The following is a 53408-nucleotide window of genomic DNA, read 5'->3' as shown; positions in this document are numbered from 1 at the left end:
CATGTGCCTGGCCACCAAGTGACAGCCATCAACAAGCTGCTTTGCACAACAAAGAAAATCCTTTGAAAACCACTCACAGAAGCCTGGAGCAGGACTGAGACTAGAGATATAATGATTTCAGTGTGTACAACAGATGGAGACTTTAGAGCAGGGAGCCACTAATCTATGGATTACAGACTTCCTAATTATAGCCTGACACTTACCATTTCTGAGATGCACTGCCAGCCAAGGGAGGCATCTTGCAGATCAGTGCTCAACAACCAAACGCCATGTTAGGGGTAACTAGGGAAGGAACAGAGATTGGAAAATGGAACTGTACCAACCTCTCACTCATCTGGGTCTCAGAAGGCTGCACAGAGTTCTGGTCTGCTGCAGGTCTTGAAGAGAGGCTGGCAGTGCTGGGAAAGGTCTGGCAGGTGTGCGCCGAGGCATGGCCCACAGCTGCACCCAGCGGGCTCCTCAGCGACAGGCGCTGCCTCGGGGATAAGCCATCAGTCAGTCAGTCACACACTTCTCAACATAAACTGTGGAGCCTGTAAAGTCAGATCTTCAGCACCTCCAAACGCAAACCTCGACATTAACCATAATACTAATCCCGGTATGGTCCTATCTCACTGAATCCTGGCCTTGGAGCAGGTGAAAACTCATTATTCCTGCTACTTTGTGCCTAATTCTGTCCCAGACAATTGTACAACAAATCATACACCGAGATCTACAGATCCCACAAAAATGGACCCTGATATTACTCTAGCACTGCACTTAACTGGTACCTTTGAACCCTGGGACACAAGAACTAAAGCAATTGGCAACCAAGCAGGTGACCCCATTGGCATGGACTAAACAAGAGTCATCTGTAAACTGAAGTCATCAACTCTTTTATTCCAGATCCCTAACCCTAAAAACAATCCTAATCTAAGCTGTCGGCCTGTCCCTGTGACATTTGTTATTTCCAGATTTAGCCACACAACAATGGCTAGGAGAGAAAACATCTTCAGCACAGATGAAGCTGGAGGCCCCACCTAGAACCAGCAGTACTTTAGTGGAAGGTCCTGAGATGCAGTCACCCACCCTGCTTCCCATCATACCCAAATTAACGAAAACTCATTTGTTTACTTCTGGCCTTATCCTACACCAGTCTATCCAGTAAAATGCAGAAATTACCTGATCTCCACAGACATCACTAAACTGAACACCAGTGGTAGCCTGGACCCTAATGCTGGACATTGCCTGAATTCCTCAACTGCCTCAGACGCAGGAAAAACACCCATATTTGAGCTATGAGTGCCTGGCAGGAGCAGGAAATTCAAGCTCTTCAACTTTATACTCTGGTGCCCTGTCTGTACTCATGCCTTGGGGACATCCCTTACCCACAGCAGTAAATGTAAGGCCTTGCAGAGATGAATAACAAAACCCTGGGATCTGGCAAGACAGTCACCAAATAGGTTTTCAGTGCCTCCAGTCAAAAATGCTGACTTTAACACTAAGCCTGACTTAATTGCCCATATGAGCTCTAGACTGCTGGGAATCTCGTGCCCCCACACCAGCAATCACCTGTAGCAAACCCACGTTGAGTCCCGCGGAGCCGAACCCCGTCCACAGGCACTGAGGTGGCTCCGTCCCAGCTCGCAAGCGCAAGCGCCGGCTGCCCCGTGGGACCCGGCCGGCACCTTTGGGGGCTCTGCCTGTGGCTGCGGGTGCCTCTGGCACGGCGCTGTGCCGTGCCCACGCGACTCATCGCTGCCATCGCAGCCCTGCGCTGGAACCGCCGGGCATGACCCGTGTGCGACAGCACGCGCAGAGCACATCTCCTCCCCAAATACCACAGGGGTGCGGGAGGAGAAGGGTCGTTCTCTCTCTGGACCCAAACCAGGTTTGGTGTCAGAAGGGCTCTAAGCTCTGCCCTGGCAGCATTTGGTTTAGATTTAAAACATTCTCTCATCTGGAGGAATCACAAAATTGTGATCTGACTGCTTACACTAATGCAGATCCCCTCCTCACTGATGATACATGGAGTCACCATCTGGCCTTCGGAAGGACGTACCATATTCTCCCCTCATACAGGTGACAGAATGATTCGTAAATACCAGCTCAACTGACAAATGCCACCACGTTTCCTACGGGTGGGCTTTCCACAGGCGGCTGCCTGTCTTTGTTATCCAATAGCTCCCTGAGCATCTTCACCAAATAATCCTGACTTGGAGCTTACCCATGAAATATTTATGGAAAATTGAAATTGGACCTGCACAGAATTATGAATTCTATTACATAGATCATATGTATGTTTTATCTAGATGGGAACATGTACAGCAAACCAAAAGAAAGCTACAATTTCAAACTGTGTATATGACTTATGTTATACTTTACAGTTCACAGATTAAAATTCACATAGGTATCAACTCCAAAAATGCTTTAGGTGAAAGCCTTAGGCCATTCAGGCTTATAATTCACTATATATTAATACACATTCTCCTTGATATTTGAGAAAAGCAAACAAAAAAGAACATGGTATATTAAAAGAAAGTCATCATGAACTAGGATAAGTATTTAAATATTAAAATAAATATATTACAGCATTTGCCTGGCTGTATGAAATGGGTTTTCAAGGTCCAGTAACTAATCTGTTGAAGGGAAAGCCAAAAATCATGAGATCAGAATCTCTAAGATTACGGTATTTGAGGTGTGTGTGCCACTGAATAAATGGGTGAAGATTATTGCATGCTGTAGCTACCAGGAGGAATTTTGGCAAGCTAGGTTAACAGCTGAGACTTAATAAGTGAATCTTACTCAGCTCACAAGACAGAGTTTGTTCTGCGAATAAAGTGTCCAAAGCTCTCATGCCAAGCCTGAACTAAAAATCACGCAAATATGTACATTTATTGGATTCTGACCCTCAGAGGACTCGGGGAGAATGAATACTTATAAAACAAGGTGACTTGCAGAAAGAATCTGGATAGTGTAAAAAATTGCATAGCTTCATCTGGTTTCCTTTAGACTCCTAAGGCAGAGTTGCTGAGTTATTACATTCTTGTTTGATGTCCTACATGAAATGGTGTTATTGAGCCCAGAGGCACAGCTGACCACTCCCCCTGGCCCTTCATCACTGCTGCAGCAACAGCCACAAACAGCCTCGCAGCCCCCGAGAACGGGCTTGTTCCTACCGGGCACTCCTCCCTCCCCGGGGTTCCCCAAAGCACTGGGGATCCTTCCAGTTGTGGCTGGGACAGTTGAAGCCGCCCTCGGGCACTGACTCCTCAGGTGCCAGAAAATGTGAGACTGAGGAGGGGAAGAGAAGACAGGAACAGTGAGCAAAGGAAAACCTTCAGCATAAACTCAAGCAGGGCATAACTGGGCTGGCACAAACCCCTACCAACAGCCTGTGCTGGAATGTTTCCCAGAACAAGAACCTGGTGATTAACCTCTCCCTGGGGCTGAACATCCAATGCCAGCTGAGTCCTTCGCCGCTGTCGGGTTTCAGCAAGCGGGCAGAGCAAGGCACCAGCAAGACTGTGCTTAAACCAGCAGCAACAGCTTAGATGAGTGGTGTTGTTCCTGATTTACAGAGGTGGCACAGAGATAACAGCCCAGCCTAAGAGTCCAGAGAAGGTGGGTAGAAAACTGGCAGGGAAGTAATTCCTGCTTGAACCCTGTGGTGCTGCGCTGCAGGGCCCTGAGGCCGGGAGGTGAAGGCCTGGATGGGAAGTGTCTGTGTCTACCATTTTAGTATTTGGGTGCGAAGAATGTGGCAGGAAAGCTGTGATTTTACAAATGTAGACCAATAATGGGACAGGAAAAATACACTCACCTTCTATACTCATTTTAAGATATGACCACTGACCTAAAGAAATCTTGAGCTACTCTCATAAAAATCAGACCAAAAATGTTTTGATGAAAATTATAGCAGAAATACAAAGATTGACTGCCAGAACTGTGAAAGGCAAAACTTGCCCATGCTTGGCTTTAGCAATTGTAAAAATGACTGAAATGCTGGAAATCTGACATTAGTTTAGGAACTGGAGTAAAGTCACTAAAAATTGTTCTGGAATTGGGTTCTTAACAACTGTCTAAATATATAGGTCAATTCACATCATAAAGAAATGTGACATGGTGAGCACTAAGAGCAGTTAAGAAAAGCCTTCTGCATTCAGAAGAAACAAACTCACCAGTTCAAGTCAGCAGTCTCCCCACCGAGCGGGACAGAGCGTGTCTTACGGCAGCGGTTCGTGGAGCTCCACCTGCTCCTGGCGCTGTCAGTGCGTTAGCTCTGCTCGGTGCTCGGGTCGGCCAGCAGCGGCGGGAGGGAGTTCATCACCACCGTAGACACCCGCTTCCTTCCTGCAGTCAGCCACACAGGGATGATCTAACGGCTCCAGAATGCCTTTAGGCTGCGAACGGGGCCTGGTACCCACCCACAGAAGCCATCTGCTGCAGGGAGAGCTGCCTTGCGCAGAGGACGTGCAATCCTTTGCATGAACTGTTGTTCTGAAATGCTTTGACTCGGTATCCAGCAACTACACCCAAAACTGGCCGGGGACGCCTATCAGTACTTCTAGGAGGGATGATGCTTCTCTCCATTGTTAAAGACGCAGCAGAAACTCTTGGCATGCTTTCCTGCTGTGCTCTTGGTTCAGGCTCTACTCACAGGTCAGCGTCTCCTTGGCTGAGCTACACATCTGCTCGTTGGTGGCTGCTGACTCCCAGATGCTTTAAAGGCTGAGGTCTTGAGCAGACTGTTTTCTTGATGAACAAACTGCGATATAAATGCAGTAAGGCTCATATAATAGTGGCTCATTAATTTTTATTTTTTTGTAATAGACCTAATTAAGTTATGTGCAGTCAGAGACTTGAATGGAAAAGCTTCTGGAACTGGAAGTCTTTTGTTTGTACATCGTTTGTATGTTTTCAGCCATCCCAGTAGTACAGTAACATTAACCTGACAGAAAACAATCTTTGCAAAACAAGATTATTACTCTGCTTTGCATGATCCAGGGAAACATAATGAGCTTTGCTTCCTGGAGACAGATAAAGGAGGTCTGAAAGCACTGCCTTTCCCCCTCAGTGGGGAATTCACTGCCCTTCCAGAAACTTCGCTGGCAAAATACAACATTTTTCAACAGCAGTTTCCAAGTTAGGGATCTGAACTCCTGTCCAAGCATGAAGAGAATACAACGAATGGTTTTTAGAATTAATGGAGAGAGTACACTGAAAAAGGAGGAGGGCAAATGGCAGATCTGGAAGTGCGCAGCACACAGGAAGATCAATCCGTCTTCTTTAGGTACCTAAAAAAGATTTTTGTGAATGAAACCCAAGAAAATTCTACATGATCATTCTGACAAGTAGCACTGACTGCGATTACCTCTTAGGTCCCGAGTTTGTAAGCTCTGATATTACCTTTAACTTAAAAACATGGAAACACTCTAAACTATGTAAATAGCATTAAACATCGATGTAGGATGTGTGAAACTTTTTCAGGATGAGAACCACAGTATCTTGTAATTCTCTCAGTCAGCATATTTTAGGGCTTTCCGTGCCACGCTCCCAGCAGCAGGTTTCCTCAGTTGCAGTATACCTTGCTGACACCTACTCTGTCCCCAGCGCTCCACTTCTCCTGGTTCTGCTGTAGCTGCCCTTGTTGTTAAAGCTCTGCAGAGAAAAATTCCTTTCCTCACTGTTGTGGAAAGTGCTTTGCAATACTCAAAGGAAAACCACTAATGAGTTAGAAACTATTACTGTGCAAGTCTAAGTAAATAAATTGCAGCTTCAAACAAAAGAAAGTACAGAAAAAGTACAAGCTCCTTAACAGGGGAAAGGCACACATATTACATGTTTATAAGACAAGCCAGAGAAAAGCAGTGGGCAGCTATGTGAGCTGGAGTTCAAGTACCCCATAGCTATTACAGGTTCCAGAAGGGATGCTCAGGAAGCACACTGTAAATCTCTTCATCCAGAACCACCACACACTCTCAAACAAGACTGTTGGTTTTAGACAGAGCTAGAAAGCATTGGTGTTATGCTTCCCCTTTAACTTCAGAGAACGAAGAGAATGAAGGAGATGAGGATGGCAATATCCACCAAGTATTGTAATAAAAAGACAACAACCTACAGCAGTTTAGATTCCTTTGTATATGAAACAGGGAACTCTTAAAGTGTCCAGCTCCCCAAAGAGCCTTCTTTAAGCCCCAGGTGAACCAGCCAGTACAGTTGCAGTTGCTTAACTGATAGGGGCTGTGAAAAGAATTCAAGCATTCCAGCTTGGCAGGAAAGACAAGGCTGTTTTTACATTCTTAGCACAGGAACTTCCAGAGGTCACTCTGGTATCCGTTACTTGGATTTTTATCAGCTAGCCTAGGCACTGAATGAAGGATTTGTATACTCTAATGATGGATGGTCACTTAGTCTAAACCTGTAAGAACATACCTTGGATATTGTACATAAAACTGTGTGACCACCTGCAGATATTTGTGTGTGACACACGCAGGTCCTCACTGCCGTATCACAGTTACACATCAGAAATAGTGGGGAGGTAAAAGGCAAACACAGTGAAGCAGAAGGGCCACATTGCGAAAGCAACCTGCCGTGCTCTTATCCATTTTTTACCAAGAGAAATATGTAGTAATGGGGCAAATATAGGGAAACGGGAAAGGATTTTAGCTTCACAGACTGAGCGGTTCATTTGGCAGTTACAGGTCTGAAATTCTTAAAATACTGTCTGTATGTTTTATGGGATGTGTGAAAGCTGTGTTGCAGTTAAGGCATTAGCACATCTGGGGTGCAGATTGATTTCATGAGTTTATCATGAACAGATACAACATTCATATGCTTTGCTAATGAAATTACTAATATGCTGCCTTTTACAATTTTCTAGTCCAAAACACCTCAGTGGTTTGAAAGTTCACAGCCACTGACATTCATAACTCTCCCGTGCTCTATAAAGGTCCCTCATCAAAATGCTGCAGTTTGGACCCTAGGTTACAGCCTCTCCAGCAAGAAAGCATCTGGCTCTTTATCCGTTCATTGGTGTGTCTCTCTTTGGTCTTTATTTTTTCATACTTAGTATAATTCACAGAGTGGTGACACTCAGCCCAATGGTATTTTGTGGCGCACAAGTCCCCAGTGAACAGGAACAAGCCTGCGGTGCGATGAGTCAGTTCAGCTCATTCCGCTGCAGCCTGCCCAGGGTATGGCACTCAAAGCCATCGCTTGAGAAGTAAAAGCAGCCGGGATGAAAGAATCAAGCCAGAAGTTAGGAAAAGCCCCTCCAGCCTGAGCAAATGTGGGTATGACCATGTATTATAAAGACAAAACATTGATGTTAATTTGGTGTCTGTGCAACATGGTAATCCCATAAAGCCAGATAATCCTTACCCCCTCTAAACTAGTCTTCCAAAATTGTTAGAGATTAGGTAGCGAGATTTTTATTGTCTCACCCTTTCAGCTGGCACTGATGCATGGGCTGAGGGTGGAAAGGAGCGTCCTCCTCCTCCTCCTCAACACTTTACACTCTCTTCTGCAGAGGAAAACGCAGACCCAGGCCCAGAGACGTAACAGCATCCTGAAGTGAGCAGGACATACCTGTGGCTTCCACTTCCAGCCTCCGACATGGGGTCACAAATTTCACCTTGGATGTGCAGCCACTCAGGGCAGTTTGATACCGAAGTGCCTGTTGCCATCACAGAGAAAGAAAAGAACAACGCATCAAGCAGAAAAAAGCAAAAATTAAAGCATTTGGGGGAATAATATATTGTCTCCTTTTTTGGTCCACTGAAGCAAAAGTTACTAAGAACTTTAACCTCTGCTGCTAGGAGCATAACCCTGCCTGCACACCCACCTTGTCTGGAGGTTCCCTTCGCTCCCAGCCCCGTGGCCTGGACCCTCAGCCGCTGTGCACGTCGGCACGGTCCGGCCGGGAAGTTTCCCTGTCCGGTCAGAGGACAATTTCCCTGGGAAACAGGGATCCACCAGGTGGTCTGGAACTGGCACAATCTGCTCTTCTCCCCCAGCCTCTGGGTACATCATGGGCCTGACACTGACCTTGCTGTGCCAGGACTTACTCCGGACTAAGTGCCCCTTTTTCAGGTGACCTCCAGGTGCATTCGATGCAGCTGAGCTTGCGTTCGGCCTTCTGACAGAGTCTTGGGTTTCACATCAGTGGCTGAAAATGAGTTTAGGGAACACCCATTCCAAGACCGCTTGCAAAGGAGTGAAGGGCAGGATGTGTTTGAGTGATGCATTTTGGTGATACAGAGCCTTTTTCTACTATTCCCTGAAAAGGGGAGCCCACAAGCTGTGCATGTTTTTCCCTAGGACATAGTTAGCAAGCAAACATAGACAGACATTATCTATTTTTATCTATTTTAACATCTGTGTTGAAGGGGTAGACCTTAATGGTGGGATAATTTGGCAGGGGTTTCAAAGGGAAGTTTGGTGGGACAGCGAATACAGACTGAACACAATTATTAATATAATTAGATAAGCTGGAGGTGTGGCTTGCTGGCACTGGATCTGCTGAAAAACTCTTGTCTTTACTGCCCTGCTTTCTCTGCTCTTTATACCCAGGGAAACTTGCCCATTTTTTTTTCCCGGCAATGCATGGTATAAACATCAAGGTGTTCCCTGAAGTGCCTTGAGCTCATTCATTTCTCTCCTGTCTGTTCCCACTGTGTCTCAGAGCCTTAGCTGCTACGCTGTGCTTGGCTGATGGAGTCACAGAATCATAGAACAAATCACAGAACCACAGACTGGTTTGGGTTGGGAGGGACATTAAAGCCCATCCTGTCCCAGCCCCCTGCCCTGGGCAGGGACACCTTCCACTAGCCCAGGTTGCCCAAAGCCCCATCTAACCTGGCCTTGAACCCTTCCAGGGAGGGGGCAGCCACAGCTTCTCTGGGCAACCAGGTGAGGTCTCACAGGAGCAGAGCAGAGGGGGAGAATCACCTCCCTGCTACAGAACACAGCTAATGATGACTAATGATGGCTAATGATGGCTGACCCGAGGATTGAGTACAGCACTGGCGGTTCACCAACTCCACCGCAGCGTCCTTGGGAGCCCTGTGCCGAGGCTGGGGAGCAGCAGGAGAGCGGGAGCTGTGCACACAGGGGAAGGCCACGCCGGAAAGGTTTTCATGCATTGCTGTTGCTGACTCCAGTCTGTACTGGTGGCACTTACTGGTCTCCTGAAACTTTGCAGCTGTCAGATGACCTATGCTAATTAAATGAATACAAATTATTTTCATAATGTGTTTTGGCCATTACTGACTTGGTTAGAATTACATAAGTATATTAAAGCTGAAAGCAAATGTAGCTTCTTTTCAATTCTCAGAACTGTCTGCTTACCTGAAAAAACACGCTTCAGCAAAACTCTAAAGGACCTCAGCTGATCAGAAGGTGACATGTCTGATGTTTGAGGAGCTAACAAGGATCTTCGCATTTGGGCCTTTTTTCTGTTCTCTTTGATGCCTAAAACGTCAACAGTTATAGTTTAAATAAAATCTACAAAACTTATCTTTCCATTGAGATACCTCTCTCCTGCCGTGTCTTCCTCCAACACATAGAGACTGTAGCCAGGATTTAGGTTCATCCTCTGGCCAACAAGGATAAATCTCTCTATCGTGATTCCTTCCCCCGCCCCTGCTTTCAAGCAGATGGAGGACAGAACTGTAGCAGTTAGCACATGGCTCCCTGGCCCAGCCTGGAAAGAAACAGAAATAGTGGGAGTGTCTCTCCCCACTCTGCTGCCCGGGGCACCCCCCGCGCACGGCCACACTGCCTGCGATCCCGTCCTTGCAGTTATCGGCACTTCCCCGGTGACACGAGCTCCTTCTGCAGCATGGGAGAGAGAAGTCGTGGCAGCGTCCAGGAGCCCGTCACTCGGCTCGTTGGTGGCCGGTGCTCACCCGCTGATCACACCGCAGTGAGCTGCCTCCTGCACATCGCTGGCCAGTCACTGATCTCTCCAATACAGTTTATCCTGGTAAATTCATGACTCCCCAGGGAAAAGCTGAGTCCTAAAGCAGTGCTAGAGCCAACTCTTCCTTCTCCTAGGTAGTAAGGCTTTGCTCGGCTCTTGCTAGTGCCTTGCCTGTGGCTGACGCTGAGCCAGGACTGCTGCTAGACAGCAAGCAGTGGACTCGACTCTCTCGGCACAATAAGGACCGTCTTACCGAGTTAGCACAGTCTAGCTTTACACATCATTAGATGACAACTGTTTCTCAGTTACTTTTCATCTGAATAAGCAAAAATTGAGAAGTAGTCCTGGCCACGGCGAGCACAGTTCTAGTGGCTGCCAGACATTAGTCACTCCAGTTTAGAGAACAGCGTTTTCCTCCAAAGTGATAGCAAATGGATGACAGGCAAGCAGACTGCAATCTTTCAGTCACAGCCTGGTTCCTGCGGTATTTACATAGCAAAGATGCTTATGTCATGGGTTAGACCAGAGGTGAGAGGGCCATGACAAAACGTGCACACTTGGCAGCCCTGCCTGCTTCACTAGCCTGTCCATTCACTGCTGGCTTCCTCACAGTCACAAGAAACCATACAAACAAACAAACAAGTAATCAAAAACATAGTACCTTTAAATCCACTATAATTCTACTCTGTTGACATCTAATTACTGATTAGAGGCATGTAATCACTGACATGTAATCACTAATTACCTCTAGATACACCACCTGGGTCTGCTATAGAGCTTCAGTGTACTCTCCTGAAGCTGAGGGCAGGGAGGTTGAAAGCAATACCGCTTCAGGTCTGCAGTGGTTGATTAGGTCAAGTGCAACACCATGGAAACAAGGAAATCTCAGCTTAGTCCTCAAAGTCCTGTCCGGGAATAAAAGCAGGCACAGAGAGGAGTAGCTGGTGACCCCTGGCACAGGGTGGAATGGGAGGGAATCACAACAATACAATCATCATGTCAAAGAGAAAGGTAAGCAGAACCTGATCACAGTCCGTAAGTGCCAATATGGGGGTGCAGATACTTGATGCAGGAGGCCCCTGAAGCTCACAGATGGATGTGTATGAGGGGTCTATTGCTGGAACCTGAAGTAGAGGAGACATGGGATGCCCATTTTTAATGGCAAGGGTAGGACTCTGATTTAGGCCCTTACTGTTCCTGTCACATACTCCCAGCACTAAAAGTGTAGATCAGATGGTTTTCTGAAAGATATACAGAGGTGAGATGGAGAAGCCCTTGATGTGCAGAGCAGCCTGGAGGATCACAGAGGTCTGTTCTGACCTTCTAACCCACTACGCGCAACAGTTCAGAAACTGGAGCATGGTGATGGAAGTACCAGCCACTGGCCTTCCCTGGTTGATGGAGACAGCAGTCACAGAATCATCTTGGTTGGAAAAGACCTTGAAGATCACCTAGTCCAACCATTAACCTCACGCTGACCATCCGTCTCTGACCTCTGCCTCTAAAGGCAAGTATGACAAGCAGGTTTGCTTGTCAAGTTTGGCTCTTTCACTCTTTCTTCTGTGTTTGTCCTTAGCCTGACTTTCCCTGAGGCACATGAAATGCAGTGCTGGAGGCTGTCCTGACATTGCTGCAAGAATGAATCAGCAAAACAATCCTGTTTATCTGGCAGTCTCCTAACACAGGACACCCTAGTAAATCAGGACTGCAGACTAGGAGAAGGTAGCTCTAACTTTGCATGAAACAAGATATTTCTGACTAATTTAATCATTGCTACTTATCATGCATGTAATAAAGGGATGCAGTTTTATCAAACCCTATAGGAAGCAGATGGGATGAAGTCACTATTGTATTGTAAGCAGAGGGGGGTGCTTCCTTCTGGCAGTTTACTAGCTCATGCTTTGAAATGCAGTATTTATTTCTGTTTACTGATAGATGCCCATGAAGATCACCTGACTAAAGAACTCCAGATATTTACCACTGATCCTGAAATTATCCACTGCTTGATAAAATCCAGCTGTAGTATTTAGCACTGTGATTCTGCTTCACTAACAGGCTAAAACAAAAGTGAGGGCCAGTGGATTTCACCTTATTAGTGAGACAAGGGAAACACAACAAGATCTTAACCTCCTGGTGTAGTGAACAACCTCCAGTGGCACAGGCAACATTATGTGAACAGGAAGCCACAATTTGGGACATGCTTCGCGCTTTTTTAATCCTTTTCTATTTTTATCATAGACAGAATGATGTTGCACAAAGCATCTGTGCCGGGACCCAGCCCAGAAGTTTGCCAACGGAGGTTTTCCAATTAAAAAACTGCCTGCCAGCCTGACAAATGGAAAATAAATTAGCAAAATCATCAGAAAATACCTGGCAAAGAACAACGGTGCCTTGGCAGTGGCAGGCAAGATGACCTAATACGACTTCTCTGGCAATACCTTTGCTGTTTGAATGATTCAGTTGGCAATTTCAATTCCCCTTCAAACATTTAGAAGATAACACTTAGTAAGCGGGCAGCCTCACGGAGAAAATGCTTCTGAAAATTATACCGCACGTTGTGCCTATCACTGCTTACTCAGCGGATTGGGCAGTCATGGCTTGTAGCCCACGATTCCCCGGGAAACCCAGCTGGTGCTCTGGCAGCAGATGATGAGAACAACAGAGGAAACCAACACAGGGGCTGAGTGTGCGCAGTAAGAAAATGCCCATCCCAGACGGGGTGATTATGTCCCATCTTATTAACTAATCCTTTTGCAGAAAGGGATTTGCCTAAAGACCGTTTCCAAGAAGGCTTCCCCAGTGCCCCCATTCATAACTAGTGCAGTGCACCCTGTAACGTGACCAATTTCCATTTCTGAGTGCTGCTTAATAAAAGCAGTTCTTACTCAACTAGAATGACACAGTCGAGCCAGACGTAAATTAGAAGCTTGCCACTACAAAATGTAATTTCCCATAAAATAAATGCTGCTCCCTAAATCAGAAGCCTGTTTCTTTCTTCTTCTGGCAGGCTGGGCTCAGGCTCCTGACCCACAAGGGACAGGCGCTCTCGTTCTGGGGTCAGGATGCAAATGCAGTCCTCGAGCCAAGGAAACACGCCGCAGGGCTGACGCCTTGGTTCTGGCGGGTCCTGCGGCAGCACCCACGTACACGAGTTCAGACGCCCGCCAGCTCCACCTCCTCGGGCACAGCCGTTCTGTGGGATCCCCTCCCTGATTCATCTCTCTCATCTACTTTGCACAGGCAAGCAAGAGGAGATCTGGTTTACCAGCAGGGTTTGAAGATGCACCACTCATGACTGTTTGCCTCAAAAGCATTTTTGTCAACTAGCATATAAACATGTGATTCAAAGAAAATGTGCTTAATTACAGGGGACAGACATTTTGTCATTGTATAATTAAAAGCTTCAAATCTGATCTGAGACATACGTATACAGAAATATAAATAATGCATTTTGCTGGGCTCAAAAGCAAGGCTATTGCAGTGAACACACAATGAACCCAAACGACAGTCTTCATGGTATTCTTGAACTAGAGGCCTTACAACACCCAGCAAAAAGAATCTTAAAACTGAACAGCAACTTGAGAAATAAAATAAAGAATCACCTTTTGTACAGTGAATAATTTCCATTAAAGGCCAGATTTTAAAGCCTTCACTGCTTAGAAGAGCCCCCGTACTCCTTTACTGGTGCAGATAACTTCAGTGCAACCATTTATGCAGCAAGGCACTAGGAAAGATAAACATCAGAATCAGGATTTGAATAAATATTGCTATTAAAGTACAATGCTGAAACTTTTGCACATTTGCAGAACCAGACAAAGGCCAGGCCCCGTTCCAAGGAATTTTAATTCCCCATAAAGCTACACAACCATATGGAGAGGTCCCAACCAAAACAAGGGGTCGCTTGAACGTCACCATGGTCAGTGCACAAAGCCACGGGGCAGTCTGTGGCCCAGGAGCAAGCTTTTTGGCCCGGGAAAGGCTCACTTCCTCACGTGCTATTACTTGGCAACTAGAAGGCAGGGGCTCTGCTCGCTGTCTGAACTATTCTGGCTACCAGTTCTGAGATCAGCAGATGTGTAAATTTTCCCCCTTGCTAGGGGCAGAGGCTGGCTGAGATGGTTTTCAGCTTCTGCTCAGTGGATCCAGCTTGCAGCAGAGGAGGATAAATTCATTCAGGCTCAGGCAGCTCCTCAGGAAGGGGAAGACCTGGTGGGCTGCCACTCTGTGTGCATCCGTCTGGACTGAGCCAGTGGTCTCGCTGCTAAGCACCCGGTTACCGAGGGAGAGCGTTTGCCAGGGGAGCAGTAGTAGAAGAAAACTACAAAACAAACTCATTCTGGCTATTTGAAGGGACACTTCCTTCCTTAGCTGCCAGGCACTGCTGCTGCCCCTGCACCTGAAACGCGGCAGCGAAGGCAGCAGTGCAGGGCTCTGCCCCCAGCGCCGCCCCGGTCGGGCGAGCAGCGGGGCTCTGGCGCAGGCACGAAGCCCGTGGTGGTAAATGCTGTGAAGCCACAAAGCCAGGGCAGCTGCTTATTAAAGTTATGCAAGATTGTGAGAATAACCAAATGTAACCCTCTCTGGTGTTGCCTTTGAGAAAGTAAGGGTAGACACCGACTGGTGTTTTACTCTGCTGTGTAACACGGTGTGGTTCAGGTAACTCACCCAAGTTTGCTGACACCCGGTGTTCATATTTAGTGGATCCTTTCTTCTCCTAACCCTTCAGACCTGAATAATTAGTCAAAAATTCAAGGTCCTGTAGATGGTTCCACTTAGGTAGAGAAAAAAGGAACAGAGTTAATGACACTGGTACAAGCCCAGCCACAAAAGCAGACTGTTTTGCAGAGTGCAAAAGGAAGGAAACAATCCCAAACCGTTTCCTCCCTCATAACTTCAGCCCTCTGTCAGCCGGTGGCCACAGACTCCCTCTCCGGGCACAATCACAGGGTCATTGTTCTCCGCGATGGGTCAGGCTCCATGTGAATTTTTCCTGAAGTGAGAACCACTAGTCCTTGGAGGACTGGCAGAGACAATGGCACCGCTTTGTTTTCACAAAAAAGGTTGAAAAAAGCGTAACTGGCAACATCTCGTAACATGAATACACGGTGTGAGAAATTACTTGACAGGATGTTGAGCCCAGGTCCTAGGTACACTTGATCTATATAAAGAAATGAGCACTTGGAAAAAGAACTTTAAGTCAGAACCCCAGTTACACGGCGCCTGCTCGTGCCATTGCGTCCGGCGGGGTCTGTGTGACAGGAACACGCCTGCACACACGTGTGAAGCCTTCGCACGCCTGACACTGCCCGTGTCTAGCTGGGACGTTTGTGGGACCCGGTGCCTGTCCGGGGCCTGCGGCCCGAGCGGGACGACAACACCCCTCGCGCTCGGGGACGGACGCCCCCTCGCTGGCAGCGCCCCGTTACCCGCCGGGGCAGGACCGGGCCCGCACAGGCCGAGAACAACGGCCGGCCAGGCCAGCACCGGGCTGCCCTCGGTGCCTCCCTGCCGAGCCCCGACTCTCGGTCCTCGAGAGGCTCCCGCGGCCAACGCCGGTGACCGGGACCTCCCCGCCGCGGAGCCCCCGCCAGCCCCTGCCCGCCCCGTCGGTGCGGCCCGTCCCGCCCCGCCCGGTCCCGCCCCGTCCCGTCGGTGCAGCCCGTCCCGCCCGGTCCCGCCCCGTCGGTGCGGCGCGGCGGGGCTCGCGGCGGGGATGGCGGCGGGCGGGCGGCGCGGCGGCGAGGAGCTGCCGGTGTACCTGGCGCGGCCGGGCGCGGCGGCCGTGCCCCGGCAGAAGCGCGGGGGGCTCTTCTGCAGCGTCGAGGGCGCCTTCGAGAGCAAGACCCTGGACTTCGGGGCGCTGCGGGTCGGGCAGCGCCGAGCCCCGCCGCCCCCCCGCCCCGGCCCCGAGCCCGGCCCCGGCCCCGAGCCCGGCCCCGAGCCCAGACCGACCGCCGGCGACCTCCGCGCCGCCTCCGACGAGGAGCGGCTGCAGGACCCGGCTCCCGCGGACGACAAGGTAGGGGCCGGGGGGGTGCGGGGGGGTCGCTGCCCCCGGGCGCCGTCCGGCCGCCGATCGCCCCCGGGGCTGGTCGCTGGGCGGGGGGGGGTGGGGGGGGGCGTCGGGCCCGCCCGGTTCTCCGGGGCGCGGGCAGCCGCGGCCGGGCACCCCCGGGGTAGCCAGACCCTGCCCGCCGGGCGGGGGGGTTCGCGCCGGGAGGATCGAGGGGTCGGCGCCGCGTTACCGGAGCGGTAAAGCCGAGCGTTCAGCGGCCCTTGCGGTTGCTTTTTATACTCGGACGAAAGAATGCTGCCCCCCCCTCCCTAAAAAGTGAGTTTTTGGAGTTGTTACTCCAAACCGGGCGGATTTTTACCTCAGGCTGGCCCAGGCCCGAGCGCGCGGCGGGGCAGCACCTGAAGGTGCCACAGGCGCGAGGTGTCCCGGCCCGCGCAGAGCGGCGGGAACGGTCGGGCTCATCCGGCGCCGCAGCGTGGATCCGCCCGCCAGGGGCTGGCTGAGGGCGCCGGGCTGGGGGGTTCTGGTCCCACCAGGTAGGTCTGGCAGAAAGGTGATTAATAAGTTAATTGTGTGGGGTGAATTCCTCAGCTGGGGCCTCGGCGAGCCCGCTGCTGCTCGTGTATGCGAGGGGAGAGGCCAGAGTTGGCCTGTCGGGCAAGGAGGGCGTTTGGCGCTGAATTCTGTAGAAATAGTCGTCTTAAGGGCACTGGTTTTCAAGGGTGAACAGGGCAAAGTAATAAACCCCCGTTTTTAAAAATGGAAGCAAAAATCACTGAAGTAAATAGCAAGGCTGCAGCTTTGCCTGAAGCAGTGGGGCGGTTGTCTCGGGGCCCTGCAGAAGCCTCGGCTGGTGTGAGCCTCGATAAAGCGCAGACGGTTGTGGCGGACAGACCTCAGCGGCTGGGGCCGGGTGGAGCAGCAGCCGCGAAGAGCCGTGGCTCGGCCTGGTTTGGTTTTGGGGAAGAGCATCAGGCCACCCTTAATGTCTGCTGTAGAACTTCTAGCTGGGCAGTGGGTTGCTCTGAGGTTTCTTCATCACACTTTACTTTCTTCAGCCTCTGCTTTTTGGTTTCTTATCGGCACACTATTGGGTTCCTCTTTTTGAGCTTTGCTCCTTTACAGCCTGTTTTACAGGGTCAGGAACAAAATTAACATTATTCCTGTCAGTACCCACGTTGTCCATATGTTTGGAACAGCAGCTGCTGAACTGACCACTGCATTAACAATTTTATGCTGCTGCATGTTGGAAAAGAAGCAGCAACTCACAACGGCCTGTCAGCAGGCTTTGCTGTGAGCTTTTCTTTTAGTCGTACCAAAAGTTTGAAATATTGTTCCCTTTTAAGGTCTTAGGTAGACCCTTATCACTGGAGTTTTGTAGCTGAGGTTTTCCTTCAACACCCCCTCTCTTCCTGGTGATTTCCACTCCTAGATTTCTGCCTCTGAGACCTTCCACCTGATAGGCATCAGCATCCAAACCCTTTCAATCCACACGTCTTGCCCAAGAAGGTGGGAAGCTTCATTGAATGTGTTCTTGTGCACACACGGCTAGAAGGAACCCTGTGACTGGGTGCTACGACTTCCAGTTCGGGAGCATCCCCGAGTCCTGCGACAGTCCGATGGGAAGTGCATCCTGAGGCACCCGGTGCCACCGAGGCAGCTTGTGTTGAACTCTGCAGATTCAGAGCACACAAAGGCTCTTTTGTCAGGGCAAATCGAACTTCTTTGAATAATTTCACAGATTAAGAAACAAAGAGAGAGGTTAAATCATCTGCCCTTGACCAGGCAACTTGTTTATTAGGAGAGCTGAAAGTAAGAGACTTGCCTGTGCACAGATCAGAGACAGAGATGTTTCTCCTGATTTTTGCAGTGAACAGTTTCTTGGAAGTACAACAGACCAACACACCTTTGTTGTTGTTGTTGTTGTAATGGCATTCACTGCCATTAACGCACCAGCATTTCTGCAGAAGGACAGCTGCAGTGTGTAACTGCGCAGTGATAAGACGTGATGTCATACAACCTGCCAGTGTGATACGGGCCCAGGTGGATGTTTCAACCTGACTTTGCTTTAGCACAGTCTGTTGGAAGGACAAAAACTGAGTGGTGGGTCAGGACACAGTGGAACCCTGGTTGCACTACAGCGAGGGATGCGACTAAGAGCTGTTAGGTGCCATGCCTTTGCTTCATCAGTGGGAACTGGAGCTTTGCCCGTTAATTGAGGGAGAGGGACAATGACGGGTGGCTGGGGCAGGGGCTGCTGGAGAAGGCCCTGGCTGCGCAGGCTCCTGCCTGCCTGTGCGGGCACATGGGCGTTCTGAACTCGGCCACGTCCGCTGCGGTGCCCCGTCCTGGTGCAGGACTCGCCCGAACAAGAGATGCTCTTGCTCTTTGCTAAAAGCAGGAGGCCCCTTTCGCTGGTACGAGGGTGTGCTGCAGCAAGGGTAGTTATTGCAGAACACTTGAGATTTGGAGGAACAATGTTGGGGGGCCAGATTCTGCTCTGCTCTAGACTATTCACAGAGACCTTATTTAACAAGAGCAATTTAACTTGGTGCAGGTTTCTGTCAGTAATAGGCTGTGTGGACTCTATCCTTGTGAAGTTTTCCGTGAGAGCTGCCATGCCTTTTGTCTAACTGGAGTGGATTATGCTTGCTTTACTATAATGAAGTCAAAGAGAGTTTCTCTGTAGGTTGCAGACAACACCCTCTGAATTCCTGTGGTGAGGATGTTCACTAAGGGCTAGGAATGTATGAATAGGTACTGGAGAGCTGCAGTGCTGTGCATCTGTGGAGGCAACGTGGCTTTGAGGAGCGGGGAAGGAGCTTTACACTCTGTGCCAGTGCCTGGGACAAAGGTAAACCAGGAGCCTGTGGCAGCCTCCTCCGTGCAGCTCCTTGCTGCTTGGCCGTGCAGACCCTGCTTTTGCCATCCTCGGGTGCGGTGGCACGGGCGGGAGCACTCGGCTTGTTACGCTCACCCCGAGACGTTTTGTCTCGTCCCACTGCGTGGTTCTGCAGTGAAGTCGTCATTTCCAAGGCAACTGGCTGTGCTCCCACAAACACGGGATTGCAGCCTCACCGCAGGCTGGGGCAGCTCTGTCAGCCTGCGAGGAGGAGGAGGAGGCTCCCGCCCTTTGCAGGAGCCAGGAGTGTGAGGGAACGTACTGGGCAGTGAAAGCAGGCGAGGGGTCTGTCCCCTCCAGGAGATGTGCTGGAGCCCGTCCTGGGCTCCACTGGAGTGGCCGGTGTCACACGTGCCTCCTCGTGCCCAGCTGTGTGACACCGCGCAGCCTCTGTGACGGATCCTGGAAGGACGCACAGGGCTGCCTCAGATGGAGAAGGAAGCTTGAGCTAACTCGATCCTCTCTTGGCTTTTCTTTTTCTGACACTTGTAAAATGTGCTATGACATCAGCATTCAGCTTTTTTGTTTCCATTGCCAGTAATTTATAGCAGAAGCACCAAGCCAGCTGCAGCCTTTCCCTTACCAGTGAATTTAGCGTGATCTAAAAGTTGCAGTTGTGTGCTGTCTTGTAGCACAGATTAAGATCTTGCATTTGTGGAAGAGATCATAAAGTACTTTGATAGCATTAATTCATAACCTCAGTATCACCCTGTTCAGCAGAGAGCTCAGGTTTTTGTTTTGGTTTTACTTTTTCTTTTTTTAAGAGAAGGATTTGGAGTTACATTATTTCTGGTGTTTCTACAAACAACAGGAACAAACCCAAGCCACTGAACTAGTTCCTAAAACGAAAATACAGCAGTGAAACCTGTATTATAATTCACGGAATCTGATGCTAGATACGCTGATCTTTATTGAAAAAAATCCTGCACATTTTTGTTTGTGTTTTTTAAGAAATCTGATGCCTGAAGCACCACAATAAGAGGTCAGTTCTTTGGCTGTTCGTTCTGGGATACAGATTATTGCCAGCAGTTATGCAAAACTGCAAAGTTTGATAAACTACCCCCCCTGCCACGTAAGAAGACTCGATTAGATTTCATGGGAGCTACACAGCAGGGGTAGTGCTGTATAGAAATTAGGGATTCAGTTGAAAAGTTCCCGCTTGCTGCATAGAGCTTTTGTTTTTCCAAAAAACTCACCCTAAGATGGAAATAGTTTGAGTTATCACACTACCTTGTGGCAACAGCTCTTGGTTTCCTTCTGTCCTCATTCTGAGCTCCGGGTGGCCAAGGCTCTGCTGGCCCCAGTGTCGTGGGTGGTGGGGTTGGAGTGGGGACACAGGGGGTACCAGCCCCCCACATCCGTGAGGCATTGTGATGGCACACCAAGCTCGCTACGCTGGGGCTGGGGAAGGACGCTGCAAGTTGTTATTCTGGGTGATACGTTCTTGAAAACCTCATGCTTTTCCTGGGAGAATGTATGTCTTTTTGGAACTTTTATGCAGAAAAGAAACTGGGTTTTGCAGCCAGGTGTAAGAAAAGGGGTTGGCTGATCACTCAGTCATGCGCTGGTCCGGCCTGTTCTCAGCCTTCTTGAAGCAGACCTCTGTCCTGACAAGGCAGGGGCCCTGGGCGGGCTGGCTGGCACCACCTCCAAGAAGAGAATTTTTGCCTTTCTTTTGTGTTATGACCCCGGAATGTGCAGCGTTTAGATGGATTCTGACCTGGTGGTTTAGAAGGGGCTCGTGCAGGGCAAGGAGTTCTTTTCTGTGTCCATGATAGGGTTTATAATGCTCTTTACCTTTGCAAAGTGATACCCCAAAAGATTCTTTATTTAAATTGAAAAGCCAGTGATATTTTTTCTCCACATTTAACAACTAGTAACAGATCCTAGCCATGGCACATTTTATGGGAGCAGTGGGACATCACCAAGCATGCCATGAGGTGCACTGTACTCAAGATGCTCTAGCAACAGCCCGTTGCAGCAGGTAGGAGAGGTGATGCTTCTTTTAATACTGTATGGGGTTTTTTGAGGTTATCAGAAAACACAGCAAGACCTGCACCTGCTGCTGCATCAGGAAAAGTCTGTTTTCACAAGTAGCTTCCAGAGTAGCTGAGGTTGCTTCTCCCTGACCACAGACCAGCAGTGGGCTCGCTCAGTGCTCTGGTGAGGGGTGCCACCAGAACACCTGCAGCAGGACGTGGTGTCAGCGAAGCAGCAGCTTCTCTCCTCTGAAGTGGTTCTGGGCTGTGAAGCCCAGCAGGGTACGAGGGGCCTCTGTCCCTGCCAAGCTGCTGGCTTTGGGGTGAGAAATGAAGGGCTGGTTCCCAGGCGCCTGTTGTCCTGCCAGGGCTGTCACGGAGGTGTCGCCGGGAGCCTCCTGGCAGGTAGCATTCAATCGACAGACATACCTCAGGAGCCAAACAAGCTACATGGGCCACGTGGACTTTTCTTGTTGTTCTCACACATTTGTGTGACTTCTGAGATGCCCATTTTAGGAAAGAAAGGAAAACAATGAAAAATTCTGAGAAGTAGCTAAACGTTTTGAGATTTGCAAGGCAAGACTCACTGCTTTCTCACTTGGAAGAGGCTTTGTTGTGTTGGAAACTCCTCTAAGCATTTTTTATGAACGTAGTTGAAAGTGTCAAACACAAACTTCAGTAGGTTTAAATTGAAATGAAACATTGTGGTTTGGCTGCAGCAAAATACTTGGCTCCATCCAAAATAATCTCTTCCTTTTCTTTTTATCTTAGATGTCACTACCTCCAGCAGGCCAGAACAACCCCAGCTCTGCCTGTCCAGGCGTGGAAGGAGTGTTTGTCTCCTGTACGTGCCAAGCGTGCCACTGGCAAGGTGGACTAAGCTTTTGGGGCTTTCCTTTCCTAATGGATGGTGTCTTGCTGGCAGCTGCCGAGACACGGGTCCTCCAGGAGGATTCAGCAGGGTCCTGGGGTTGTAGCTCAGCAGCTTTCCCATGTCAGTGGGCCGCTCGGCTCCTCTTGCAGGGGAGGGCGAGCAGGATGCTCCCTGGACTGTTGCGGAAGGGTCTTGCTTGTGGTCCCACCGAAGTCCCACAGCGGCCGGTCGGGCTGGAGTCTGGTGGCCGGCACCCGCAGCCGTGGGCACATGGATCAGGGCAGCCTGGAGGAGGCTGAGCCCTCATGTGTGAAGGGGGGGACCTTGAAATGGCCTGACCCTGCGCACACCCTGTCAGCTGCGCTGCCAGCACCGGGGCGGGAGCTTGCAGATGGACCAGGTGGGTGCAGCTCCGTGGAAAAATTGTGTGGGGCTTAGAGGGGGTGTGTGTGAATTTAGTGGGAAGCTGTATGCGTCTGTGTTAGAAACAGCTCTTCTCCAGTATCACCAGTGATCTGGAAGGAGAGGTACAGCATGTGGCAGTGATGTTGTGAATGGCACCTGGGGAGGAATGATTCTGACATGGTCTTGAGGGCTCTGAGACGTGAGCCGGGAATGACAAAAAGAGATTCAGCTCTGACAAGTGCAAGCAAACAGAGGTAGAGAAAGACTGTAAAATGTAGATGCCGTTGCAAATGGCGTCAAAACAAGGAGGTTTCATGATGAGACCCAGAAAAGTCATTTCATGTGTGGCCTGCTCTTCGGAGATGGTCTGAGTGAGGGCAAAGCTGGTCGCTGACAGTCAGCCCTGATCCCAAGGAAGACCATGGTGGAGACCAGCTAGAGCTGCGTTTGCTCTGTCACTTCATTTCGGGTGAAAGCTTTCCCCACACGGACCCCTTCCATCCTCACCTCTGCAAAGAGGTGGAAAGCGGAGGAGGTTGGTTTTTCTGCTGGGGAGCAGTTGCTATGGATGGCTGGAGGAAATGGGAGGAAGAAACAAAAAACAAACATGCCGGCAGCCTTCCTGGAGACAGGGCTGAGAAGCTGGAAAATGTAGCTGGACCTTGGCTTGTTCAGCTGGGCTGGCTCGTGACTGTGGGTCAGATCCAGCAACATCTTTCCCATCGCTCTGCTAGGAACAGCCGAGCCCCATTGTACAACACACAGATTTGGGTCCGTAACGGGTGTTTCCATTCAACTGAGGGGCAGAAGGGACGGAGCTGCCACCATCAGATGCAGCACATGCTCTGATCCCATGTGGGAGAGGAGTTGAGCCACCATCACAGCTGCACTTATCCTGCACGTGGCATGAGTCAGGATCTGTTCCTGGGTGGAGTTTAGGTCTGTCAGTAGTTTACAGCATCTGGTTTTCTCTGGGATGTAAAATAGATGATGCTTCCAGGGAGCTGAGCCAGCATGCTGGCGGGAGCCAACCCCAGCCAGGTACCTGCGGTTTTAGAGATGCCTGTGGAGAGGGGAGCTCTCCTTAGTCTAGCTTTTGCCAGCTAGAGAAGGGGTGCCCGTGTGCTCCCCGTATCTGCTGGCCAGGGGTGTCAGACCTCTTGCAGGGGATGCAGCGAGGTCTTGATATCCCTGGACTTTCTTTTTTCACAGGGTTCTTTGCCATGACAGCACAGCAGCCTGCAGCAGGGCCTCTGCTCGTGGCTGAGGACTGAAGAGTTATTTCTGAGCATTCTTTTGGTGCCCTGGATCACCACCCGCTTGGCCAAGAGCCTCCATGTCTTAGCGTTGCTGGGAGGATCCTGTCCGGGTCGGGTGTCTTGTGTCCATGGGGCTGCAGGGTGGGATGAGGAAGATGGCAGCAGCCCCCTCCAGCAGCTGCACCAGCCATGGGTGCCAGAGGGTCTGGCCCTGCGGTCTGGTGACATCCTACAGCAAGAGCACCCGTCACCCGCCACTGGCACCGGGGGTCTGCCTGGCTAGGGGCTGGGCGGGGCAAGGACGGTCCTGACTGGTAATGGAATGTCTCTTGGGGCACCCCTCATTTTCTCCTGCAATTCTGGCTGTATGCTCCGCTACTTCTGCTTCTTTACTGTAGTGCTGATCTAATTTGGAGCCTACTTCTGCACTCAGGTTTTATGCCCTTGAGCCCCCAAGGCCATTTACAGACTCAGTTTTGCCGCCAGGTACCCTTGAGTTCTGCCAGCCCAGCTGCCACCACCTTCTTGCTCTTGTGTTTCTCTCCCCTCCTTTTTTTCCTGGTGAGTCTGGATTCGTTCTGCTCCTCTCTGGGCTGTGCGGTTTCGCCAGCCCATCCTCACAGCCAGGAGCCCCGTGTCCTTCCCACAGCCTGTCCTGCACCAGAGCCAGGGGCTGTGGGGGGGAAGCAGCTCCAGCCCCCCAGGAGACAGTGGTTTGTGTTTCCCATCGCCAGCCTGCCCGGGGCAGAGCAGCTCCCTTCATGCTAACCTTGCAGCCTGGGCAGCGAGGAGCTCTGGCAGAGCAGAAATCTGGGGGCTTGAGGGGGTGTGTGTGAGAGAAAGGCAGGGAATCATTAATGTATGTATTCAGTAACAAAACTGGGACATACAGGCTGCTCTGCTGGGCTCTCTGCATTTCCATCATGCCTCTGAAGGGAGGATCTGGGCAGAGGTGCTACCTCCGGAGCTAGCAGGTGGGCAGTGTCTCACCAGCTGAGGCCGGCAGCGGGGCCGAGCAGAGGGACGGCAGCCGTGGCAGTGCCCGGTCCCATAGCCCGCTGGGCCAGCAGCTCCCTCCCAGCCCTGCCCTCACGCGGGACACTGTGCAACCTGGCCCCAGGGAAGGAAAAGCACTTGCCGAGCCACCCAACTCAAGGGCACGTCATGGCTCTGCAGGATCAGGCTGTAATTGAATTAATTGGCCTTGAAGCAGCAGTCACTCATGTACACATATTAGCATATTCCATTTGACATGTTTGGTTTCAACCTCATTTATTTCTGGCAAAGAGAAGAAACAGCTTCTCCCTCGCCCGGACACCTCCTCTGTGTGCACACAGGAGCTGTTTGGGGGGGGTGAGGGTCCCTGCGTTAGTGCAGGGATGGGCCGGTCGCAGTGCGGCATACACCTCCAGAGGTGGGCTTGCTCAGGAGACATGAGAGATCTGGTCACTCCTGAAGCCTGTGGATTGCTGGGCCTCTCAGCTGCAGCTGGTAGCCAAAGTCGGTGATGAACCATATCAGCATCACCAGCTGCCCCTTCCCACCTTCCTCTCTGGCCACTGTCACACTTCAGCGTAGGTGGAGGTTAGGAGTCTTGTACTGTAGATTAAAGCACCCTGGTGTTAGCCCTGTGCTTAGTTGCTTCATGTGGACAGCGTAGGATGGTCCACAAACCTCAAGGTGTCCCCAGGCCACAGGGTGAAAACTGGTATTTTGTTAGGGACGTTGTCTCGGTGTTTGCTGTGGGCACGCTGGAGTCGCTGTGGGCTCCTGACGGTCAAGGGCAATCCCTTCTGGGGACATCTGCTTTTTCAGAGCCTTTGTTACGTTCTGTGAGGCATCATCTCAGACGAGGATTTTGTGGATGGCATCGCCTGTCACCTCAGTCCAAAGGTCGAAGAAAGGAATGGTCCTGAATAGGGCTGCTAACAAATTCTGGCACCCTAATGTCAATTTGGACAGGTGATTGAAATCAGGTGGTAATCCAGCTGGAGTGGCAGCAACACCTACTGCTTTTAACCTAACAGTTCCTTGAAAATGTGAAATGCTGACCTAGAAGTTTAGTTTGTTTCAGGCCATACATCTGCTGATTTCCCCTCTTGTTTCCTCTGACAAGGCCCCAATGTATATTCTAGTCAGGAGAAAACTAAGCAGAGTTGCTTCACTGTGGAAAATCTTGTGTCCCTGCCCACCACCTGCCTCATACAACATGTGTCTCCTGCTGCCTCCTGGCAGACCTCACGTGCGTCCAGCACAAGCAGCTGAGTTTCAGATTCCTTCCCATTCATGTCTGCTCCAGAGTGGGAGTTTGAAGGACCACAGAGCTCTGTGTTGCCTCTGGGAGATGGTGTGGATGGTGGGAATGGTGTGAAAGTCAGTGTAGTTGTGTTTCTCAGTAACAGAGCCAGTGGGCTCTCTTCCCAGTTTCCTCCAGCTCTGGCTCTCAAGTTGAACGTGAGAGATTGAGAGAGCTGGAGCCAACAGCACTGAGTAGTGCGATTGTCAAACGCTCGTGAGCACTCATCACTTGGAGCTGGACTTCCCACAGAAGTAGGGGTGACCCCATGGATCTCAGTGGGAAGGGGACAGAGAGTGTGGAGGGAGAGCCACGGCTCTGGGTCAGCAACCCCCTTGCTCCAGCAGTGTGCACAAGCACAGGAAAGGCTTCTCTGAAGTTTGTGTGGTGGAAGTTCCTGGTGCGCTGGGGTAGGAGCGTGTGCCCAGCCTCAAGACCCCGTGTCCTGCTGGAGGTTCCATCTGGAGGGGGTGCACCAGCTGTGGTGCCTCAGTCCCTTGGACTCGCTGTGCTCCCATGTAGGTCAGCCCCTGGTAACTCATCTGCTAGGAGAGAAGAGGGGGTGGTTTTATGCAAAAAATACATATGGGGAGGAGGAGACTGTGTGCGTGGGGACGGGCTGTCCTTACAGTTCTGCTGAACATTGTGACATTGGAGCCGTGATTATTCCATGACCGGTTATATTCGCTGTACCCAGGTTGTGCCTGTCCGTAAGAGCCGTTGGTTGCAGACGTGTAGGGCTGGTGGGATCTGCTTTCATCCTTTGCGCTAGAGCTGGGTCAGCGGCATCCTGGTCTTTCTTTAAGACAGGTGCTGAGCCTGGGCTGCTGAGCTCTGGCCGACCACAGCCAGAGCTGGGTTTGTTCTGGTGACAAAGTCCTTGCAGCAGCACCTGCCTTCTGCTCCGTGTTGACGCTGCTGGTGTTCCTCGCCATGCTCCTGTCACCCATCGTGGCTATCCACAACCGTCTAGTGCCCTCTTATCCCAGTGGGTGTTTCTGAGGAGGTTATGAGCTGTAAGAGTATTGCCAGTTTTAAATAACTTTCAAGTTGACCTTGCTTCTTGTTGAGGATGTTTCAAAGCATGTGAGTAACACCTCACTGACTGCACCTGGAAGAGGTCCTATGGAAAAAAGAAATCTTTTTCCATTTTGAATTTTTGGGCCCAGGGAAGCAGGTTTTACTGTGTGTTTGTGTGAGTGTCACATAGCAACCAGGAGGAAAGCACATCTCTTCAAAAGAAGGATCTGAAGTCACCGTGGTTGTCCAGCATCCACGGGGCTGATGCAGGCTTGGCTCTTGAAACTGTCCACGTGCTGCATCTGTCTGCATTGTCATTTATCTACTATTAACTAATTAACTGCTACTCCAGATGAAGTAACGTGGTACCACCTAGCATAGGGACACCCTTCAACTTTCTGGAAAACGGGTGAGTGAAATTTCAGGAAGTTTGGCAATAGGGCTCAAGGGTCTTTCTCACGTCCAGCCCCAGCCAGTCTAATTTCAGTAGAGACCAGGGCCTGTTCCTGAGGCATCTCAGTGTCATGGCAAGGACAGTGCGGTCGGGTGCCTTATCTCCTCCCTATGCACTCCCTGGTTGCAGAGGGTCCAGCACTGCTCCCCTGCTCCCTTCCTGGCGCTTGCAGACACCTCCCTGCCCACGGACCCACGTGGGAGGGGGAAGCTTCCAGCCCGTCTCTTGCCAACTGCTGGGGTGCTGCAGCTCATGGGCAGCCGCCCGGGAGCTGCGGGAAGGGAGGCAGGAGGCGGTGGTCCAGCTGGGCCAAGCAGCCCACGCAGTTTTGCAGATGCCCTCGTAGTCCTGGCAGTAAGAAGTAGGTTATTGAGAAGCTGCTGACTGTCGCTTTAAGCTGGTGAAAGCTTTTTGGGTTTAGAGTAAATAAGTATCCAGTAAAACTTTCTAAGATCTTCAGCGGCAGCACACACAGAGTAACAGACTCAGTGAGTAATGAAAGCTTTGGGCTGGGTTACTGAGCCAGTGGGGACATCAAAGCTTGTGGTAAGGGAGGGCTGCCATGCCAATCTGCGTGCTTAGACCTTCAGCAAGGAGAACGTATAATTAGCACTACTGAGTGTGACCCCCCGCTGAACCCCGCAGCAGAGCGCGCGTCAGACAGGCCACGCTGCCATCACCCGCTTCTCCGAGTCCGAGCTGGCTGTGGTGCCAGGGCTGTGCGGGGAAGGCAGCTCTGGCTCTGCGGGCGCACGCACCGGTGAGCAGAGCGTTCCTTGGGCCCCCGCAAACGTCGTCAGGTTCTGGTTGGGAAAGCAGCCAAAGGGAGGGATGGGTGCTCCTCACCTGGGTCAGATGGCTTCAGCAGGAGCTGCACACGGGATTTACAGCGGTGCCCGTCCGGGTGTGGCTGCGAGGTCTGGCTAGTGGAGGACACACCGTTGGCTGCTGCCTGGCAGCAGGAGCTGTGGGAAGATCTCGCTGATGGTGTTCAGAGCTCTGCACGTGAGAGGGGCAGCAGCCGGCCAGGGAGAGAAAGCGAGATCCAGGCCCGGCCGCGGCTCTGCGGCCCTGCCGGCAGCACCACGGGTCACGCCAGGCGGGAGAGGGCAGACGAGCCCTTCCCATGGTAGCACAGCTCCAGTGCTGGCTGGCAACGGGGTCCCGGCCCAGCATCGCCTGCCTTGGCGCACGCTCAGTACTGGTAAGCGGTTCCACGGCTTAAACCTTCCTGCCGAGGCCGCAGCTGAGGAGATACAGAAGTTCTTAGGGCTGCCAGCACTCGTGGTTAGATGCGTACGGCATTTTGCTATTTTTTGAATGTTTCCAATTTTTGTGCTTGTGAAAGAAAGTTTAGGGCAATCCAGATGCACTCTGGCGGTACCAAATAATCCATTCTTTTAGAAATCTCTTTCATTTTTACTGGCTATTACTACATGGAAAAGTTTCAGCTTGTCGGGAGCCCGGTTGTGGCCTGCTCCCCCCGCTGCTGTCTGCGGGGGGAAGCCCAGGGCTCGGGGTGGCCGCGGCAGGGCTGGTGCCCGGAGGCTGGGCTCTGCCCGGTGCTGGCTGCCGGGGGACGGTGTTGGGGGGGGCAGCACCTCGTACCGGTGCCCAGCACCCAGCATGTGGAGGGTGACGAGCCCTGCTCGGTGTCGGGGAGTTGTGCACAGGGAGCGGTGCCCGGTACCCGGCGTGCAGGGAGACGTGAGTGGTGCCCGGCACCCGATGCTGGGTGTACCGGGAGCTGTGCCCGGAGCCCGGTATCTGGTACCTGCTGCACCGGGAGTGGTGCCCGGAGCCCGGTACCCAGTACCCGGTGCCTCGGGAGCGGTACCTGGTACCTGATGCCCAGTGCCCGGTGGCGGGGCGCCCTCTGGCGGGCGCGGGGGGTGCAGTGGGCGGGGCGGGGCGGTTCGGTCCCCGGTTGTCACGGCGGGCGCGGGTTCGCCTTTGTGCGGAGCCGGCGCGGAGGAGAGCGCGGGCGGGCCGGGCGGTGCCATGTCGTACCAGGGCAAGAAGAACATCCCGCGCATCACGGTGGGTGCCGCGGGCGGGGCGGGGGGCGCTGCCGGTGCTGCCGGTACCGGTGAGCCCGGGACGGGCGGGACCGCGCCCCGGCGGGCTCGGCCCTGGCTGGAGCTCCGGCAGCGGCCGGTGCCCGGCGGTACTCGCTCCCCGGGCGCTGCCCGCCTGCCCCCCCCGCCTCCCGGAGAATCCCGGCGGCGGGCGCGGGGACCGGCCCGGAGAGCCCACCGCACCGGCGGGCATCCCTCCGGGCGGGGCCGGGAGCGGGTCCCCAGTGTCCCGGGGCGAGGGGACGGATGCCCGGGCCGGTGCCACCCGCCGGTCCCGGTCTGTCCTCCTGTGGTGCCGCCTCAGGTGCGGCGGCCCCGGTGGCTGCCGCAGTACGACGGGGACCGCGGCTGCCGCCGGCGCGGAGTGGGGAGGGGGCCGGTGACATGTCTCCCTCGAAGGCGCAGGCACCCCTGGTCCCCCCAGTGCCACCAGTGCTCCTGCGCTGGGCGCTCCCGCTGGGATCCAGCGGCTCTCCCTGGGGGAGGCTGCCCGGGGCGTTCTCCTGGAAAACCGTCAGGTCTTTCATCTTGTTGACGGCGTTCCGCTGGCTTTGTGTGGCTCCCGGTTCTCCCCCGAGGGCAGCTTCGGCCCCCTGAAGAAAAAGGAAAAACAAAGCACTTGAGCTTCATTATTCTTTTTAATGTACAGATGCGAACAGAACGCTCCCAAAGAAGCACAAAGGTCATTAACCGCTGGAAAGAGAAATTCCTTTGTCAACCCAGACTCAGTCGCTTTAATCAGCAATATCACCCCTTTGCACTCTTGTGTATCCTTAGACCACCATGGCGACAACAGCGTTACTGCTGCAGGTGGCATTCCTCCCGTTCTCTGGGGCTTTTTCTGCAAAGACCTTTATGATACACTTTACCCATATGCAGGGCTTGTTCCTGCTCCTCTGGGATCCAGCGGGATCTTTCTCACCCCAGTGGTAGCAAAAATCTCACCAGCTGCTTTACTTCTCCCTATTAAATGCTCTCCTCAGCCTGCTGAAGCTGCAGATGCTGCGGGTGTGGTGCCCGTGTAGCTGATGTTACAGGTAGCTCTCTCCTCTGACTTCTGCAGCTTGGTGGCCACCCTCTGGGACTCGCTTGCCTGGTTCTGCAGCGTTATCATGTCCTGGCTGGGGTGGAGGAGGCTGCTCTGGAATTCTGGTCAGGACACCCATTATGTCCTGAGCCCGTGCTCTGGGGCCAAGGGGGGCAATGGAGTGAAGTCAGGTGTTGGGTGGTCTCTGTTTTAATGGAATGGCAGAAGGAAAATCCCAGCTACAGTGTCTCCCCTAGAACAAAGCGTTTTCTGTCCCCTTCTGCAGACCGTGGCCCCCTGGGCATTGTTTTGATTGTTTATTCCTCCTTCCTAGATCTCTGCCCCAGGATCTGTTCTTGTATGTCAGGACACACGGTGACTTCTGGGGACGGCAGATTGTCAGCGAAGCTGCACTTGTTAGTAGAGAGACTTTTGGGACTGCGTTGTGCCACTGGGATACAGGATATCTGGGAGACCTTTCAGGCACGTCAGGCATCACAGCTGGGGGAGGTCTGAAGCGTGAGTGTACACCGAGAAGGGTGCTGGCAGTGACTGTGCTAATAGCACTGAGTGATGACAGCCTGCAGGTGAGGGCAGCCGTGCCGTCCTCCCTTGTCACCCAAGCAATAGGCAGGTTTGGCTTTTGTGAAGGATTTATTGGAATTTTGAGTATTTTTACTTCCTGACAGCTATTGTTTAAACTGTCTAGTGTGATTCTGGAGATGCACAAACACTCCCTCCTGGTTCCTCTCGTGCTCAACAGTGCTGCAGTCAGAATTCATAGTTAGTTTCTGACAATAACATCTGAAAAACCACAGGTTGCCTGTTTTATCTGTTTGCAGCAATTTCTGGTCTTTTCTAGAACAGCCATTTTAGTGGAGAAGCCAGGAGCGTGAGCGAGGGGTGCTGTGTTTGTGTGCGATAAATTGCTGTGGGAATTATTCCCGACCTGAATTGTAAAAGCCTGGTCAAAAGCTACGTGTGACTGTGTGACAGGCGAGACCGTAGCCACTGAGGGAAGACTGGGAAGCATGGGCATGTCTGTTTGGTTGCGATGTGGAGGAAACATGGGGAGGTTAACTGAGTCTTTTGGGTTTCTCAGTGATTGCTTCATCATCTTGGTATGGAAGTGTTGCTCTTCACAGGTTGTGCACAGTGCATCAGAGACCAGTAAATGTGGTATTGCTTTCCAGATGTGTGCTGATGCTGGGATGCCCAGCTCAGGAGAACAGTAATTTCAAACCTTGTGTGTCTATTGAGAGACTTTTTATTAGTTCCTTTTCTTTGGTTGTTTGGAGATATGATTAAAATACTTCCCCTCCTGCTGTCCACAGTATGTTTTCCTGTTCCTGCAGAAAGAGGTGGAAGACTGAAGTGGTGAAATACCTTGCCCCGGTTTCACAAATTAACTGTTAGCAGAGCTGTTGGTTGAATCAAAATCACCCAGTCTTTGTGCTTTGGTCACAAAAGCCTTTCCTATCCCAGGTAGACTGGAATTCCCATGTTTTTTCTTGGTGTGAGCCATGCCCATCCCCTTCAACCACCCTGTCACAGCCCACCAGCACCACCTCTGTGGTGTCTCTGACACCTCTAAAGACAATGAGGTCTGCACAGGGACGGCTGGTGTGTTGTGTCGGGTGCGAGTGGGGAGAAAAGCCTCAGCTACAGATTAGACAGATCTTGGTAAACTGGCAGCTATCAGTTTGGCGTTTCTTACCATGCCCACAGGCCGTGGGCAGTCGTAGGGTGTAGCTAGCGGCTGGCTGTCTATCCCGGTGACTCCAGCCAGGGGTTTTTCCATGCTGTCGTGTGGTATGTTAGTAAGGAGGAGACATCCAGCTACTGATGAAACACCACTGCAATTAGTGTCTCTTCTTTTACGAGGGAAAGAGCAGTAAAGTCATACACCTGCTCCCATGCTACCCTAATTATGCCCTTGTGCTTTGTTAACAAGGTGAGCGCTATTCTTGGCCGGGTTCAGCAGCCTTCTGGAAGCTGCTGCCTCTTTCCTCTGCAGCATCACACTGAGAGATGTAAGACACCCCCTGCTATTCTGGGATCTCAAATGACCGGATGATGCTTAAGAGCAGAGTGTGGCCGTGAGGGAACGGGTTATGGTTTTGGAAGCTTGATCCCGAGTGCCAACAGGTGGAGAAATGGGGAGTGTTCAGCAAAAAGGCAGGGCAGGGGTGGTGGGGGCTGTTTCAGCAAAGCTGTGCTGGAAGGTGCTTCCAGGCTGCCTTGCGGAGCGGCTCCTGTGCTTGCAGCGATGGGTGCTGCAAGAGGCACCGCACCGGTGACAAACGGGCTGTCGCTGGCTGCGCCGAGACTCGCCAAGACACGGTCAGAGCTGGGGACGTGGCCGGCGAGCCCGGCAGGTCAGTGCCAGCCATCGGGAGAGCTGTGCCCAGCCACGCTCTGCATGGCACCTTCCGCAGGGCAGATAGCACCTTCCCTGGGCACGGTCGCCCCGTCCCGCGGCGGGAGGGAAGGTGCTCCCTGACCTGCCTCCGCCGCTCCTGCCACAGGAGGGTTTTTCCGTGCGCCAACAATGGCTGATGACACAGCCCGACACTGGCTAGCGGGGAGACGTGGTGGGTGTGGACATGCATAAACGAGCCCTGGCAGGGGGAACAGTGCGTTTATTGTAATCTGAGGCTGCTCTGGCAGCGTGTGCTGCAGAAGCTTATTAAGTCAGACTTGTTTCCTTGTAACTGCTTCATTCTCTTCCTTTCTTGCTCCTTTTAAAGTCTGGGTGCACTCCTGAATGATGCCAGAGCCTGTAGATGTGGTGTCATTTGGATTTTACTTATTTATTATTTTTTTTAAGTCGTAGCTGGTGGGTAGGCGCCGATGCAGTCCTCCCCTCTCCGGCGGGCACAGGGGGTGTCTGGCAGCCGGGCTCAGGGTAGGCCCCGAGGCAGCACCCGGTCCCCTGAATGAACGCCTTGTTCATGCTCCAGCTATTGTGGACCTCACAGTTCTGTGCACTAACAGAGTTAGCACTGAGCAGCCCTTCACATCTGCCACAGAATGACCATTTGTGTTTGTGGACAGGCATATTTTCTGAGTTCATATTAACAGTTTATTCAATAATTGTCAAGTCCTGCAGTCCCCTACCCCCGTGCCGCCCGCGCCTATCTCCCTTTGCTTTCTCTCGTCCGATGCGCGGGGCGGGGGGCAGGCCAGCATCAGTATTTGCTGGTGCTCCCACACTCTAGTGAGAACAAACACCCGGACCTTTGGGAAAGTAGGTTGGCGAGGTTTAAAGGGTGTGGGCAAGACAAAAAAAATGGAGGCCCCGTTGTGTTATTGGATCTGGGCAGGCAGACTCTTTTTTTCTCATCATGTAAGTGAGGTAAAGCCCAGGAGGATCTGCCAGGGCGTAGGGGACTGGTTATGTGTGAGAAACTATGTGCAGTTGACGGAAATATAAAACAAGAATATTCTTCCCTCTGTTTCTAACTGTGGCCCTGATTCTTCCATAGCTGACGCCTGATACTGTTGCTTGGTAGTTTCTATCTACAGTTCTTGTGCTGTTGCTTAAATACTCAACATTTTTATCTATGGGAGCCATAGCTCAGCTGCTTGCCCCCTGTGACTGACAGGCTATAAGCAACTTTGCTCTTTTAGGGGTTTCTGAACTTAAAATTATGATATTGTTAGTGAGACGACAATTGGATAGACCAAGAGGAAGGACAAGTGCCCTGTGCTGGGGGAGGAGGAGGGTCAGTGGCTCGTCAACAGCATTTGTTTGTGCCCGGGGCCCTCAGCCCCAACGCGGAGCATCGCCTGGCCTGTGCCCAGCCCGAGAACCCGGGACACCTAGGCCAGCACGCACGTGGCTGTCCTGCCTTGGCTGTACCCGAGGAAAAGAGCTGCAAGTGAGAGGTGGCACTGGCCCCCCAGGTCACTAGTCAGTGGCCCCCGGGTCGCTAGCCAAGACCGGTAGCTTCACGTGCAGGTTGTGGTCTGTTAAAGCCCGCAGTTCAAAGGAGCTGTGTGGGGAGGTCTGTGACCTGCAACATGCCCTGGCTTCCAGACCCCGCCTTAGACAGCAGAGTTCTGCTGGACCTCTGCACCGGCGTGTTGGCTTAAGTCGGGGGAGAAGGGGAGCTGACTCCAGGTCTGCTTGTCGGGGAGGACGGTGGGTGGGATGGGACCAGGGGAACAGCTCGGCCGTGCTCTTTTCCTGGTGGGAGGCGAGGCTCCTGGTCGGCGTTAGGCTGTGCTGAGTGGGGAAGGTAAATCCCCGTTGCTAGGGCTTGGGTTGTACGGCCGTGGGAAGGCCCCTGCCTGGGAAGCGAGGGGAGACGGCGGCTCTTTCCCCTGTGCCAGCGCCGAGCTGCAGCCGGAGATGAGAGCGCCGTGCATTCTGATCCTTTCCCCACCCAGTTTCTTTGTCTCGACTGTGTGTGAGATGAGATTGCTGTAAAAACGCACACAGGTCTTGGGGCTTTGGCATCTGCGAGCTGCAGGGACGCGGGGGGATTCGCTCCCATCCTTCTGTTGCCAGGGAGGAAGCAGCAAATTACCACTGCTGTGGTGATACTTCCAGAAATCGCCCCAGGGGCGTCAGATGAAGAACAAACCCAGTTCCCTGTAGAGGAATTAATTGTGCAGGAGCCTCACAGGGTGGGTGAGGCTGGCGTGTGAGCCCTGCTGAAGGCTCCAGTCAGCTGTGGTCCAGGCTCAGACCGTGGAAGGGGGGTGCACTCACATGCCAAAACCTGGGCTGTGGGCACCGGGGATGAGCGGAGAGGAGTAAGGGGAGCCTGAGAGCTGGAGGGTTGTTGGAGGCGTTTCAAGCCGTTGGGAAGACTGCGTATTTTTGGAGCAGCACAGTCAGTTTATGTCACCCGAATGCATGGCAGCCGTGTGTGAGATGGGGCTGTTTGCCCCTGTACTCCCTGCAGCTGGTGCTTGAGCTTGCACAGGTGGAGGTGGAAGAGGTGAGAGCGGTTCTGGTCTGGGTGCTCCTCCGCTGTCCGGCTGCGCCCCTTTGGAGGAGGCTGCTGGCCGCTTGGGTCAGTAGAAAGGAGAACAGAGGAGGTGGTAAATGTGGAGGCAGGAACACAGTTCAGTGCCTCCTGGGTCTTGTGTAGACCTGTGACGCTGAGAAATGCCTCAGGACTACTCCAAGCATTGCAGGGGAGGGACAGATTCCAGCAGCAGATGCGTCATCTTCAGGGCTGCCTGTCCTGTTGGTGGTCTGTGAGGCAGTAACAGATGAGAGAGGTATAAATTGTCTTCTTTAACACAACTTATTTTGCATGGTATTTGGATAAGATTTAAGGATGTGCCCTTGGAACTTAGTAACAAGCTTGCTCTGAATGCTGGTGTGTGGCTTGTGCTGCCTGCAGATTTGTGTGCATAAGGACCTGGTGTAGGAAGCTTTTGACTTCTCTGTATACTTTATGCAAGCACATTTGCTGTGTCCCCAGTGACTCTCCTTTGTACTCATTCTGCCTCAGTGGTGTTTCTGGCAGCACCTCTTCCATTCAGAAACAGCCCTATGAGTATGATTTTTTTCAGTCCTTGCTCTTGCCCTACTGTTTCGAGTGTTGGTACGGATGGGAACTCTCTGCAGCGTCGGTGAGCTGTCTGGTACAGTGGGAGAGCACCCAGGAAGGCACCGTGCTGGCGTGGGTATTGTCGGCTGCTGACAGCTGTGTCCTTCCCTTCACAGAGTGATCGTCTCCTTATTAAGGGAGGGAGAATAGTCAACGATGACCAGTCATTCTATGCTGACATTTACATGGAGGATGGCCTCATAAAGTAAGTATGAGACTTCTCTTATCTCCATCTCCCCATCTCCAGGTTGGATGGTTGTTGACTTTTTGTGGATGTGGTCTGTACCCAACTTGCCAGCCAGTAAAAGTTGATAGCCCACCCTGTTAGAGGCTCAGCTCTCTGCAGCGTGTGAGCCCGTATGTGATTGCTTGACGTATTTATGGAGTAACTCCAGTGACAGAATTGCAGTTGGGCTGGTGACTTTGTGGTACAGCGTCCATTGTCCAGCAGAGCTGCATCTAATTGCACCAGGAACAAGATTTATCTCTGACTCCTGTTTTGACCTGTGTTAACAGCGTTAGCGTGAATGACCCCACACTAGACCCCTTTGCTAGCACTAACAAGGACAGTGCTGTGCTGCAGGTCACCTGCATGCTTGAGATTTTCAGGAATTGCAGGCAAACCACTGCGTCCCCCCAGCTGCTTCGTGTGTCTGTGTCAGAGGTGCAGTAATAACTCAGTTATTAGGCTGCAGTTCAAACATGGCAGAAGTATCACATTGGGACCAGCTCCAAGCTGGGTGTATTGAAAGGACCATGATATTTTATAGCAGAGAGACTTGAAAAGGCATTGCTTGCTCTGTGGTGAGAGGAAGATATCCAGCCTTCCCAGGATAGTATGTTTTAAAAATCCAGCAGCAGAGAAATACTCCAAGAAGTGGGACTGTATTTTCATGAGGCTGTTTTTAGCTGGTGGGCAAGAGCATTGGTGATTGACTACTACTTGTAGCCAGGTAAGGATCAGAGCCAGCCTCAGGTCTTGCTATGACAGACTTTCTGGGTATCCTTGGGCAAATCTCTTAGTCTCGTCTGCAGCCTGGAGGTCACAGAATTTCATTGCCTTGGAAGTGAAGTGCTCTCACAAGTGAATTCTGGTAAGAATACAGTGAGCAGTTTAAATCCTTTGGTGATGGATTCATCTCAGTAAAAGCTCTGAAAAGAGCAGCTGGTTTATTGCTGTGAGAACACTGGAGTGAGCAGTTCAGTCCAGAGAACTTTTATTATTCTAAGGAAAAAAACCTGCAAAGTCACTAAGGTTGAATGAAATACAAAAGTGTAATTTGCTCCTCATTTACATCCCCAGTGTGCCAAGGAAATCAGAAGTTTTCTGCTAAAACCAACTTGTCTTTTATCTTGATTTATCAGGGAAGTCTGAGGAAGGCTTGATGAAAATAGGATTTCTGAAAGAAGAGATTTGAAGGCTGAGTGCTACATATGGACAAAGAAAGGGATTGAGGGGCAGGGGCTGAGTGAAGGGAGTCCTAAGGTTCAGGTGACCTGGCGTGCAGGAGGGCGGGGAATGTCTAGGGTGGAGAATGTCGTGTGTTAGAACAGCACAGACTCCAGAGGACTGTAATGGTATTTTAGGTTATGAGTAGATGTATCCTGGAACTTTTTAAGTTTCCTGTTTTCAGAAGTTATTTTTAGGTACTTGAGATTTTAGCTGCCTTCACTAGAGCGGGGCCCTGCTGATAGCAAAGATGTCCTTCAGGGGCAGAAGGAGACGGCGTGAGAGGGGAGGTCCTGGGGAGGGGACGACTCTGTGCTCCTTGGGAAGAGACTGAGCCCAGCCGGGCTGCAGCCCGCCGCCCCGTGCGCTTCGTGAGCTCCTCCCCAGCTTCCCAGAGGAGCTTCCCTTTGCTCTGGTGACTCTGTGCTGTGAGCAGCGTTACAAGTCCCTGACGAGCCCCGAGCTGACCTAGCAGCTGTGGCGTTACAGTGGGAAAACATCTTCCTCTGTACGTAAGCCTCAGACTTGAGCCTTACTTAAGGTGGGCAGAAGGATGGGGGAGAGGAGAGATTAGGGGTGCAACTTACTGGAAGCAGGGCTGGTGTTGGGTTTTGTGAACGTGCACCCTGGGTGAGCAGGCAGGGCTGATGCGCTGGAAATGCTTGCGGGAGCCTGGCTCACGAGCCTGTGGGTACGAACTGTCCGAGGCAGCTTCTCACCGTGCGCTGCAGAGACCTGCAGGCCCGTCGGACCCAGCTACCCCAGCCCAGGGCCTGCCCCCGGCAGTGGGTGCCTCCACAGACACCCCTAGAGCCATCGGACGGAGGGCAGCTGCCCCTGGACCGTGCAAACCGTAGGTTTAAGCAGGCCAGGCCGTCCTGTGTTTTGCTGCAGAGTGAGGTGGTTTCACTCCCGCAGCCCCGGCGTGGGGCCAGGAGGAGTGGGGCATTTCTGTCGGTGGGGGGAGTGGACCTGGCTGCTTCCTAGCTGAACTGCTCAGTGATGAGGTGGTGGCTGGCCCTCCTCTGCGTGTGGCTCACCATCTTGGAATGATCTCCTCAGGCAGATTGGAGACAATCTGATTGTCCCTGGAGGGGTCAAAACCATAGAAGCCAATGGGAAGATGGTGATCCCTGGAGGAATCGATGTCCACACTCGCCTGCAGATGCCGTACAAGGGGATGACAGCTGTGGATGATTTCTTCCAAGGAACGAAAGCGGCCCTGGCTGGGGGAACCACCATGATCAGTGAGTGCAGCAGGCGGGTCCTGTATGTGGCAGCACCCCACACTCTTGGAACATTGCCCAGTTACTTCTTTCTCTCTTTGCTTTTCTCAGTCTTCTTTGTTTTAAAGATCCATGAGTGTGCTCACCTTTCCTGTGATCTCTGTCAATGCAGTCTAGAGAGTGGGGATTGGGGTGAATCTTTGGGCTCCTTGGTAATAATGAAGTGGTGGGACAGGAGATTTGCAGAGGACCCCTTGCCCTTGCAGACCCCATGTTCTGCAGTGCTTCATTGCCTGCAGCCATTGGGACCCTCAAAAGGAACAATGACATAACTTTTTTTCCCTGTTAAGTAAAAATAGGGCAGCATGATGCTCAGATGACTGAGCAGAGGAACAGAGCAGTGCCCTGGCATCCCACACTGCTTGGAAATAAACAGTGCTAACGAAAAAGGAAAGGGAATTCTGAGGTCCTCCCCTGGAGAAGGCCACGGCTGTGCACTGGTTTGAGGTCCAGGTTTTACTGCTTGCAGTGGTCACAGCTGTGTGCATGGCAGGGTTTCTTGGGATGTGGGAGCAACTTTTGATCCTTCCAGTAAACGATGGGCTTTCTCATCCTCCCCCCACCAGTTCTCCTTCCCCATGGGCCAAAAAAGTAAGATGTGTGAAATGGACTGCGGCAGGACATGGGGATTACGTGGTGGGCAATAAAAAGTGCATTGGTATTGCAGCGTGGGAGGAGGCTACGTGTTAATGGGATGGAAGTGGGGTGAGGAAGGACAAGGCCCTTCAGCTTTCAGCTGATTTCTCAGCAGAAGCCTGTAAAAGCCCCTGGTCCCGTGCCAAAGGCTGTTCAGCAAAGGCTCTGTGTGCTTCTCTGCTGATAAATGCACTTAGAGGAGCCCAGGCATGTGGCGGGGGTGATGGGGACCTCTTCGGAGCGGCCCCGAAGCTGCTGAGGAGCCAAGCCTGGGATGGCGGAGGTGTCTGGCAGTGTGGGGGGGCCCATGTGGGGAGCCCTTGCCCACCTTGTGCCCTGCGGTGTCTCTGCAGTGGACCACGTGGTGCCGGACCCCGAGTGCGGGCTGGCGGAGGCCTTGGAGCGGTGGCGGGAGTGGGCGGACGGGAAGGCCTGCTGCGACTACGCGCTGCACGTGGACATCCCGCGCTGGAGCGACCGCGTGCGGCAGGAGCTGCACACCATGGTCCAAGAGAAAGGTTTGCTGCCCACCCTTGGCGAGCCACGCTCCCTCGCCACAGAGGGCGAGGGGTGACCACGCTGTCGTCCGTCCTCTCACTGTCGGGTCCAAAGGCGGCCCAGAGCAGGCAGCCTGACCCGGAGCAGGAGGGAGAGCCCCGGCTGACCCCTCTCTCCTCTCTGCTCTACCCCAGGAGTTAACTCCTTCATGGTGTACATGGCCTACAAGGATCTGTACCAGATGTCAAACACTGAGGTGAGATCCCCTTTGCCGCCTTGGCTGTGTCGATGCGAGGGGCAGCGGGGGGACGGCAGCCACGCTGGGCACAGGAGGCTGGGGCGGCCAGCAGCCCCCCCTGGGCCTCAGGCTCCTCTCCTCTGCCCCGCTGCCTGATAATAATTTTTTTCTTGTCTCTGTTTCAGCTGTATGAGATCTTCAGCTGCCTGGCAGAGCTGGGTGCCATAGCTCAAGTTCATGCTGAAAACGGCGATATAATTGCACAGGTAACTGACTGCTCTTCTGGTGCGCAGGGGCTGAAAATCTATCCCAGGCAGATTCAGCGTGGGGCACTGGCAAAATGACTCCAGAGCTGCATGGACATCTTTTGCAAGGTGATCTCTTTGCTGCTCAGCAGCGCTATCAAATTTACCGAGGTTTTCTGCTGTGAATGTGTGGTGCATAAGCGAACCTGAAATAGTGGATTAGCAGTTATCTAAATGGAAGAGGCTGGGCCATCCAGTACGGTACGTTCACTCCAACCGCAGCTCTTTCTCAGTGTGGAGAGGCAGAGACGTTTGCCTTGCACGTAATCAGCTAAGAGAGTTAAAAGTGTGTTGAAAAGTGCCATGGCAAGAGAGGAGTTTTCTCCCTGCTGTAAGCAGGCAGCTGGCTAATGGAGCTGGATTTGGAAGGGAATTGTTATGAGGGATGTGGTTTGGTGTTCGAGTGGGTAGTCTGTATCGGCCTGCTGTGTTGTAATTGCTGCTGGATGAGCGAAGGTCCAAATGTTTGGATTTTCATTAAGACAGAGAAGACATTGCTCAGTTACGCTCTGCAACTACTTGTTTTTTCCTGTCTCGTATTCTTGGGAGTTGAAGGAGTGTAAGCTAAGAGGTCATTCTTCAAACATCCTCTCAGATTACAAAATCAGTTTTTCTTTGGACTTTTTAGAGCTGCAGTGCACAATTAGATGGCTCTTTCACTTGAAAACAAAGAGTGATCAGAGGAATTGTATTCACTAGTTTGCCTCTACTTCAGGCCCAGCCCAACCACAAAATGCCCCAAAACTCTTAGCTGGTAGCGCTCCACAGCCCCGGGAATTGCTTCCCTCTGTCGGGACTGATTGAAACATCACAGGCTAGTGTGGGGCTCATCATGGTGTTGGCCCAGGGGCATGATGCTTGTGGTCATCTGCTGGTGGTGGTTCCCAGGAAGAAGGCAGAGGATTTGTCCTCCCCATTGGCCATTTCAGTCCATTTCACTTTCAGTGGTCCTGGAGACTGTGTGTTTCTCCAGAGTTTGGTCAACACAGGAGAGGAGGTTGCAGGGGAAGAGATGTGATGCATGGCCTGAACAGAAACAGGGCGTGAGCAGAGCTCCAGACTCCAGACTCCGAGGTGCTGTATGTGGTGGGACAGTGCTTCGTGGTGGGGAAGAGCAAGATGCAAGAAGAGTATCGTCAAGTCTTTGCTTGGCGCTTCCGCTGTGGCAGAGGAGGTATCAGCAGAGGTAACACACAGCACTTCCCTGCTGTGCAGCCTTATCCTTTGATAACTCCTCCAGCAGCTGTGAACACATCTGTTATCCTTGCTGGAGTTACACAGTCCTGATGCAGATTGGTGGCGTTATTTAACGCCCATAATATGCTCAGTACTCTACAAGACACAAGAAAAAGTGCATAAAACTGCTGCTTACAGGCTTGCTATTACTGCTGCTGTGCCTCCACTTCATGTCCAGGACACCTCTTGGAGAAGTGGTGCCTGTTGTGCAGCTGCACATGGTTTCTGCAAGCCAGGGGCAGGTGTCGGGTAGGAGCAAACATGTGTGTTGCCGCAGGCAGTGTCAGCACCTGGGTGAAGGTGTGAGGGTCAGAAGGATACCCAAGGGCATGCAGTGCCCCCTGACCTCTGTCAAAGGGAGGCGTTTGAAACAAGGGAATGTGAGAGAAATCTCTGGGGTACAGACAGGAGGCAGGCAGGCCAGCACATGTGGTGCACACACACACACACACACACGGTCCTTAATTATAACAGCAAAATATTTGGGGTAATGTTAATATAGGAACCCACACCCCGCACCACCAGCCTCTGTAGAAATTGATACAGGGTAGGATTTACCACTTGCTGATTTCCAAATGATTAAATAACAGCACTAGGGACTCAGGAGTAACCGTGGGAGGAGAATTTTTTAATTGTCTTTAATGATTGTTTTCTCAATAGTTCCTACTTGCACTGCTTGCTTTTCAGAAGGGGAGCCAGGGAGGGCCTTGGAAAGGGACTGCAAACATCAAGTGCTGTGCATGGAGCTGGGGAGTTTTGTACCCATTTTTCCTCCACACTGTGCTTGGCTCATCAAAGAGGTTTCAGTCGGTGTCCGTGCTCCCTCTGAGCCCTCCTGTTTCCCCATCCTCCCTCTTTCTCTCTCAAACCCCTTGAGGATGCAGCAGGGTCTTGCCATGCACGGTGGTCCCACAGGTCACAAGGTGATGGCAGTCCCGAGGGAAGGGCTCGATGCAGGAGGGTTCTGCTTTTCTGTGTGGGTGATGGTTTCCGAGTCTTGTAACATGCCTCTGCCCTTTTGCTGTCCTAGGAACAAAGCAGGATGTTGGAGATGGGAATAACCGGCCCCGAGGGCCACGTGCTGAGCAGACCTGAGGAGGTAAGGCGCTAAGGATGGTACCAGCCTGGCCGCATGAAGAGCTTTCCCCACAACTCACAGTAGAGCTTAGCGTATTAGTGGGGCCACGCAAGCCTTGGGGACGGCGGTGAGGGGGTGTGTGCATCCACGGGTGTTCATTTACACAGGCAATACTGTCTTGTTCATCATCAGCTCAGGAAGGAGTGAGGTACGTGTTTATGACAAGCGTTTTCCAATCTTGCTCAAGTCTCCTTGCAGAGTCGGGCTCCTGAGTCTCCCAGAGATTAATCAATCAGCAAAAAGTTCGATAGGGCTGTAGCAGCATCTGGGGCTGCTTGGGGGGCGTTTGTCTTGTATAGGTGACTCCACAGGTGTGAGAGGCCTGAGAAGAATCGAATGGTGAGTTTTAGTTCCTCTGAAAATTCACTGTTCATGTCTGTCTGAGTGCAGACAGATTCCAGCCTCTTCCTGCTTGATCTCTGCTTTGGGTCTAACGTGTGTTTCAAAATCAGCCAGACAAAGCCATTGGTGGAGGGAGTGGGAGGAAAGGAGAGGGGGAATTCCCTGGTTACAAATCATTGTCAGGACACTAATTAGATTATTTCTAATTTTAGCTCATATGGTATTTTTCTGTTTGGTCCATTAATCTGAGTTGAATCTAACTTTAGACGGGTTTTCTTGAAATAGCTCCCTGCTGAGAGGTGCTTTTAACTTTCCACAGCACGTGAAATAAGAAAACAATAGGGATTTGGTACAATAGCAAAGCTGAGCAGGGGAGCACAGAGACAGATTTGTACTTCAGGGTGTGCTGGTAGTAAAATTGGTTGGCTTAAATTAAAAGTGTAAGAAGTTGACAGTATTATGGCTGGTAACCACATATACAGCCTAGTGTAATACAGCGCTGCTTCTCTTTGAAGTATGAGAGTGTAAAGCATTTTCCTGTGCAGGGAAGAGACTCAGTGTCAAATACAGTAGATCAGAGTCCCTCTGTGTGTAAAGTACCATTTGTTTTTATGGCTCTAGACCCATTGCCACTAGTTGGCAAGCTAACCCGTGATTATGGGATGCTGTAGTTGTGCCAGGATTTGAGAACTGTCCTGTTGTCATAAGACAGCACTTGTGGTTCTTCTCGTCCAAAGCTGGTAAAACATTGTTGAGTGTTTGATCTTCAAATGCCATTAAAGCATAAGGCAACTGAGAACAGTGCAAGAAGGCTCTAGATACCACCCATTCAGCCAAATCCAGATCTCATTGCCTTTGAAAATAAACAGGGTCCCTCTTCCAGAGCATACTCTACCTGGGAAGATGTCAGAGCACACATGACCCTGCTACCCGCCATAAAGCCTGTGGGCAAAGCACTCGAGAGTGCTCCCTGGCTCCGTGGGTCTGCTCTGTCCCAGAGGAACCTCTGTGCGGGTTAAAGACAGGCTCTTCTGTCAGGTGATGGTGATTTGGTAGGGCAGGATGGTGCTGCTCCAGATTGTGACCTGCCGTGAGGGTGTTCAGTGATGGCTCTGCTCCCGCCCACATGTTAAACACCATCAACTCCTCAGGCCCATAAGTGCGCTGATAAAAATGTTTTCTGGTTTAAATTTCTATTAAAGAATCTTCAGGCAGAAGAGAAAAACCTCTTTCACTGTGCAGGACACAGGCCTGCAGAAGCACGGGAGGTGTAGGGGTGTGTGTGTGCCTGGGTGCAGTGTTGTGCTGCTCCCTGCAGCGTGTGGCCCGGGCTCCCCCAGGAGCTGCCGGTCCGTACATTGTCTTTTTAAGGCTTCTGTTCTGAACTTCCTCATGCTGAAGCTTGAAGCCAAATTGTAGAACAAACACTTGGAGAACCTCTGGGGTTGAGCTCAGGCTGAGCACGGGCTGATGTAATAGTCCAAAGATATCCCTTGTGATGGAAATGCACCCTCCGCTGACAGCGGGGCAGGGCGAGGTGGGGTGGTGTCAGCAGGCTGGGACGAGGCGGCTGCCTCGCAGGACAGCTGGACCCTGCTGCCAACAGCCAGCGCACAGCTCTTGCACCCCGGCCACGGGCAGGGAGGCGTTTGGTTAAACCAAGCGCAGCCGCAGGAGCAGGGAGTGGTCCGGGGGGGAAGACCCTCTCGCTGTCAGCCTGCGGGTGGGCGGCAGGCCCTGGGCTTCTCTGGCTGCCAGGAGAGCTGGAACCAGGCACTGGAAAAAACAGCAGATGCAGCTCTGTGCTGGCCCCAGAGCATGCTCCAGGCAGCGCTCCCTGCCAGGCGTAGCCTGGCCTGGGGGAGGCTGAAGCTTCCCCCCTCAGGTGTCCCCAATGAACCTGCCCTCCGGGAATCAGGGGTAAGAGTGAGGGCCCAGGGTGTCAGCGGCAATCTGTGGTGTGCCGAGAGGAGTGGGGCTCCCCCCTGCACACCCAGCGCTCCTCTGCAGCCGTGCACCACCCTCTCTTCCAGCTGGAAGCAGAAGCTGTCTTCCGGGCCATCACCATTGCCAGCCAGACCAACTGTCCTCTCTACGTGACTAAAGTGATGAGCAAAAGCGCTGCTGACCTCATCTCCCAAGCCAGAAAAAAGGGTGAGTGGCAGCTGCCACGGCACGCAGCCTCGCGGTTGCCGCTGGGACCCCGGACAGCTGGGTGGAGTGGTCCCCGTGTCCTCACAGTTGTTTTGCCAAGACCACTGCTGTGCCTCCAGAGCAGTCCAGTGCTTCCCCTTCTGCTGGGGAGCCCTCAGTCCGGGGGTTTACCCAAGTGGGGAAGGGCATGGGGACACTGCTCCAGGCCACGTGGAGCCACCTCCTGCTGTCACATCAGGTAACGTCCACGTGTGGGTCGTGGGCAGCGTTTTAAACACCAAAGTTTGTCAGCAGCTGCCAAGGGCTCGCTGAGGAGACTCGTCCAATCCCTGTGCAGGTGGTTTGAGCTGCTGCGTGTGGCTCTGGCCCCCCGTTGGGGTGCTGGCCCCTCAGCAGTGCCCGGGGGCTCCACTGGACACTGGCAGTGGGGCGCAGGGGCTCCCCATGCATGCGGGGGCACGTCCACAGCCGTGTTCGGTGAGCTGCGTGTCCCTGCCCCGAGAGCCAGTGCACGGGGAGGCTGGAGGCAGCTCTTCTCTGCCAGACCCCGCGTGCTGGGCCGGCAGCTGCCTGCTCGTGCCCGTCGCTCCTGCCGCTGGCGGGACAGGCGCGGGTGTGTGCACACACGGACACACAGGTACTCCTCTGCAGTCTGACAGACAGCGTTCCGTGTCCAGCCCTGGTTCCCCTCTGGGAACAACCCTGCCGTACCCCCCTCCTGTGCCGCTGCTGGCAGAGGAGCGCGTGTGCTGTCGGGGGAGCGAGGCACCTCCACACGCAGGACTGCGGGATGGTGCTGGCCCACGGCCTGGGCTGGGCTACCTGTGGTTAGTGGAGCTGTGCCAATTCCAGCTCGGGCACGGGGGAGTTCTGCAGCCTGGGCTGCTCCAGGGCTGGGGTTCTGCCTGCAGGTGAAGGAGCGCTGCACCCTCCTGCCTTTGGACTGGGAGAACTAAGCTTTTAGCCGAGTGGTAGTAAGACTCTGAGGATCTGCAGCCTCTATACAAAGAGGAGGGATGGAAGTGTAAAAAAATGTGTTTGCAGAGAAGGTCTTGGTGGAGTTGGTAACTGTGGGACATAACAAGTGTCTCCCAGAAGCACTTGCCAGGCTGTAGAGCATGCTTGGAAAGAAGCATAGTTTCTCGGTCCCCATCCTCGTTCATCAGCATGACAAGCCCTGCTCTGCAAAAACTCCTTGGTGCCGTCTCCCCTGGCCGGTCCCCAGAGCGTGGCCAGGGCAGGCTGGGCAGCCACAATCTCGGGGGCAGGAGGGCAGCTTGCCAGCGCCGTTCGTCCCTCTCTGGTGTCTTCTGGGGAACGCAGCTCCGCGGCCGTGCCTCCCTGTGCGGGGCGTGCTGCGCCAGCAGGATCTGTGCCCTGCAGCAGGAGGGCTCTGTGGCAGCGTGGGACAGCCCCACACGGGTCCGGGTGTCCTCTGGGCACGGCGGGCTGTTGGTAGTGCTGTGGAACAGAGAACGCCTCCCGGCTCCACCCAAACAGTGTCCTCTCTGCCCCCTTTCCAGGCAACGTGGTGTTCGGTGAGCCGATCACGGCCAGTCTGGGGACCGACGGGACGCACTACTGGAGCAAGAACTGGGCCAAGGCTGCAGCTTTTGTGGTCTCTCCACCACTGAGTCCAGACCCAACAACTCCTGACTACATCAACTCCCTCCTGGCCAGGTGAGCGAGCTCTGCTGGGCGATGCTGCTAGCGGGAGGTGGACTGCAACCTCGGAGAGGGAAGGAAGAGGTGAGGGAGTACCCAGCAGCACGGGCATTAGTCCAACCAGAGCCACTTCGCTGTAGGTGTTTAATGAGCCGGGGGGTGAAGTGGCTCTGAGCCAGAGCTGTGGTGGCTGACCCCGGAGAGCAGAGGGAGGGCAGGGGTGGCACCATGCGCTTGACATCAGTAATGAGAAAAATAACAGGGCAGGTAGTCAGGAACCGTTTAAAATGCCCTGAAGAAGACAAAGAAACAAGGACGAGCTAACACAGATGTGTCAGCGAAAGCAGTCACCAAGCTGGAGAAGCCGTTCCACACGCGCGGGGTGGGACGTGGCTGCCTGGGTGTGATGGTGCAGAAGGTGGAGGGGTTACAGGTGCCACAGGCTGGTGGGGCCACTGGTCGAATACAAAGCAGTTGTTTTCTCACGTTGGTGCAGGTGGCACAGAATGCAGGAGGCTCCAAGAGCAGCTCGTGCATGTTTGACAGGGATGGTAGGTCGTGTTTTCACACTGAAGGCAAGGGGGTGGGGAAGGGATTTATTGAAAATAGAGAGTAAACAATAAAAGCACTTCAGCAATTTGCTTTGACCTTTCACAGTTATGCTCCATCCTGTCACTGGCAAGGCACGCGCAGCCGCAGGGGACAGAGCTCGCTGCTGGCCTGTCCCCGCGCCGCGTGTCACTCGCACGCCCCCCTCACCCTTCGCTTGTACGTCGAACTGTGCGTGTGGTGGCTGGTCTGTGTTAGCCAGGGGATGGCTGACACTGAGGGGGCTGTAAATGGAAATGACCTTTGAGGTAATGCTGGAAACATTTCGGACTGGATGAGCACGGAATGGCTGGTCAGTGAGAGGTGTCGGGGCAGAGGGACGCCTTAGGATAAACCTGGGTTGTGCCAGGGTGGAGCTGCTGTGGTGGTGTTAGGAGGTGCCAGCACGTTTGGGGTCTGAACATGCAGCTCACCCTGGATTTTGCTGTGGTCAAGAAGCAAGAGATGCCTCTGCTCAGTCTGGATGTATGGAATAGGTGCAGGTCTTAGGGGACTGCCAGGGAGAGGTGAGCCCAGCTCCTGAACTGGCTTTCTAATCCTTCCCTTCCACTTCAGATTTACCCCAGACCTCAAAGCAGAAGCAAGAGCGCTTCTGAGTCCCTCCAGTTCACAGGCATCTGTCTTGGCACCTCTCCCATGCCATTTTCTGGGAGGCTTCAGCAGGAGGAGAGGCTGCGAGACTCCAGCTGGGCTGGATGGATTTTCTTCCGCCAGGACAGATCTGGTGGAGATTAGGAATCATGTTGTGTCGTCAGCCTGGGCCTCTGGCCGTGCAGTCGGTCAGACATATGGCAGAAATTATCAGAGGAAGATGGAGATTACCAGTGGATTAGGGCCGATTGGAGCCCCGAGCAGAGCCGCTGTGTCTGCACCGTCCGGGGTCCAGGCGCAGCCGGTCTGGGAGCGGGGGCCTGAGGCCACTTGCCTCACGGGACGGCACCGGAGCTGGCCTGTGTTCATCTGCTGCCTTCGCCCCGCAGCGATGACTTTCCAGCTGCTGCCTGTCAGCTGCTGGGCCCAGCAGCAGCCGGGTGACTTCCAGGGAGCCATGGGCAGCTCCTCGCCCTGCCTGGCCTGTCGGCAGCTTGCCAGCTCTGCCCGTTCCTGCCTCCTGCCATCGCTGTCAGGAGAGGGGTGGGTTGGGGCAGAGGGCTCAGGGTAATGGCGTGGGGCAGCAGCCGCTGCAGGGTGCCGCAGTGGAGCTTTTCTGGGCCTCCCGGAGAGAGCAGCTTCTGGGGAGTCCTGGCCCTCTCCATCCCACTGTCAGATTTCCCTGTGGCCGTGGGAGGTGTTTGCCTTTGTGGCAGTGATGTGGCAGGGATGCTGCAGCTCAGGCCAGCCTGTGCTCACAAGCACACCTTGGTCTGTGCTGCTGGCTGCCGTGAGCGTCCGTGGGGGCTGAGAGGAGCCTTCGGTGAGCTCAGCCCCCCACAAACCCCCTCCTGCAGCCGCATCCCCCTCCCAGAGACAGGGAGACTCCCGTGGGGCCGAGGGGTCTGTGCTTGGCCCTGGGGCTGCAGGGGCTGGCAGTACACAACCACGGTGCTGGCTGTGGGAACAAGTAACAAGCAATAGGAGAAGAGGGAATGGCCTCAAGCTGTGCCAGGGCAGGGTCAGACTGGCTCTTAGGAAGCATTTCTTTCCAGAAGGGGCTGTTGGGCGTTGGAATGGGCTGCCCAGGGCAGGGGGGGAGTCCCCATCCCTGGAGGGGTTGAAGAGTTGGGTTGACCCAGCGCTGAGGGATCTGGTGGAGTTGGGAACGGTCAGTGTGAGGTTCATGGTTGGAATGGAGGATCTTCAAGGGCTTTTCCAGCCAAGATGATTCTGGGATTCTGTGACAGTCCTTGGGTGGAGAGGCCTTTTCCTCCCCGTGGGGCAGAAGCGCAGCCCTCCCAGGCAGACCTGACAAACTGCCAGAAATGGCTTTTCTGACTCACACTGGGATGTTTTTTAACCTCTGTGTTAGTTCAGATGATGAACTCTGGTATGGAAGAACATCTTTTGGCTTGACACAAAGGCCACCCTGTTCCCTGGGACCGGAGCTGTTGGCTCCTCTTGTGCGCGGCCACTGTCCGTGCCCCGGGTGGGCAGCGCAGTGTGGCAGAGCTCTTGTCCCCGTGCCCTGGGGTGACCACCACAGGGGCCAGTCTTCAGGCTGAGGGGCTGTGGAAATGAGGGGGCAGAGTAAAATAGAACTGAGCCAGGGGCTGCCCGTGCCCAGAGGAGTGCTGTTGTCTGACTGTGAAACGACTGACGCTTTTGTTACCACCTCCCCTCAGTGGTGACCTGCAGGTTTCGGGAAGCGCCCACTGCACGTTCAGCACCGCGCAGAAAGCGATTGGGAAGGACAACTTCACAGCCATCCCAGAAGGGACCAACGGCATAGAGGAGCGAATGTCTGTCATCTGGGACAAGGCGGTGGTAAGAGACACCAGGGAGGGGTGGAGCGGGTGGGGCTGACGGGCTCCCGTGTTCCTGCCCCTGCAGATCTGGGCACTCGGCTGCCTGTCTGCTCTCTGGCTTTGAGAGTCAAAAGAAGCCAGAGCAGGAGAGGCAGCTGCCACGGGTTCAGGGTGAGCAGCAGGAGCTGAGACTGTGCCCCCAGTTCTGGGTCCGTCTGGCACCAGTAAGACCGGCAGCAGCGACATGGGCCCAGCCAGGCAGCGGCTTCTGTGGGAGTGAGTCTGGTGGTCCCCGGGGCTCTTACTCTCCCATTCCTCAAAGAGCACTTAGTTCTCTTTGTGTCTGAACAGGCCACAGGGAAGATGGATGAAAACCAGTTTGTGGCTGTGACAAGCACTAATGCTGCAAAAATCTTCAACCTGTACCCGCGGAAGGGGAGAATAGCAGTGGGCTCGGACAGTGATCTGGTTATATGGGATCCCGATGCTGTGAAGATCGTCACAGCAAAAACCCATCAGTCGGTAAGCCTCTGCCCGTCTGTGGGAGTGCAGCGCTGGACAGAGGCTGCCGTGCTGCGCTCTGAGGAGGGGGGAGTGGGTGCAGGCTCGGGGTGACGCCAGCTGTGGCTGTGGGGTGGGATGTCTGCAAGCCCTGGGCTCTGCACACGGGGATTTTTCCACCCTGCTCCGTTGCTCTTCTCCTGAGCTGGGCCCACGCAGGTGTCAGGACTCGCATTTCTCCTTACCTGGGTTCCTCCTCCAGGTACAGATGTTTCCTGGCTTTGCCAGTGCGCTTTGTTTGTGCCTTACCTCAAGCTTAGGTCCCACCCTCCTCTGATGCTGGAGTCCCTGCTCACGGTGAGCTCCGAAGCAGCAGGTTCTGGTTTGTGCTGGGAGCTCTGGTGTGATGGACGAGTGAACTGACAGCGGCCCCTGGGGCTGTTGGAGGAGTCCTCTCACTGCGCTGGTGACGGCAGCAGCCAGGTGTGGGGCTGGCAGTGCTCCTGCCCCTCCTGACCGTCGTCCCCTGGTTGCTGCAGGTGGCTGAGTACAACATTTTCGAAGGGATGGAGCTACGTGGGGCCCCGCTGGTTGTCATATGCCAGGGGAAGATCATGCTGGAGGATGGCAACCTGCACGTGACCCAGGGGACGGGACGCTTCCTGCCCAGCAGCCCTTTCCCTGACTATGTCTACAAGCGCATCAAAGCCCGGAGGAAGGTGAGGAGGCAGGGGTGCTAGGAGACAGCGTTGGGGCACCGTTAGCCCGGACCACCCTTTTCCCTAACAACTGATTGTTTTTTCTCTGCTGTTCCTGCTGGACCCTGGGAACAGCACTGCAAACTCTGTGCTTTGAACCCACAGTTGGGGTAGTCAAGGCTTGGGTGGAGCTTTGCCCTTAGGGTTGGTGCTGGGCCACCACTGGAGGCAGATGCTCAGCTGGGTCAGTGGGTGATGCCTGCCCCTTGCTGTCCTGCTGCTGCAGGGGTCTGGAGGGAAGCACCGAGTTAAAAACGAGGGGACTGGGGAGCTGGGGGCTGAGCACGAGGCTCCCCAGGAGCAGAGCAGTGTCACTACCCCCACTCTCCGGTGACAGATGGCGGAGATGCATGCCGTGCCCCGGGGCATGTACGACGGACCCGTGTTCGACCTGACCACCACCCCCAAGGGGGGGACACCTGCGGGGTCAACCAGGGGGTCCCCCACGCGGCAGACACCCCCCGTCAGGAACCTCCATCAGTCTGGATTCAGCCTGTCAGGTGAACGCTCACAGCGGCTGGGCTGGGGGAGCGCGGGGCCACTGGCCTGGGGTTGCAGGGTGGCTGGGAGGTGGCCTGGGGCGAGCTGAGCACGAGAGTGGAGCGTGGCAGGGCTGGACCCTGCGTGTCCCTTAAAGGACGTGGCCGGAGCTGTGCCTGGCAGCAGAAGGAGGGAGGCCTGTGGCCATGGAGGTGCTCGTGCAGCACCAGATCCACTCTCGCAGTGTGGGGCTGCTCACGGAGGAGCCTCTGTAGAGACGCTCCAGCCACTGCTGCTCTCGGGGTCATTGCTGGGGCTGGAGAGGGAGCAGGTTGCTGCAGACAGCCCTGGGAGGCCCTTTGGCCAGACCCCAGGCTGCCTGGCCACTCAGTCCGGTGAAGAAAACGCTCTGAACTTCGCTTTCCCCCTTCCCGTTGTGCTTTCTCATCCTCTCCCAGGCACCCAGGTGGATGAAGGCGTTCGCTCAGCGAGCAAGCGCATCGTTGCGCCGCCGGGAGGCCGCTCCAACATAACCTCCCTGAGCTAAACGTCCCTGCCGGGGAGGAAACAAAATCCCTGTTTAAGCGAAGGAAGAAAAATGGTACATTGGTGTTTAAGAAGGAAAAGCAAATAAACCTGTTCTGAAGAATCAATAAGCCTCAAGCCTTATGTTTCACATGCTACTTGCTACCTAGCTTTAAAGATACTGCTTCATTTTGTTTTCTGCATAGCCTTAAACTTCTGTTGTTGTCGTTGTGGGTTCGGTTGGGTCGTGTTCTTCCTCCTCCTTTCTGTGTGCATGCTGCTCAGACAGGTCGCTCGGGTCGGTGTGTTAGTCGTGTTGAACGTGTGGGGGATGTCGTGGTGCGGGGCAGCGGGAACCACCCGGCCGGGGAGCTGGTGGGGGCAGGCGGGTCTGTGTCCTGTTCACGTCCTTCGTCCCCACCCGGCGCTCGGTGGCGTTTCACCACGAGCCTGCGGGGGAGCCCAAATCATCTCTGTAACGGCCGTCACAGCACCTCGCGTAAGGAGTTTTACTACTTTGTACACTTTATTAAAAAAAAAAAAGTTGTTCCTTCAAACAACGGGTGTTGCTGGTTGGCTTTTTTCCTCCTCGGGTGGCGCCTGCTGCTGGGCCGGGCGGTGCGAGGGCGGCTCCGGGGGGGAGGCGGCTGGGATGGAGCCCGCAGCCGTGGGTGTCGGGTATTGCTGTCGCTTCTCGGGCAGAAGCGAAGGTACCGGCGAAACGGTGCCGTGGCCGCGTCTGCGACAGCCTCTGCGCTTGGTCCCTGGCTGCCGCCCGCCCCGGCCATCGCGGGCCGTTTTCTGTGGGCACCTGGGAGTTAAACACTGCCCCTCTATCGGTGTTTATCAGAGGGTCACAGCCTTCTAAAGCTTGCAAAGCATGCAAAAAAGAACTTGATTGGTTTTCAAATATGACAAAAATTAAGTGTCAATTTAGGCTGTGCTAAATAAATACTTTTTTCTTTTTTCTTCCTTAAGTATTTGACCTTGAAATATTTATTCTTACATGCCTGCAGCTCAGACAGGACAAGTTGTCCATGCAGCAGCCCTTCAGGGGCCATGCCAGAATAGTTGTGCCAGGGGTGGGGAAGGCTGCTCATACTTAGAAGTTTTGTCAAGTTCTGCTATCAAGTAATTACAGCTTTTCCCTGTTGCCTGGTAGTGATTAAGCTGAGACTGTGACTCTGTTTACAGAGGAAGAGGGGAAAGGGGAGATGGTTTTAGAAGTCTCTGGGGACTTTTTAAAGCTGCAATGTTCTTACCATTTCTGTTCTCAAGGGTTTTTTCCTGCGGTCGGCCTTACAGCCGCATTTCTGCAGCAGCGGATCCTTCCCCAGCGAGGAGCCGGGCTCGGGTCCTCGCCTGGGCCCGCACACACATTTCTGGAGTGTGAACCTG

At 53.3% G+C, this 53408-nt stretch overlaps 1 protein-coding gene across 2 annotated transcripts; it reads left to right on the top strand.

Annotated features, from left to right (window-relative positions):
• The first annotated feature begins 15602 nt into the window (after positions 1 to 15602).
• On the top strand, positions 15603 to 52143 carry DPYSL3 (dihydropyrimidinase like 3). Of its 2 annotated transcripts, none has more exons than XM_074883448.1 (14): positions 15603 to 15923; positions 35904 to 35992; positions 38300 to 38484; positions 39513 to 39677; positions 39852 to 39913; positions 40081 to 40161; positions 42467 to 42535; positions 44950 to 45070; positions 46594 to 46750; positions 49624 to 49765; positions 50098 to 50268; positions 50787 to 50966; positions 51343 to 51505; positions 51944 to 52143. In XM_074883448.1, exons 1-14 carry the CDS (start codon positions 15618 to 15620, stop codon positions 52030 to 52032), a joined length of 1980 nt encoding a protein of 659 aa, XP_074739549.1. In that variant the 5' UTR covers positions 15603 to 15617; the 3' UTR covers positions 52033 to 52143. The 2 variants fall into 2 exon arrangements, with proteins under 2 accessions (XP_074739549.1, XP_074739550.1); XM_074883449.1 differs by lacking the exon at positions 15603 to 15923 and adding an exon at positions 29021 to 29149.
• Positions 52144 to 53408: the final 1265 nt, after the last annotated feature.

Source organism: Strix uralensis, chromosome 14, assembly GCF_047716275.1.
Source record: "Strix uralensis isolate ZFMK-TIS-50842 chromosome 14, bStrUra1, whole genome shotgun sequence".
Lineage (NCBI taxonomy): Eukaryota > Metazoa > Chordata > Aves > Strigiformes > Strigidae > Strix > Strix uralensis.
Note: the sequence above shows the minus strand (reverse complement) of the source record. Positions and strands in the feature narration are given on the sequence as shown.

Bases quoted from the DNA above. Each gene is read 5' to 3' on its own strand.
- DPYSL3 (XM_074883448.1), top strand. From the start codon at position 15,618: ATGGCGGCGGGCGGGCGGCGCGGCGGCGAGGAGCTGCCGGTGTACCTG. The intron at 39,678-39,851 runs GTTTGCTGCCCA...GCTCTACCCCAG, and splicing joins CACCATGGTCCAAGAGAAAG to GAGTTAACTCCTTCATGGTG. The intron at 39,914-40,080 runs GTGAGATCCCCT...TCTCTGTTTCAG, and splicing joins ACCAGATGTCAAACACTGAG to CTGTATGAGATCTTCAGCTG.